This window comes from Urtica dioica, chromosome 3, assembly GCF_054948205.1.
Source record: "Urtica dioica subsp. dioica isolate 48M chromosome 3, U.dioica_male_clone48M_v1_H2, whole genome shotgun sequence".
Classification (NCBI taxonomy): domain Eukaryota; kingdom Viridiplantae; phylum Streptophyta; class Magnoliopsida; order Rosales; family Urticaceae; genus Urtica; species Urtica dioica.
This window is the reverse complement of record NC_142758.1, coordinates 2,873,769-2,944,512: the sequence shown is the minus strand read 5'-3', so window position 1 is coordinate 2,944,512 and position 70,744 is coordinate 2,873,769. Positions and strand designations below refer to the sequence as shown.

Sequence of the window (70,744 nt, the reverse complement as noted above, 5' to 3'; positions counted from 1 at the left end):
TGCCGTCCCTTGGCTTTGCTAGGAGTGGCGGCGTGGCAAAATAAGTGTTCAGGTCTTGAAACGTTGTCTCGCATTCGTTGCTCCAGATGAAGTTATTTTCTCCTTTGATGGCCTGGAAAAAGGGTTGGCAACGGTCTGTTGCCTTGGAAACAAAACGACTTAGTGCGGCTATACGTCCAGTGAGGCTTTGGACTTCTTTTGCCTTCGTGGGGGATCTCATATCCAATAGGGCCTGGATCTTATCAGGATTAGCCTCTATTCCTCGCTGGTTGACTATGAATCCCAAGAATTTTATTAGCAGGGTAATAACATAGAATAAAATAAATAACAACAAGCATAAAACGAATACGGTAAATAAAAGAAACTAGAAAGACAAAGTAACTAGTCACAAAATTTACCGAAATTTCTCAAACCTTTAAAACACGTTTTTCAATATAAAAAATTAAAAACTTTTAGAACTGATTCTAATGTGTTTTAAAAACATCCCAAACTCATAGAAAATCAACATGCTTTTTAATTTAAAGACAAGAGCATTAAATTAAAAAAAAACTAAGATTACAATTCTAACTTGTCACAAAATTAGTAAACTTTCGAAAACGATTTTCAAGCTCATAATTTTAAAAACATGTACATGCTAATCTTTGACCATAGCTCTGATACCATTTGTTGGAATCGATCTAGGGTTTGAGAAAATAATTAACGCTTCGGTAAGCGGCGGAATTTTAAAAATTTTCTTTTACAAGTAAAACAGTTTTTACTAACCTAGACAAGTGCAAGTACATGTAATTAAAAACCAATATGAGCTAGAAGTTTACTAACCTTTCTTGAAGCTTGAACTTTGAAGAAGCTTGTGGAAAGTTTGCAACGCTCGTCTCCCCTCGCAGCACGTCTCTCTTTCTTTCCTCGGCACCTCGAGCAACCACGAAAGTTTCTATCACTAAATCACTCGAAAAGAAGGAATCAGTGAGTGGGCACTTTTAAACGCTACGACTTAAGAACGAGTCTCGAAGTCGCAGAGCTAAACACTAGGTCGAGTGAGGACCTAGGTGCCAAGACAAGAAAAAATCGAAAATAAACTAGAGAGAGAGAGAGGATTTTCGGCCAAAGTTCTAGAGAGAGAGTCTCTCAAATCTCTTAAACTTGGATGAATGAAATGTGAGGAAATGAGGCTCCTATTTATAGGAGAGGTCTCACCTTCAATAAGGTAGTTTCCTCTTCTATAGAATATCACATATTCATGAGCAATTTCCTCTTTTTTCCCTTTGAGACACTCGGCCAACTCAAGGCTTCTAGAAGCCTTGATTTGTTTCCAATTTTGTTCAAGGCCTTGCCTTGTCTCTCACTTGGCCGATTCCCACTTTCCTCTTGGAGGAAATTTGTTTCCTCTTTTTCTTTTGGCAAGTATCTAAATACATTTATGCACAAAATAAACTCTCCTATTTCTCTATTAGGGTAGGCGCCCAAGTCTCTCTAGAAGGAGCTTCTAGAAGCTTCTTCATTTGTTCATGACAACATGAGAAAGGCCCATTAAGAATTTTCAATAAAATTCTCATGAAATGAAATTAATTCACAAGGCCCAGTTAATCATATTATGGCCGAGTGACATTAAGTCATCAAATGAACTTGTCAAAATTTATTGACATCCATTTCATCCTTATGTCTCAAAAGACAAAAATACCCTTTCGACAATTTTCGTTCTTGTTTTGACTTAGCTTCCAGTTTAACTATTCCTATCGATGTGATTCGTGACAGTGACCTCATGGACCCAAATGAACAAAGCTTGAGCTAAACACTTGGACTCAAAAGTTCACAAACCTTTTCCAAGTTTAGCTTAATGCCAACTGACTCCACTAAAGAGCTGACACTGAAAATCTCTCGGTTCAAATGAATTTATTTTCTACTCAAGAATTCGACCTAATTATGATGAGCGGATCCACTGAATATTATCTATGTTTACCCTTCATGAATGTCATCAGCTAGTCGGGATTTACTAAATTACCATTTTACCCTTCTAGCTGTTATTTCCTCAACTCCTTTGTCGCTTGTGAATAAGTTAGAAACAATGTATTGACGAGGAGCTAACAAGTCACATTGTTTCATCCAAAAGAGTCAAGACTCAATTTGGACACTGGCCAGTTCATTTATTCACACTCCAAGGAACAAAGCATGAGGTGACATACATTGCATTTCAGCAATCTTGTACATGAATTCCATATCTATGAGAACTTCACAAAGTTACTCATGACAGACTCACAACTTAGTACTTCACCAATAGGCCTTGTTCGGAATCACATAGTGAGTCCGAACTTTGACTTTCTCAAATGAGAATACTAAGGTGTGAAATGGCATGTCTCATTTCAGGATTAAGGTAAGCATGATGCAATTCATACATAGTGACTTCGAGACATAAGAGGTTAAATGGTTTGTTCTTATATTGTCTCTAGAAGTGCACTGGTCAATTCAGTACCTTCGGAAGATACCTAGAAGAACTATAGAGTCCCCAACTCTCAATGCCTCATAACCAGACATCATAGATTCTTCTAACAATCATACTGAGGTCAATAGTCCTTTGACCCTAAGATTGCGAATATATCGTTTTAAGCAAACTACGAAGAGTTTGTTCATGCAAATCTACATTTGTCTCTTCATAAGTTGTTAAGTTTGTTTATGGACTACAAGACTAATGTTTTATCATAAAGCTTCAAACAAAGAAAGAATGAATGAACGTTTCAACTTTATTAATGAATAGATAGGCAATTACAAGCAAGAGTCTTCATGAGACTTTATTACATCAAATGTACAAAATAAAGACTACAACTCTTCTTGTGGGCACCATTGACAACACATGTCGTCGACGTAGACTTCCATAGTCTTCCCGATTTGTTTTGTGAACATTTGGTTTACTAGGCGTTGATATGTGGCTCCAGCATTTTTTAACCCAAATGGCATCACCTTGTAGCAAAAAAGCCATCGGTCAGTGGTGAATGTGGTCTTGAGTTCATCAGGTTTATGCATTCTTATTTGGTTGTATCCGGAATATGCGTCCATGAAACTCATGAGTTCGTGCCCAGCAGTAGAATCGACCAACTGATCGATCTTTGGCAGGGGAAAACAGTCTTTTGGGCACGCCTTGTTGAGGTCGGTATAATCAATGCATATTCGCCACTTCCCATTGGGTTTCTTCACCATGACCACATTTGAGACCCATTTGGGGAACTTGGCTTTGTGGATGAATTTGGCATCGATTAGTTTTTCTACTTCCTCGTTGATCGCGAGGTATCTTTCGGGGTTGAAAGATCTTCGTTTTTGGATTTTTCCCGCTTCTCTAGGAAGCACATTGAGACGGTGTGCAATGATCTCTGGGTCGATTCCGGGCATATCTGTGTGTGTCCATGCAAATACATTTTTGTGCTCTTTAAGGAATGCCCCCAACTGATCTCTTAATTCGGTAGATAGGTGTGCTCCGATCTTGACAACTTGTTCGGGCTTGTCATCGTTGAGTATTATAAAGGAGAGGTCGCTTGATGCTTCCACCTTCTTAGTGTCAACTTCTTCCCTTAGGTCAAGGTCTTCAAACGTATGGGCCTTGTGGATCTCTTTTGGAAGATCTTTTTTGATCTGGTATATAGTCTCTATCATTTCATCACATTCCTCAGTGATACCGAATTTTCTGCTGCGTGATCCCTGGACGTAGCACATTCTTGAATCAGCCTGATTTCCTTTCATTACCCCTATTCCCGACGGTGTCGGAAACTTCATGAGAAGATGGTATGTTGAGGTGATCGCGCGAAGTTTGTTGAGTGTAGGTCGACCGATGATGATGTTGTGGGCGGAAGGACGATCCACAATCAGGAAGTCAACCAGTCGCGTGGTTTGAGCTTCTCCATCCGTTCCAAAAGTAACTGGGAGAGTGATGGATCCTTCCGTATAGACTCGCTCCCCGGCGAACCTGAAGAGTGGAGTTTTGACTGGGGTCGAGTGGATCTCACTGAGGTTCATCCGTTCAAGAGCTGTTTTGAGCAGGATGTCAGCCGAGCTTCCATTGTCAACGAGGATCCTCTTTACCATGCTGTTAGCCACTTGCGCTTTCACGACAATCGCATCATTGTGTGGGTGCATTACTATGAGAGCTTCTTCTTCAGTGAAGTGGATTGTCTCGTACGGAGTGGTCGGCCATTTACTTTCGGTAAGGTTGATGTGATGGGCGTGGGCTTCTCCGGTTGCTGCCCGTGCATAACTCTTCCGCTCATTTGCGGTGTCCCCTGTTTCGGGTCCCCCAAATATGGTCGTCACAATGTTAAGCGGGGCATTTTCCGTTATCCCTTGGGCATCGCGATTGTCGTTGTCGGTGGCGGGCCTTTTTCCGCGATCATGTTGTTTTGTTTGAGCGGCATGTCTTCCTTCAGTGGCGCTTGGATTAGCGACCATCATTAGGACGAAGTCTTTTAATTTCCCGTCTTGAATGAGGTCTTCAATTTGCCTCTTGAGTTGTATGCACTCGACGGTGAGATGACCATGATCTTTGTGGAATTCGCAATACTTCTTTTTGTCTCGCATGGATGGGTCCTTATACATGGGTTGCGGGTTTGTGAACATGTTTTTGTGTAACAAAAAGATTCTGTCTGGTGTGGTCGTAAGCGGAGTAAAGTCTGCGTTTCTTTGGAACTTTTTGACAAGCAGGGGTCGTGTGTTTGACGTAGGGCGAGCGTTTGAGACTCCGACTGTTGTAGCGTGGTTCTTTTTCCTACGCGAGTTGCTGTCGAATTCGTCGTCTTCTCTCCGGCGGCTCCCCCTCTCACCAATCTTTTGACTGTCGAGATATTCGTCAACAGAGATGTGTTGAGTGGCGCGAGTGATAAGTTCTGACATGGTCGTCGGTCGTTGCTTTACTAGCGATATAAGGAAGTTTCCAGTCCTTAGCCCGTCGATGAATGCGAAAATAGAATCATTGTCATCGTAATCATCTACCTTGTTCGATTCTTCGATAAACCTATTCAAGTAGTGTTGAGTGATATGTGCTGCAGGTGGCGTCGCCGTATTTGGTGGGGCGACCTCTTGTGCTCCGTGTGTTTCGGGGGCAGCTTGGCGCCTCGTGATCTCCCACCGAGCGTTGAGGTGGCGTCGTAGATCGACGTTAGGCTCTAGACGTCCTGGCGACCTTGTACGCCATGGTGGAGAAAACCTCCTGACGTCCCCACTATCTGCTACCTCTTCTCCATGTCCCAATCGATCGAAAGCAGACCTTTGTGATTCGGCTTCGATCTCTGCAACGGAGCGGGCGGCCTGTGGGATATTTATGTGTTGTCTGTCGATGCCTAAGTTCTGTGATGTACGTCGGGCTTGCTCCCGGGCGGTTCTCCGTTCCGCCTGGCGGTGGCTGCCGATGTCTCGGATACTTGGGTCAGGGTCGTCGTCTTGTCTGCCTTCGAGGTTTTCATTTTGCCTTTGTTCGCGTCTTTGACCCCCGGAGTTTGCGTTTTCCGAGCGTCCATCTCTTGCTTGGGCGCGTTAAGTCATGACCCTTTCATCGCAATCTCTTGTGAACTCGCTTGTCAGTAAATAAAGACTATCTTCGAGGTGTGCCATGCGGTCATCCCGTTCGATGAAGACGACACCAGGGGCGGGATCTCTCACATCGGTGGTACTCTGGTGTGGTAGAGGCGTGATTCTTGTTGCCGGGATGACGCTTGGCGGCGATATGTCTTGGGTTTGGCCATTTCTAGCTTGAGTTCGGGCCCGCGTATGAAGTGATACGCTTTCTTCCCGTTGTGCGGCATTATTTCCGGAAGCGGCGGCGAGGTTGGACATCTCGCGGGAGATTTCCTTGTGTCGCCTCTTGAGTTTAGGATTCCTAGACGGACATTAACTTTCCTGCTGAGAAGAAAAGAATTGCTGGCGGGAATGTCGTGGTTGTTCTCGAGATCCCCTCCTTCTAGCGCCAAAATGTTAATGCGATTTCTCGGATAACATTCACGGGACACGTGTCGAGGTGTCGAGCTTGTGACGTGTCTCGTTTTTAGGTTACGAGCGTCGAATCTCCTCGGCTCCGGGAGCATCGTAACGAGTTAAAATATCTTGAGCGTTACGACTGCGAGGATGCCTTCGGGAATTCGAGGAGGGCGGTGTGGTTTGCCTTGGAATTCGTCTCTTCGTCCCCGTTCTTAGTGTTATCACAATTCGATCCTTTTTGGTTTGCCTGTAAATATATATATATATATATATATATATATATATATATATATATATATATATATATATATAGAGGAAACGAGCTAGAGGGGGCGCAGAGAACTTATATCCGTCGCTCCAACCTCATATTTACCTCTGCTAATCGAGCTAGAGGGGGCGCGAAAAATTTATTTATGTCGCTCCGACCTCACTTTTACCTCTAATTTCTTATAAATGTGAATCCTGAATTTGCATTAGGCTTATAATTCTTTTTTTTTTTTTTTTGCTTTCAAATTTTTACCTCTCTTATTTTTTTCTTCCTTTTCTCTTCCTTTTCTCTTCCTTTTTTCTTTCTTTTTTCTTTCTTTTCTTTGTTTTTTCTTTTCTCTTCCGTCCTGCCCCCTTTCCTTTGTTCTGATGGTGTAGTATTTATAGGCTACAAGATTTCATTCCCATTTGCTTTGAGACATCTTTATTTATTTATTTATTTTTTCTAAACAATCATCATGAAGAAGCTTGTGATATTGGGTTTACTTTGGTGTAGTGTCGTTCAAAGTTCTGTAGGGCAGGTATGATGTGATATGTGAGGTATGAGTATATAAGAATTTTGTGTAAAAATGAATTGATTTTATGGGGCCCAAACCAATTAAGCACATGAGATGTAAGAGATTTGGTGGGGCTTACATATCCTATTTGAAACATTTTTTTATTATTACTTGGACCATATAACAACAACCATTTTTTCGGTGATTCGTTGGTTTTCAGACAAGTGCAATTTTTATTCTATAAAAAAAATCTTGAAGATTGAGAATATGTGTGTGCATAATACTGGACATGGTGGAGAGAGAGAGAAAATAGAGCGAGAGAGAGATTTTTTTCAATTTTTTATTTGTTAATCTAAATATTCTAAAATCAATCAAACAAAAAGATGTTAAGGAGATTTACGAAATTTTCTTTCTTCACTTACCACGTGATAAAAGCATGCCAGTTTAACGGACAATTTAGACTCAAAATACAAAAAATGTTACAAAAACTTATATTGAGGGGTAAATTAGTCAATTTTATAGTACGATGAGTGTATTCTTGTGACCGCACAATTCAGAGGGTAAGGATATCTTTTTTCCTAAATATTTTACGATCTCAATATTACCTTTCTCCTTTAATTAAAAAAATAGTTAAAATCTTTTTTTTCTCATATTCATTTTGAAAATTCCATAAAAACAATATGTTACAAGCTCTCCAAGTTGTCATAATCTTTTAGTGAAGTTTGTAGTCGTCATTTTGTAGTGCCCCCTCGTATACAATATTAGAGATTTGTGATTGAAATAGGGTTACTGATGTCGTACTGGTACTCAAATTTTGCAGGTATACTAGGAGATACCAATAATTTATCGAGGTATCACATGAGGAAAATGATAAACTGTATCGATGAAGTTATCGTTACTGACGGAGTAACTCGATATATACCGGATTTATCGAAAGGTATCCAATGAACAAATAATTATAAAAAAAAATTATTTATATATATATCTTAATAATAATATTAAAATAAAATTATTAAAATTAAGAATTTAAAATACTTAATCTTTATTCATGATTATAGTAAATAATTATATTTTATTATTATTATTTTGTTAGTACTGAATGGTGATGAAATATGATAATACTAAAGAAATAAATAAGAGTTATTGACGGAAAAAAAAATATTCAAAGTTTTCGATTCGATACATTTTAATACTCAATCTTTAAAAGTTGCGGGAAAAATCACTAATGTTAATAATTTGTGTCACCGTTATTACTTCTGCCATTAGGTTAATTTTGGACAGTCAAGATTGATTTAAATTGAAAAATAATAGATAAATTATATTGTTGCCCCCTTAATTATATCACTCGTAGCGTTTTACCCCTTCAAATTTCAAATCATGCATCACAAACCCTAAAATCTTACATTGTAACAAACACATCCTTCCGTTAAATTTTATAGACGGAAATCCTTACTTTGGTCACGTTTTAAGCATATGAATTGGTATTTGAGTTAAATTTTACAATACTCTTCATTAAACTTATAATCTACGTGGTACCTAGTGGAAAGGACGAAATTGAAAGCATTCGATATAAAATAAAAAAATAAAAATATTTTTTCTTCTCAGAACTAGAGCTTCAAATCAACAATGGAGAAATCAAAGAGAAACTAGGAAACCAACGACGAATTCAGGGCCCGAAAGGATCAAGAAAAACGCAAGCCCATTATTGAGAAGAGAGATTGAGAACTAAAAAAATTAGGATTTTCTCTATGGGCAAAATCGAAACCGAATAAAATTGCCATCATTAACGGCCTCCTCTTCACGTTTGAGCTTTGTCCGTCCCTTCCATTAAGCTCTTGCACGGTCCCACCTAAACCCAACATCCGATCTCCTTCTTCAAAGCCCATTTCCATCAAGTTTTTTTTTCTTTTTATGTTTTGGGTTATGGGTTATTAGATAAAGCTATGAGAAAACAATCAGAAGACTATATCGCGAAGATATGAGCATGATAAGAATCGATGGACATTTGCATCGAATTAATGACAGCTTGCAAGAAAAAAATTAAGGTAATCCTTATTGCTTTCATTTTTTTTGTTCTTCCTTAATTAATGTTCATTGACACAAAGTTATAAATTTTTCAAAAGTGGTGTTGATTGTGCACAGGTTATGAAGAGCAAACATATTCAACTTTCATGTGAAGCACATGATTGCACTGAGAGAGAGAGAGAGAGAGAGAGAGAGAGAGAGAGAGAACATATTCAACTTTCATGTGAAGCAATGGTTGCACTGACTGAGAGAGAGAGAGAGTTTTAAATTATAAATTTTATTTTAAAAAAAAATTAAAAAAATTAATGAAGAAAAGAAAAAAAAAAAATATTTTATCATTAATTGTTTGACACCACTGCATAAATTCTAACAGAAGGACTATGTTTAATCTTTGCACTCAAGAATTCCGACGAACGAAGACGGAATTGATGGGGCTTTGTAAAAAATTAATCTTGCACTTTTGTCCCATTCAAAAATTAATCTTGCACTTTTGTCCCATTCCAAGAGTCTAAGAGTATGATTGATCGGGAATTTCTCTTCAAGATCGTTGATTGAAGAGCGAAGCAAAATCTTCATGGTTTTGCAATCACCATGTTTTTCATTTTTACTTTAATTATATATTATGGAAAGTTATAATCTGTATGAGCATCAGTATAGTTCTGAAAGGTACTACAGACCAAACAAGAAGAAGAAGAAGGAGAAGAAAGGATAGAGAGAGGTTATTGTTTTTGTTTTTATTTGAATATAATTATAAATTAATTTTTTTATCAAAATTTGTGAGATTTTTACACGTGTCATTGTATTTAACTTTAAGGTCGAATAACTCAATAAATAAAAATAAAAATAAAATAAAAAAAGTTATAGGTGGGTCACGTACCATGTGCATGTGTATACTGCAATTGCTGAACTTGAACTTATGCTAGAAGCAAAAAAGAAAAAGTTGTTGGACTAGACTAAAACTCTAAAAGTAATGAGAGAGATACTTGCGTGTAGGATTAAAACTCTAAAAGTAATACGTGGACCACATCTTCTCTCATTTCTCTTCTTCTAAAGGTCTGGGAATCTCAACTCGCAATTTTTCATGGTAAACATGAGAAAATGAATGTGCGGAAATCTAGAAAATCCGGTTTCCAACCAATTTCCCCGATATTTTAACAAAAAATCAAGTAATTAGTCAACTAAAATGCTTGATATTGTTATATAGTCAAAATAAAGCTAAAAAATAAAACGTTTGATACGAACTTGTAGTAATCGTACAAAATAAATGAAAAAATTAATAAAAATAGAGCCCTAGCTAGGTTACTTCAACCCATATTCCAATATCTCCCTTCATCCGAATCCATACCAGCCACACACCAACAGCTGAATCCTGGCTAGCTACCTCTTATCGGCCACGCACAAATGGCTTCCAAGGGCCGATTCCCTACTAGCTGTAGATGAGTGGCCACATAATCCCCACTTCCAATCGGGCATAGATGAATGGCCACCAACAATTAACTCCCCACGGGCCAATTCATGTCTTCCACTAATGGTTGGCTACCAATACTAGTCTCGACCATGAGGTTGATGGGAAGGATTCCCCACCAAACATATTTTGGTAATTACCTGTTAATTGTAAATGAATAGAAAGAAATTGACATTCTTATTATATGATTAAACATAAGAGTTGTTTTCATTATCGCCTTTCGCGGTAACTAGCTTGGATGCTTATAATATATGCACGAGTAGCTAGATCAAAAACCACATATGAGGTCTGTGAGAATAGGTTCACTCACTGAGAGCATTTTGTATATGTTGTGTGTACACGATCTGGAAAAGACTTTGGCTAGCTGTGCCATTTAAGTAAATGATATGACACACGTGTCAAGGTCACAAACTTTGAGGTTGTACATTTAGGATGTTTGATTCATTTGTTCACACCTAGAAATATCTCTATGTACATATGTTTTGGAAGTTTGTGATATGATCACGAGGAAAGAGATTTATAGATATGAAATCAAGCTTTCATGAAAGAGAGTAAATTTTCGCTCACCTAATAACCGAATCTAGAATATTGATTGTGCACACTTTCATAATAAGATTAACGAAATAATATTTCACTAGGGAGTCAGTGGTACAAGGGATAATATGAAGCTCGAATGATATAATGGTTAATACACCCTTCTTGTTACTATGGGACCCCGGAGGATTGATATACTCGTGTACTTGATGGAAACTTCGTAAATATATCGAATAAATATACTTCTTGTAATACCGAGAGTGCAATTTCAGGATTTCAGTGAAATCTTCACGAGGTATAATAAAATGAAAGAAAAATGGAATTGGATGTTCGCATTTTATTCGTGTATGTTTCAACTCTAGTCGTTAGGCTCGTAGTTCCTGAGTCGGCTCTGATATCATGAATTGAGATACTCTAGTAGTAATACTATAGTAAAGTCACTCTGAAGTTTTGTCCTACACAATTTCAACTATTGTGTAATTTGATTTTTTCTGTTAAGATATATTTCTTCAAAATGTTCCCCTATTTCCCATAGAGTTAGCCCATTTTGGTCCCACTTCGTCCGAAGAACAACTTGGAAGACATGGGTCGATATCTGAAGATTAAATCATCCAGGTTTCAGAATCAACGAGGAGATTAAACATCCATGAATTCAGTGATTTAGAATCTAAGAGGAAATTTGCATCGAATTTAGAAGCGGCGGAGGAATGAAAAACTCCATGCAAGTTTTTTTTTTTTTTTAAGAAAAACACCGGGATAATTATCGTTGTTTTCCCATTAAATAGCATAATTATGAAATCTAGAGGCTGGTTAATTAAAATTATATTTATTCTACAATTTTAGCATGACGATTCCCAACAGATGCCATCCGAAGGCAACCAACCACCAATATCGGTTTGACCCCAAGCGGCGAACCACAAAATTAGACGTAAGTCTTGGCCCCCGGCTACGGTCAACAACACATCCCACAAGCATAAGCCAAGGGCCAAGACCAAGGACTACCATAGAGGCCTTGGCCCAACCCCAAAGGACCACTCGGATCGCTCAACCAATCCATCACGACTACCGTCGGTCGCTCCCAATGCTGCATCCCACTGACACACTTCATCAACGCCGTCCACCATCGTCGCCCCACCGACATCACTCGTACGAAGGTCCGACATACACGTATGGATTCATGCCCAAACTATCTTGAGCAAAATCGAAAACTTTCCAAAATATCGAACCATTAAAAATATCTCGAGATCAGATTGCAGGGGCCAAAATATCTCAATCAATTGCATATCATGTTAAGAGACATCAAGCCAAAAATACTTTGTCGTTAAAAATAAGAAAACAACAAATCAATATGAAAGATGAATATCGCTTTAAATAAATCATTTAATGGGCTGGACGCTTGTATTTAGAGTTTTATGTTTTACATGTTTGTAATTCTGTTTTACAAGTTTTCTATTATTGTTCTAATTTTCGCTAAATATTATTTGGTTTTTAATATTTAGAATTTGTCAATATATTCCCATGCATATTTCTAATAATATACCCAGATTGTGGGATCTGATCTGCCCACTGACTAGCTGAATTTGCTTTTATCAGTTTCTTTGTTATTTTAATAACTTATTTAGTTAGTTATTTATTTATTTATTAAATTCATTATCTGTTAGTCGTTACGTGTCATGATGGAGGTCGTTTCCCCGTGCCTATTTAATATAATTAATATAACATTATCGTTACTAAAAAACAAAAAAATTAATAATAAATAATAATGAAGTGGTTAGACGTGGCGCCAATAAATAATTGCCAAGTCACACAGGACCTTAAGAAGGTATTTGTCACACAGGCTGCTCTTAAAAATATATCGTGGCGTAATTGATTTATTTTGAGAACTGCGAGAAAACGTGATAGGTTTTTTTGTTGCTCACAAGAAAACGTGTAGTTTTATACTTCAATAATGCGTGTGCGATAAATATTTATATTTCCGTCTTTTCAGTGGAATATCAGAAAACATGGGAACCTTGGAGGATCCAAAATCGGTCCTAGTAGATAGGCTGCTTCAGGTTTTTTCATCTTCAATCCTTATACAATTGATATATTTTTTTTTATATATTTTTTTATTTGATGATATTAAATTGCATTTGAATGGTTTAGAACTATGAAGGCGAGAATGGGGTTTTGTACACGGGCGATGGCTCGGTCGACATTAATGGGAATCCCGTGCTGAAGCACAAGACTGGAAATTGGAAAGCATGTTACTTCATATTAGGTATTTCTCTAACCATTTTTTTTTTCTTTCTTCTAAATCTCAATTTTGGCTTAAGGTATCTGAGTTTCAAAATGAAAAAATAAAAAAAAGGGACGGAATGCTGTGAGCGTTTGGCGTTCTTCAGCATTTCAACGAACCTGGTGACTTTTCTGACGGCGAAACTACGGCAAGGAAATGTTTCTGCGGCGAAGAACGCGACGGTTTGGCAAGGCACTTGTTATCTCACTCCTCTCATCGGAGCTGCTCTCGCTGACGCTGGCCTGGGAAGATACTGGACCATCGTCGGCTTTTGCGCTCTCTACGTCCTCGTAAATTCCATCAACCCCATTTCTTTGATTTCCGCTCGAGAACCCGAGTCTTTTTTCGGCCATAGAAATACAAGACTTGTAATAATAAACAGTTGTATGCCAGTACAGAAATGGTGAAATGGGCTTCTTTTTTTTGTTTCCTGAGGAAAAGATGGTTGTTTTTCGTACAGGGAATGTGTGGTTTGACTCTCTCTGCAACAGTCCGGGCTTTGGGGCCGGAAGAGTGTATCGGTGGGTCTTTTTGTCCACCGACCACCTCAGCGCAGTACTGGTTCTTCATGTTCGCGCTTTACCTCGTTGCGCTCGGGACCGGTGGTATCAAGCCCTGCGTTTCACCCTTCGGCGCTGACCAGTTCGACGACACGGACTCGAAGGAGAGGGCAAAGAAAGGCTCTTTCTTCAACTATTTTTACTTTTCGATATACATCGGAATCATCTTCGCTAGCACGGTCATGGTTTGGGTTCAGGAAAATGTTGGTTGGGGCTTCGGATTCGGTGTTCCTGCGCTGGCTATGGCCGTTGCCGTTGCTGGTTTCGTATCCGGTACTTCCTTGTACAGATTTCAGAAACCCGAGGGAAGCCCATTCACGAGGATTAGCCAGGTTTTGGTCGCTTCGTGTCGGAAGTGGAGTATCGAGGTTCCAGAAGATTCTAGACTACTATACGAATCGAGGGACATGAGCTGTAAACTCGAACACACTCCTTCGCTCAAGTAATTTACTGATAATCTTTGAACAGTTCATATTTCTCTTTCTTTCTTCTGCTTAGAGCCTTCATTGTATATATATAGTATACACTTGGCATCTTCTCCTTGTAAAGCTAAATTTAAGATTGAAAAAACTCAGAAGTTTCTGAGAGGTGACATGTTTCTGCTAAGTTCATTCTAGTCTCTCTGATGCGAATTCCGTGTGGTGATAAAACCTGTAAATTAGACAGTCATTCACCAAAGTTTAGATCTTGAACTAGTGAAAAACAGACCTTGTTGAAATTCTTGGTGTTCATCTTTAGGTTTCGTTCTTTAAGAGATTTTTATAGATCAAAACTCTTTTGCCAAAAAAATGTTATCCGATGGGTAATACGTTGTTTTCTTGTAACCATTAAACTTTTTTTTATTGGTGAACATGCTATTCAAAACGGTCCATAGTTTTTTTTTTTTTTCATTGCTCATGTTTTTACGAAACTCTTTTTTCTTCCTGCTGAGAGTCTTCACGGCGTACTTTTAAGCTATTTCGAGGCAAGTTCTTTGGATCTTGAACTAGTAAAAAAAAACCCACCGATGTTGAAACTGTTCGAGTTTTTTTTCTTTTTCGAGTGAACGCTCTTCCTGTTGAGATTTCGGCATGTTATATCTGATGTGCGATATGATTTTGTTGTCGCAAGGTTTCTCGACAAAGCAGCGGTGATACCCGACTCGCGAACCAGCAATCCGTGGAATCTGTGCAGCGTAACCCAAGTGGAAGAGGTCAAGGCTCTTCTCCGGCTGTTTCCGATCTGGGCGACCGGGATCGTCTACGGCGCAGTCTACGCCCAAGTCTCGACCTTGTTCGTGGAGCAAGGCACGGTGATGGACACGCGAATCGGGTCCTTCTCGATCCCGCCCGCCTCCGTGTCGACCTGCGACGCGATCGGCGTTCTCGTGTTCCTCCCGATATACGACGCGCTATTGGTCCCCTTGGCTCGGCGCTTCACCGGGGAAGAGAACGGCTTCTCGGAGCTCCAGAGGATGGGGATCGGGCTGGCCGTTTCGACGCTCCCCGTGATTTGCGCTGCGCTTTTGGAGACCGCTCGGCTCGGCCGAGCCGCCACGGAGCTGAGCGTTCTCTGGCAAGTGCCTCAGTATTTTCTCATGGGCATCTCCGAGGTGTTCGCGTACGTTGGGCAGCTCGAGTTCTTCTACGAGCAGTCCCCGGATTCGACGCGCAGCCTCTGCACGGCCATGATGCTTTCGACGCTCGCTTTGGGGTATTATCTGAACTCGTTTATCCTCACCGTCGTGACTCGAATCTCGACTAGAGGCGGGCGAGCCGGTTGGATTCCGGATAATCTCGACGAGGGTCACCTCGACCGCTTCTTTTGGCTCTTGGCGGCTCTTAGCCTTGTCAACTTCTTTGTTTACGTTGTCTGTGCCAAGAGATTCAAGCCGAAAAAAGCTTCTTGTTGAAACCAAAAACAAAAAGACCTAGTCTGAGCAGCACTAGTTATATATATACTGAAATCGAGTAATAAAATGCTCAGAAAAGCCGTAGGCCTGTTGTTTTTAATATATATATTTTTAAACGATATCATTTAGCAAACTGAAGATTTTTCTTTTTGTTGGTAATTTTGACTCGTAAGGGTTGTACATCTATTTTCATTGTACAACTCTTTACTGTATGCAACAGGGGTATACTTGTGTTTCTCATAGTCTCGGATCATCATTGTGCTTGCTTGAGGATCTTATCATTGTGTTTCTCGTAGTTTACTTGTTATCATCCATAAACACTCGCTTTAATATATAAATAATGTATCTCAAAATATTTGTTATTTAGTATAAATATATATATATATATATATATATATATATATATCTATTTTTTTCATTTTTATTAATTGTTGAAGTGAGATTGCTATCGATCAATAGTCACAATGCTCAATACATGGTCAACTTGCTAAGCACAACTCCTTAACCACTTTCTCGAAGATCCGGACAACGCAGACCGTTGATAACACAACTCCTCTGCCGCTTCCTCGAGACCGGGTCAAAGGCAATACATGACCCCTAGGTAAGCAGCGAGATCCCATTCCGACGCATGACATGGCTCCGAAGAACCGGAGCTATAAATAGGAGACTTAGGAGCATATTTCCGCATGTTACAACCTGTTATCAATCTTTACAATCATCCTATGTTCTCGATCTCGTCGTTCATTACTTTCACTCGTTATTTTCGTTTGTTGATCATTATTTAGATTCAATAGAAACTCAAAAAAAACTTTAATTAAAAGCACATCGATGTAAAACTAGCCCATTATTTTCAAAAGTCTTTATGCTTATACCTCACTTCTCATTTTTATTATGAAAATAAGTCGTTTCATGTGTGGATTTATTATTATGTCCTTCTTTCACAAGTCGTTTAATGTGTGGAAAGATAATATTTGCGAAAATGGAATAAAATTAAGTATAATTTTAAAGTATGTTATTCAAATATCTAGTCAATGGTCTATTTTAAAAATAATTTTTTTAATTTTTAAAATTTTTTATGCAAACCTTTTGAGCAAAAACAAATGGGTCACTTTATAACATGCGTCATTTTTCATATTTTACAGCATTTAACTGGTAATCGTTTTTGTTTTTGTTTTTTTTTTTTTTAAATACCCTTGTGTTTCAGAAATTTAGTCAACAATTTTTGAAATATGATCAACAACTATTGAAACTGATTAACTGTTATTAAAATCTAGTTAAAATTTATTAAAATATAATAAATAACTATTTAAATTTGATTTAACTGTTATTAAAATCTGATCAACAACTATTGAAATCTAGTTAACTGTTATTAAAAATATTTATTTATGAAAATTAAAAAATTTAACGGCTAATATTAATTTCTTTTATAAAATAACTTTCGACTATTTTTTTATTATAAAATTACTGGTTTCTCCTCCCTTGCGAGAGTAAAGGCAAATATGCATTTCCCATTAAGCCCATAGGGACTGTAAATTCGGCCTTTAATTTTCCCACTTCCTATGTCTGTCTGTCTTTCGGTGTATCACGCCTTTCAAACAGATATATTATATTAAAAAAAAAAGCTGCCTAGGAAAGTACGCTAAGCGACGTCAAGTTCCTATCTTCTATAATAAGAAAAACAGATATAAGGAGTTACTTATATTATTAAAATATGGGAGATGAGACCCATTTATCAAATGTTTCTTATCTGTTGGGTTTCTTTTGATTCAATTTAATGTATCATTATTTATTTTAATTACATATATACGTTAGGGAGAGAGGGAATCTACAGAGAAATGGGTTCGCAAGGGGACGTTAGATCGCTTTTGGAACACGGCCTTCTTCAGGTTTATAATCCTTGTCTTGATTTTGCAGAAATTTGTCATGAGTTCATCTTTTGAAAATTTTCATTCATTACAGCTTGTTCATAGATTTTTCGGATAGGGTATTTTTCTTAGAATCTAGACCTTAATCCATACTAGTTTCAGACAATCGATTGGGTTTTATCTTTGATGTAGAGAATTTGGAATTATGAATTTGGGCAAGTCTTTGATTGTATTGATTTTCAGAAATATCTAATTTGGATTCTTTGCAGTGTAAAGAGAAATTTTATCTCGCTGTGGTTGACTTTAGTTTAGTATATGAAACGGGTTCGTTTTCAAGTTTTGATTTGTATACGCTTGGAGCAATGAGGCTTTAGAAGGAGCGAGACAATAAAATGATTTCAAAATAGCTCAAAAAATTAAAAATAATAAAACAAGCTGATATCAAATAACTAACACTGGTAACTTCTGCTTAATGATGCTCATAACTTGAAAAATATAATACCCTGATTTCAAATTGAAATTCTGTGTGATTATATCAGGATGATTGTCTTTATCCTTACGTAGTTGCTCTTTCTACTTGGTTATTGTATGATTTCCCTTGACAGAAAAAGAAAGAGTACCTAGAACTCATTTCTAGAATACCTAGTTCAGATTTATTTGTTGACTTTTAGGACGAAGAAGGCGATGGACTTTACACTGGCGATGGCTCGGTTGACATAAAAGGAAACCCTGTGCTGAAGCAGAATACCGGGAACTGGAAAGCGTGCCCTTTTATTCTAGGTTTTTGCATCTAGTGTCCCGTTTTTTTTTATTTTATCTCGCTTCGAGATTGAAATAACTCGGGTCTTCTTTTATGTACTGAACATTCAGGCACGGAGTGTTGCGAGCGGTTGGCGTACTATGGGATCGCCACCAATCTCGTAACGTATCTGACTAAGAAACTGCACGAAGGGAACGTGGTCGCGGCCAGAAATGTGACGACGTGGCAAGGGACTTGCTATCTCGCCCCACTCATCGGTGCCATTTTGGCCGATGCTTATTGGGGACGCTATTGGACCATCGCCGTCTTCTCTACCATCTACTTCATTGTAAGTTCGTCGTTTGTGTGCAGAATATATATGGTTTCTTTGATCAGTTTAGGAAATAAGAGTTTTGTTTAACGTTGATGCTCTCCGACCCTTTTTTCCATTGGTTTCCTTAAGAAAATGAGCAGCTTGTCTTTTGTTTAGCAAAATACCCAAGGTTTCCGAAGTAATAGTATAAGCATTAAAATTGATTGTACATAATAGAGATTCATTCAGTTTGAGAAAGAGTTTTGTTTCACGTTGTTGATGATTGCTCACCCTTTCACCAGTTGCCTAAAAAAAGAGTAACCTCATAGTGAATCTTGTCGGGGGGGAGGGGGGTAAATTAGTTATTTTTTCCTGATTACGAATAGTTTATTTCTGTAACTTGAGCATGGCAAAGAGAAAAAAGATATTCTAAGCATTAGATTAACTAATTTCCTTTGCGTGTATTTATTTATATTTTTGTATAGGGAACGTGATACTCTCCGACCCTTTTTTTTTTTTTTTTTTTTTTTTTTTTTTTTTTCCATTTGTTTCCTTAGAAAAAGAGTAACCTCATAGTGAATGTCGCCAGGGGAAGGGGGTAAATTAGTAATTAATTTCTGATAACGAATAGTTTATTTCTTTAACTTGAGCATGGAAAAGAGAAAAAAAAAAGGATATTCTATACATAAGATAAAGTAATTTTGTTTGTGTGTAATTTTTATTTATTTATTTTTTATACAGGGAATGTGTACATTGACACTTTCAGCGTCTCTTCCGGCGCTGATACCGCCAGAGTGCACGGGCCTCGATTGCCCGGCCGCCAGTCCAGCCCAATACGCAGTGTTCTTCTTCGGCCTGTATCTGATCGCCCTCGGGACCGGCGGAATCAAACCGTGCGTCTCATCCTTTGGCGCAGATCAGTTTGACGACACGGACTCGAAGGAGAGGGTGAAGAAAGGATCTTTCTTCAACTGGTTCTACTTCTCGATAAACATCGGGGCTCTGATATCGAGCAGTCTCTTGGTGTATATCCAAGACAATGCCGGTTGGGGTTTAGGGTTTGGGATTCCCGCTCTGTTCATGGGAGTCGCCATAGCCAGCTTCTTCGCCGGAACGGGTCTCTACAGATTCCAGAAACCCGGGGGAAGCCCTCTCACCAGGATGTGCCAGGTGTTGGTCGCCTCTTTCCGTAAATGGAGTTCTCAAGTCCCCGAAGACAGTACTCTCTTGTTTGAGACGCAAGACAAGTCCTCTGCCATCGAAGGAAGCCGTAAAATTGAGCACAGTGATGAACTACGGTCAGTTATCTTCTTTACCTATTTCTCACTAGTGTTTGTCCAGTAATTTTGTTGATTTCTTGTTCAGAGTTTTTAAATTAGACTTACTTAGCTATATACTTGACTACAAATTCATTCATTTAAATTGGCTATTTTTTTTATTAGGGTCCATTAGGAAAATAACCAACTTAAACGTTTGACATTGCTAAATAACCAACGTTTGGTTAATCTTAGGTAAATAGTCATTTTCAGACGTAATAGCCATTATGATAATGTCTTATAGGAGAGTATAGAGGGAATTGCCTTACCGGGTTATGATGTCATTTCGTATCGTATCAAATGTTGGTGTAAAAACAGTATTATCTTAACATCTAAAAATCATAATTAAAAAAAAAAAAAAACTCGAGTTGATGTGCAGGTGCTTGGATAAGGCGGCGGTGGTAACGGAGGCGGAGAGGGAGAGCGGGAACTTTTCGAACCCGTGGAGGCTGTGCACGGTGACGCAGGTGGAGGAGCTGAAGATCCTGATCCGAATGTTCCCGATCTGGGCGTCCGGGATCGTCTTCTCGGCGGTGTACGCTCAGATGTCGACCATGTTCGTGGAGCAAGGAACGATGATGGACACGCGGATCGGGTCCTTCACAATCCCACCCGCCTCCCTCTCGACCTTCGACGTCGTGAGCGTCATCTTCTGGGTCCCCGTCTACGACCGCATCATCGTCCCCATCGCCAGAAGCTTCACCGGAAAAGAGCGAGGCTTCTCCGAGCTCCAGCGCATGGGGATCGGCCTCTTCCTCTCCGTCCTCTGCATGTCCGCCGCCGCCGTCGTCGAGATCCAACGGCTGAGGATCGCCGGAGATCTCGGCCTCACCGACGACCCCGTCCCCGTCCCCATCACCATCCTGTGGCAGATTCCGCAGTACTTCTTGCTCGGAGCCGCGGAGATCTTCACCTTCATAGGGCAGCTCGAGTTCTTCTACGACCAGTCGCCGGACGCGATGAGGAGTCTCTGCAGCGCTCTGTCGCTCCTCACCACCGCGCTGGGGAACTATCTCAGCGCTTTTATTCTCACGGTCGTGACTTACTTCACGATGAAAGGTGGGTCGCCGGGGTGGATTCCCGACAATCTGAACCAGGGTCGGCTCGATAACTATTTCTGGCTCTTGGCCGGACTCAGCTTCTTGAACATGTTGATCTACACGGTGTGTGCCATGAGGTACAAGCAAAAGATCCGGTGAGATAAGGAAGTCTACTATATTTCACTGGCCTGTAAATGAAAGCAAAAATTTCCTGGAATTATATGGATTTCCTTTTTACGCTTTCAATATTTTTAAGTTGGAAGAAAGATGTTTGTTGTTTACGATCAAGTTCCTGTTCTCTCAAGACAAGAATCGGAATATATACTGGTCCATATTTCTCTTTTCTTGTGAATTTAATGGTAATCATTTTAGCTTATATAAATACCTGTATACTGAAATCCAACAAAATAATTAAACTCTGATTTTCATATCCTGCAATAAGTATTGGGAAACGGAAGAATCTATTAGTCTTTGATACTCATTCTCAACTAAAATGTTAATTTGGTCATTTCTATTAATAAATCGGAGATAGAATATTTTGCAACAATTTTTACACTCTTGTAAATCTTTTCTTACGAGGCTCCGTCAATCTTTGAAATCCTCTCTCAGTTGGGCATTTAATAGCATTGCCTTTTATATTTCAGCTGGGCATTTAATATCACGTCTCTCTCTCTCTCTCTCTCTAGATTCATCAATCTCTGAAACCCTTGCGTCTTTCTCGAGCTTCACTTTCTTGGTTTTCACAGCTTTCGATGGAGACTCTCTCGTCGCCATTGCTACGCCCAAAGCTCAAGCTCAAGGTCTGACGGCCATATCTGCGTTTTTTTGCTCAAGCTCAAGCTCTAGGTTCGACATTTTCTTTACTTTGAATTATTTGATATTTTATTTTTTTTTAATACTCCCTCTCTGAAAAAATTCTCTCCTAAAAAAATAATTTTTTATGTGCTTTAAAAGTTTATCTGGATTGTAAAATATTTTTGAAGTTGTGGCGTATACTAGACCCTCCACGTAGTTTGTCCGAGAGAACGTTGTAATTGGGTTGTTCGAGCTGTCAGAAAGACTAACACGTCCATATTTGAGATTATAAGGTAAACTGTCTTTGTTGAATTATGTATGGTATTAAATTCTTGGTAATCTTTCCGTCATCTATGTCAGCAAATGATGCCAGTTGTTGACAACAATGTAAACAAATGATTTTAGTTTGTTGACATAGAGTCCAACAAATGATGTCTGTCGTTGACATAGTTGTCAACAAACAATGTAAATTTTTCACATCTGTCTACAACTTCCATCATTTGTTGACATAGATGTCAACAACATACATCATTTATAGTATATCTTGGAAACTAAGTATGCCATTTTCATGTTTTAGGTTTTACAGTGACCTCAGCTGTGCCTTAAGCGTCAGGCAAGGACGTCATCCGCAAGCGACATGTGGTTTAATAAGAGAGGCAGTGGATCATAAGTATCCGGATCCCACCATAGGAATGTGCAGATCGAAAGAGAACATGAGTTACATGTAGTGGGATTACGGTGTCTTACAAAAAAGCTTGGCGGTCCAGAGAGAAAGCTCTACAATCCCTCTACAACACTGACAAAGAGTTGTACGCGAAGCTTCTTAAGTTAAGGTCAAGGATTAAAATTCCGGGGGAACCGGACGGGAACTGATCCGGTTCCCCCTTTTTTGAGCTACTCGGCACCGGAACCACCAAAACCGGAGTTTTCCGGTGGTTCCGGGGGAACCGGACCGGGATTCGGGTAGGAACCCGGTTCCCATTTCCCGGTCCGGTTCAGTTAAAAAAAAACCCGGGTATAAATACCCGGTTTCCTCTTCAAAAAACACAATTCACGTCGGTTTGAGGAGCTTCCATTTCCGCCGCGAGCTAGACGTTTTTATCCCAGATCCCGCCAAACCGCCACCTTCCCGACGCAGCCACAGCCATTTTCTCCCAGATCCCGCCGGTTCCCGGATTTCCCAGTGAGCTTCCCGGATTGAAGAAGATGAACGACGGGAAGGAGAAGAAGAAAAGGAACTTACCCACAACTCCGGCCTCTCTCACGGTCGTCGGTCTCTCACTCACTCTCTCGGACTCTCTCGCTCTTTCTCTCTCTCGTAAAATCGCTCAAAATGAGCTCTGTTTCTTTTTTTCTTTTTTTTTTCCTTCTTCCTGCGTGTTTTGGGTTGTCTCAATGTGTTCCCATTTTGTTCCCACGTTGATAAGGTTAAATGAACTTATCTCCTTTATTTCCCATGTTGATAAGTCAAAGGAATACTCTAGAAAACTTAAAATATGACTAATTCCTACTACATCCTTACTTTACTTTGCTTTTCTAGTATTCTACCACAACAACTTTTCTTTGTTGCAATTTGGTCCATTTTTCCTCAATGCTCACCACTTCGTCCATAATTAAATGGAAACGATTTAGAAAATAAACCGAGATAATTTCTCGTTGATTCTAATTTATTTTGAATATATTTAAGGTGTTTCAAAAATTATTCTCACTCTCGAGACTCTTCTTAGTACTCGAGGACTCACCGAAAATATTATTCGGGAAATTAAAATCATTCGAGTCTAACTCGAAATTCTCAACTCATTCCGAAATCTTTAATTGACCTTAAATATTTATTTTCTAAATCTAGGACCATTTCACGCTCTAGTGAAATTATAATTTGCAACAATACTAAATTCAAGGAAAAAAAACTCGTTCATTGATTCCAACGTTCACAAGACGAGTTACACAAAAAGCCTTACTTTACATGCGCATTGTTACCAATGCAAACAGGGTTAGCCCTATCAAAAGAGCAGTGTCCTAAGACACCTCAAGAAGTGGAGGATACGAGTCGAATTGAACAATAGTATTTGGTGGATTGTGTTGAACTTTATCATTTTGGTTATTAAACTTACTTTTTGTTGTGTTTGTAATTTCGTATTGTGTTGAAACATTATACACTATTTTTAATTTTATGAATTTTATCCTACGTACTTTGTATGTTTTTTTGTATATTTCTTTTCTGAATTCCCCTCGGTAAATACGGTATTTGACGGTATTCCTCTACGGTAACGGTGAGTTCAACGGTACCGGTTTCCTTTTTTTTCTCGCTTCCCCCGGCATTCCTTTATGGTACGGGGGGTTACCGGTAAATTCGAAGGCTCGGAACGGTAACGGTAACGGTATTTCGATCCTTGGTTAAGGTACATGATCGAGACTACGAATCTAGGCTTTTTATTTGACTTTGTCACTTGTGAGGGCGGCCTATTTGTTAGTTTTTTAATATCACTCATCCCATGGAGAAGGGGATGGAAGTACCTTAGACATGCGATTATCGTCGATGAAAGTCATTTGAAGAACTATTACGAATGAACGTTGTATACAGCGTGTGGGATGGACGAAAACAAGCAATTTTTTCCACTACCCCACTATGTTAGTCCTTCAGAATATAACGAGACTTGGATTTACTTCTTCGCCAAATAGAAGGACGCAATTGTAGAACGAGAGCATACAATATTTGTATATGATAGGCACGTTGGCATAATTAATGGCGTCAAGATGGTATTTCCAAATTGTTAACATGATTTTTGCATATACCATCTACATGGTAATTTGAAGACTACTTTCAAGGGTCTGACCAAGGAGGTAAAGTCAAAATTTTACAATGCCACAAAGGCTTACACTCGACAGGAATGAAAAAGCTTCATGGTCATGTTGGACTTTGAAAATCTCGAAATACGTCGATACTTGGCTAATGATGTCGGGTACCAAAGGTGAGCACGGTGTATGTTAAGGGAAAAAAGGTAATCAATCATGACGAAGAACACGGAGACATTAAATGCATTAAACGTAAAGGTGAGAGAGTTTTCAATATCGAAGTTGATGGATTGGCAGAGAGAGAGAGATATGAAATGGTTTTATGAATGCCATGAAGCCGCGGCAAAAACAACGATTCTTACACAAAAAAAAAAAACCAGGGCAAAGAAGACAAGTACCTAGGATGGAATGATTGTAAGTGTTTATTATAATTTATTAGTATTTCTGCATATAAGTTGTTGACATCTATGACAACAAGTACAGTCATTTGTTGACATCTGTGACAGGATTTGTACACTATATCAATGAATTTTTTTGTATACTAGGTGACACCATCTTCAGTCCATGAGTTTGAGGTAGTAGACAGAGAGGAGTTATATTTTCTGTTTTAAAATTAAATAATTCAAAAAATAATATTAAATTTTCTCATTTTTAATAATTTTTTGTTTAAAAATCGATCCATTTATTTTCATATTGTTACACGTTTTGATTCTGTTAAACTTAACAACGCAACGGTAACACTAAAACAAGAGAATAAGTAGTTTTTTTTTTCATAAAAGAAAGATTATATAGTAAACCCATCCAGACGAAAATAATGCCTGCGTTTGGTTCAGATTAAAAAGTCTTGTTTTTGTTTTTAGAAAAAACTAAACTGCTTATCTAGTGTTTGGCAAAACTGTTTTTACAAAAAACTTCAAAAGCGATTTTAGATTTTGTACATGAGATGGAAAAACTAGGATTCTTAACTTTTAGAAAAAGTGTTTTTAAGTTTGGTATATAAATTACAGTAATATCTTCGTACAAAATATTATTTATATATATATATATATATATGTATATAAATAAGCATATTAATAATTATTATTTAATTATTAAGAACATGTCTAATTTAGTCTTTTTATTATAATATATTTATTTTAACAAACGTTAAATCAGTTTTTGTTACCAGCGACAACTGTTTTATAAACAGTTTACCAAAACGCTTTTTTTTTTAAAAAAACAAAAGTATGCTAAATGGGACCAATAGCTAATTATACCGCAATTTCCTCTAATTAGAAAGCCTAAAACTTATTATACCCCGAAAAATAAAATTGAAAATAAAATCATAGAACAAATTAACAAGCTGATAGTTAAGTCGGCGTACAGTCTTAAAAGGCGCGCGAAGGTCTCTAACGCTCTGCTTTTTTTCGTCTTCTCTCATCGGCCTTTCCATTTATATTTTGTTTCTTTTCCGAGTCTTAAGCAGAAATGACTAGAGAATCGCAAGCCATGGATAAGGTAAATATAATCATTGAATTATTTTCTTGGTTTTTTTTTTCCTCCTTTGTTTCTTTCTTCTCTCGCCGATTACTTACCCGAGTGTATCTGCAGTACAAAAGATTGGGATGCGAAAACATCGGAACTCAATCGGGAACGACTAAGTTCATATACATTGACACGGAGACTGGCCAAAGAGTAGCCTTTCACAGCCTCGTTCTACGACCAGGTCCGTCCGATGGAGATCCTAATAACAAAGAATTTGGGGTCCCATTAATGACAGTAAGAGAAGTCTCTTTTCACAAGGTATTAGACCACGAGAATGTCGCAAGGTACGAACCCGAAAGTTCTTACCTTCGAATTATTTTAACAAATTTACTGTTTCGGTTGTCATTCCATTACTCTTACTTTCTCGAGTTAATTCGCTTTTTGGCGATCAGATTGGTCAATATAGACTACGATCCGGGTGATGGTTTTGTTCGTCTCATATTTGAGTACCCTGGAATGAATCTGATTAAATTCTTGAAAGAGCATCCGGTGAAGGCCGGCGATCCGAAGCTCATCAAAGTGAGATGACTGACGAAAGATTTGAATTTTATGTTTGTATTCTCTTTATGATGAGTTTATTGTTGCCTAACAATGACTTTTTTTTACATAGCTTTGCTTTTAAAAAAACGCTTTTAAATTATGCTTTTGAACAAAACTGTTTTTTTCCAAAAGCTACGAAAATCTAGCTTTTTCAATTTTCTTCATTATTTTGTAAAAACACTTTTCAACTTTTACTAAAACGGTCGGGCTATTAGAAAAAGCTAAAAGCATGCTTAATAAGCTATGCCAAACACAGCCAATATAATCATCACTAAATTCCTACCAAACCCAAAGATCATTGTGTCATTACTCAATAATACTAGACTTTTCTAATGCATAATTGAAAACGGTTCCAATTAAGTACCAAAGTAGATTAATTAACTCACAAATGTTGTTTTGAGTTTCACTGCAGAAGCTTTTACATCAGCTTCTCTCTGGCATTGCCTATTACCACTCCATCAAAGCAGCCCACGGAAATTTGAATGCTAGAAACGTGTTGATCGACCTTGAAAATGAGAAGTTGAAGATAACAAACTTCCCATTGGTATTGAATTTCGTATCATAAAAAACCTTCGTATTTTTAAAGCTAAAATAACTACTTTCAGTCACACATGTTTTGTTTTTTTTTTTTTTTTTTTTTTTTTTTTTTTTTTTTCAATCCAGGATATAAATGTTGAATGTCACAAAGCACCCGAGCTTCTCATGGGCTCCAATGTGTTATCACTGCCTGCTGATATGTTTTCCTGTGGTTGTCTCTTCGGCGAAATGATGAAAAAAGCGCCTTTGTTCCGTGGCTCAAGCGACGCTGCTCGGAGACTAAGCATTTTCAAGTACGACACATTTTATGCTTATTCTTTGTTTCGAACTAAAGTTTTTTTTCTGTCTTTTAACACCAATGATATTTTTTCTACGTTTGGTTTAGTCTCTTAGGTACACCATCAGAAGAAAACTGGCCTGATGCAATGCTGCAATATGGAGACCCTGAGCTGGAAAAGATTGAACCCAAGGTACTTTTTAATCTTTAACTAAACCCTCCTCGTTGTAACATTTTTTTTTATGTGACTTAGGAGCTGAAAGAAGTGTTCCCTGGGCTTGAAGAAGATGGTCTTGATCTTCTTTCGGTAAGTTTGTTGAGTGACGTACAACTCTTATTTGTTTCTTATGAACTGGAGTTTATTAAAGTGTGATTGTCTTTTCATTTTCTTTACTTTCAGAAATTGCTTTGTTTGGATCCAGTGAAAAGGATAACTGCTGCTGATTCTCTTAAGCATCCCTACTTCAAAGATGTTAAAGATTGAAACTTGACATGGGAATATTTTCCATATTTATACACATTTTTTTGTCTATTCCATTCCAAATACCTTTTTAGACTTTTGAAGAAGCTTTGGCTCTTATAGTCAAGATCAATCATAAACATTTTTAGGATTTAATTAATTGTTCTCGTACTTCGTACTTCAGGCGTTGTTGAGAATAAGTCGCGATTTTTTAGGGATATTGACACTAATATTATCATTCTGACACCATTTTACAAAAAAGAACCAAAACTCTAAATTAACTCATGCCCAATTAACACACCTATTACTAAATTACTTGTGCAAAGACCCTCATGCCCTTTACTAAAATCAACTCATGCCCAATTTTTTCCTCCATCTTTTTTCCCCCTTTTATTTCCGTTTCTCCACCCCTCTCTGCATTTGTTACCTCCGAAACCTAACTCCATCTCTGATTGGATCCGGCTGCGGCTCCCGATGCAGAATATACATGCTCTTTGTGATAAAAAAAAAATAGAGTTTTTGAACGCAAAACCCTTATTTTCTTCTCGGGTTTACCGAAGGATAACTCATAAGTCATGAGAGACCCAATCAGCTCATCAACTTTCATCTTAGAAAGATCATGCACTTCTTCAATGACAGTAATCTTCATGCCAACTCTTTCAAGAAGAAACCTTAATATCTTTCAAACGAGCTTTTCTTCAGACAACTCTACTCCAAGAGAGTAAGACTCACTGGCGATATCACGGAGACGGACATTGAATTCATATATAGTCTCCTATTCAAGCATATGCATAGCTTCAAAATTGGTGGTGATAAGATGGAGTCTCGAGCTATGCACTTTGGAAGTCCATTCACAAGCAACTTCAAGGATCTTCAATGCCTCCTGAGCGCTCTTACGGGTATTAATAAGCCATAAAATATTCTTGTCAACACCATTGTAAATAGCATTGAGAACACAAGAGTTACCAAGAGCAGCCTCATCTTTTGCATAGTACCAGTCTTTCTTAGGCTTAAATGAGACAACATGGCTAGTCTCATCCAAGATGGTGGGAGGAGACGACCCTTTAATAATAGATTCCAAGTCTTACTGTCAACAGACTTGAGAAATGCGCACATGCGAGCTTTCCAATATGCATAATTTGTCCCGTCAAGCAACGCTGGACGATTTATTGAGCTGCCTTCCCTGGTATTATCCAACACAAACTGAAACGGTCAACAACACAAGGAACACACCATAGATATTGGGTGCCCCGCTCTGATACCAATTGAAATTATGTTTAGTCAGAGACAAGATGTCAGACACAATGTAGAGTTAATGTATGTGAAAATATGTTCCGATGCAATATATGGAAAATATAGAGCAGTGCGTAAAAGTTAATGACAAAAGGAATGGTAACACATTTCGGTGAAGCCTCAATTACTTTGGTGGGAAGTTTGTCTAGAAAAAATGAAATTCACTATATGAAAAGTAGTCAATAGTACACAATGGTCTTATATTCACGATCCCTGCTTCAAGGACATGTTCCTATACTACTCGTGAATTTCAACACATCAGAATCTTAGTTCTTCCCGCTTCCACTCTGAAATACTCCGACGCTTTATGAGATAGGAATAACATCTAGAGGGTCACACCACACACACTACATAAATAGTTTCTCAGTTCGTCGATCTTGCACATCTAGGAACCCTAAATGCGTTTAGAGACCACTAAGGGCATAACCTTTTCTTTTATAGTGGTCAACACCCATGGAAGTCGAATTAAGGTTTCTTTACCCATTCGCGCGAATAAAATATACGTAGAAGGTCTTCCACGTAGCATTCTTACGAAGCAGGAAACTTGCCAGAGATACAAATTCTGCGTACATCGGCCAAGATGTCTCAACATATCCTGTACGCTCGATTGAATCAGTGAGATGTTTATTGAAACAATAAACAATAAAAAAAATATTATTTGAATCATGAAAATTATTATTTTATCGATAAAAAATTTAGACACACTAATTTTGCGATTAATTTAGAAAGCGATTTTTTTTTTTTTTTTTCAGACTTCTCTAAAAATACAAAAGAATAAAAGCCCAAGCAGAGGGAATGGAAATGACCCGACCCGAGATACAAGTAGAAGAGGAGGTCCGTAAAGAACAAACCCGAGTACATACAAACCGCAACCAGGGAAAATAAAACCCCAAAATCGTGACCGGAGAAGAGAGAGAGAGAGAGAGAGAGAGAAATCATGAGCGATCTGGCGCAGGGATCGTCGAAGAAGATGATAGCGACGCAGGAGGAGATGGTGGAGGCGCGAGTGCCGCTGGGTTACAGAGACCAGTGCGCTCACCTTCTGATCCCTCTCAACAAGTGCCGGCAATCGGAGCTCTATCTTCCATGGAAGTGCGAGGACCAGCGTCACTCTTACGAGAAGTGCGAGTACGAGCTTGTCATGGAGCGAATGCTTCAGATGCAACGCCTCCGCCAAGCGGATCAAACCTCCATTACTCTTGCCCACGCCTCTTAGTGAGTTCACCATCTCTCTCTCTCTCTCTCAATTCGAATGGTCTTGCCATTAGATTTAGGCTTTTGAACCATGGATTATCATCACTGAAATTCATAGCAGAATTTGAACACATAACTAGTTTTAGACGTCTATTTTTCTTTTGTGTCATGGATTAGGGCTTTTTATTACTATTTTTGTGTCAAATAATGTATTTAGGATTTTTTCTCTGCCGTCTGAAATCGTGATATCAATTGAATCTATTTTGATGAGAAGAATGTGCCTAAAATTTTCATCAGAGTTGGGATGATTTGCGCGCAATAGGTGTATTCATGCCTGTGTTTAGACCTTATCAGTAATTTATTTTCTGATAGTTGATGGTGATTTGAATTGGGTTCAGTACTTAGAGGCGTCTTCGATGACTGTCTTCCAATATCGGTCTTGTATGTAGAATAAAGGGGATTCCTATTGCACTCTAGCTTTCGTTGATGTTGCCACGTGGATTAGGGGTTTTTGAACCATTATTTAACATTTTTGAAACTCATAGAAGAATGTGGACAAATTAGTTTTAAATATCTAGTTTACTGTTGTATGGAGGATTATGTTTTTTATTTATTTATTATTTAATCACATATAATATCTAGGGTATACGATTTTTGCCCAGCCATTAGAATTTTTGTATCCATCGAATCAATGCCTTATAATGCTGATCAGAAGTATGGACTCAACAGGTGTATTCAGGTCTCCGTATTTAGCCCTGATTAGTAGTTTTTCTCTGGTAGTTGATCGTATTTCAAATTGGGTTTAACATTGTGTCTTTGGCAATTCTCTTTTAAAGTCTGTCTCTTGTTTTTTTTTTTTTTTTTTTTTTTTTTGTAAAAAAGAACTTTTTCTTTTTTGTTCGTCACATTAAAATTTAGCTGCTGTTTTAAGATTCTATATGGATGCTCCATTTTTTTGCCCTGATATTGAAACGGCTCATAGACGGTCGTTTATTAAGAAATTTCGTTAGTATACACAGATGTGCAATTCTGGTTGGTATTTGAAGTGTTAATCAATATTCAATAATATTCTTTGATGACTTGAACCTGAAAGAAATCGGGATGAGTTTCTGATCTGCCGTGTTTAACATTTGGGGAATTTTAGTGACTTTTATATCCCCTATTGTTTTGTCAATACCGCTTCTAGGGTGAGCCTAATGGATTAATAAGATAGAGATATTTTTTTTCCCTTTTTTTTGGTGATATGTCTAAATATCAGTCCTCCTTACAGAAGTAGTGTTTTGGTTTGAGTCATGGGTGGGATCCTGATTCGGAGGAAAAACTTGTAACTAGAAAGAGATCAATAATTAACTACAATGGAAAAAGGTTGTTTTTAACTTTTTTTTTTTTTTTTGAAGGCAGCTTTGCTGCGGTGGGGATTGAACCCACGACCTCCACACAGGAGGTGGTGTGGAATTACCACTATTGTTTTTAACTTATTATTAGAGAAAGTTGAGTGTTGGAAATTTTATTCATCAGCGGGTAGGCATCTGTTGTGTAGACTGCTAAAATGTCAAGGTATATGGTTTTTCAGAAGTAATAATGATTTCGTTTTCGTGATTCCTATTCCGTATCTTATATGAGTCTTGATGAAATTTGCTAATGGAATGCGATTGGAGTGTGTTGTATGTGAACTATGAGATTATCACAAGCTTACAAGAAGGTTGTTTTCTCCAAAGAAACAAGTATCCAGTTTCGAAACAACAATTGCTTTGCACTTCCCTCTCTCCTTCTCTACATCTATCTTTATTTTTTTTTATAAATATATTATTGTAATTGCAATGCCGCCAAATATTTTTCTTCTCTTCTCTTGATCTGATTTAACTCCAACACGCTTCTAGTCTCTATGACTAATTTTTTAAAAATATGTATTGTATTGCATTGTTTAAAAAGGCGTTTTCAAGGCGCGCCTTGAGGCGAGGCGGTCGGAAAAAGCCTCAAGGCTTAAGCCTGGAAAAAAAAAAGTCAACTTGCGCCTTTTGGTTTTTAGGCGTGCGCCTTATGCGTAAGCCCTGAAAATTTTCGCCCAGAAACGCATGAAATAGGGCAGTTTTTTTTTTATTTTTTTTTATTTTTTTTTAAGGCCCAATTTAAAAGTTTGGGCTTTTTCTGGGCCTTTTTTGGTTTTTTTTTTTCAGATAAAAGATTAATAAAACGTAAATTAGGTTTTTTTTTAACACCTAACCTGAATCGTAAGTCTAAAACTAGTATTTCAGGGTTTTCATTATCTGATATAGATTACTCTAAAATTGGTCTAAAACGATTAAGGTTTTTTTGGGCTTTCTTTGTTAAACTAGTATATGAAGGTTAAAACTTAGCATTATCGGTCTAAATTTATTTTGGGATGATTCCAGATTATACAAAAAAATTAATTTATGCCTATCTTTCGAGGCTTACGCCTCGATACGCCTCGAGGCTTACGCCTTGCCTCAAAAACAGAAATCGCCTCGAATACCGTTTACGCCTTTTAAAACATTGTTGTATTGTATATGCATATTATCGGAACTGTGTGCTGTTGATTTTTTCATATTTCCCTTAATTGAAGGCTTGTTTGTGAAAGTATCCTAGCTCATGGAAGTAAATACTTTTTATCATCTATCTTTTTAGGGCTTCCAATTCAGAAGTTCCATATTGGATCTGATGAATAGGTACACATTTTATTTGGATATTTCAATTCTATGGCTTTGGCCAACATGAGGTCATCTTTGGGCGTGAATGAGTTTTGTATGTTTTCTGTGTTATTTAGCTCATAGGAAGTACGGAACTCTCTACTATGTTTTCTATGTATTATCGGTCAGTTTTATCGTTACTCTATTATCTTCTCAACATCGCTAGCATCATTCTTTTTGGTGTACATTCATCGAAAAATCTTTGCTTTCATTACTATAAGTAATGTACATTTTCCATCGTTGCTAGGTTTAGTTCCATACAACTTAGTATTGCCCTCGAAATATGGCTCTTAAGTTGATTTTGTGTGACACCTGTTATTCTTACTCCTGCAGGATACTTCTTGTTGGGCCTCGCTAAGATGTGAATGTTTTGATGCTTTCTTTGAGTCAAAGTCTTGATGAGAACTGCTTTCTTGATGTTTTGGACATTGATTTTTAAATAAAGTTCCATAAGAGTGACATTGATATTTTAACAATGTTATATTTAAGTGCATTCCATGTTTAAAAGCCCATTACCTCCTCTTGTAGTTGTATCTCAAGATGAAAAAAAAAATTAAAAGAAAATAAAATATAATTATCGCTCAGCTCTTGGGAAAACGGAAAATGAGCGTGAGTAGGACTATTTCAACTCAATAGATAGAGAGTGTTTTTACAAATGACTGTTTTAGGAGTGGTTAGATGTTTGTAGGAGTGATCAAAGAAAATAATCTGAGACAAAAATGCCTCAAAAGAACCGGATCAAATAAAACTCAAAAGCCCTAATCTAACTTCTCATTACTCTCTTACGTATTATTCTCTCACTACTTTTCTCCTTTGGTTAAAATCTCGCGCGAGATGGGGTATCTCGCGCGAGATCTTGCAAAAATGAAAGCTGCAAGAAGGGTATGAGTTTATATCGCGAATTGTTGCATTTCTCGCGAAATCTCGCGCTATTTCTCGCATCTCTCTCAATCTCGCGAGATATCTTCATTTTTCGTCCGTCATATGTTCATTTTTGCTCAAATCTCGTCATTTTCTGCGGGATAAGTGTTCGGGTGTTATTTTAATGCTTTTTAGTTGATTTTTGAATGGATTTTCCGCCCGATTTAGACTTTATATGTTGATTTTTGAATGATTTTTAGTGAAAAGTTTTCTCTCCCTCTTGCACTGCCTCTTCATGCGGTTCAATTCGAGTCCCCATAGCCTTTTTCTTCTTCACCTAACTCATCATCTCTAGGCTCAAATCATCATATATGGTCGAGATCTTGCAATTTTTTTGCGCGAAAAAAGTTTTTTTTTTTTTTTTTTTTTTTTTTTTTTCAATTTTTACTATGGATGGGTAGTTGGAGTTGCTAACTTCAATTGATATATCTTGTAGGCAGTTAAAATATTAGTAAAATGAGATTCTTGGTATCGGTATTTTAATCATTAATGTTTGTGTTGTTATGTGATACATATGTAATATGTATAGTTATATTAAGTGCGGTATTTTGTAAAGGAGTCCTAGTTTAAACTTATAAAAGTTAAGAAGAGTGACAACGTTATAAAATCTTGGTAAAATAACACATGTATTTGTGTTTTAGTGAAATGTCAAATTTAATCTTTGGTTTTAAAAAATGTCGAGTTCATAATTAAAATGACGAAATTATACTCTGAAATGAATAATAGTGTCACAAATATTCCTTTCATGGATATTAACTCTTATATAAGAAAAATCGAATCAAATCCAAATCAGTACCATAACTTCTAAATTCTCAATTTTGAAATAAAAAGTCTTAAATTGAAATTAAATAATAAAACTCATATCTTCCAAGAGATTACTTTCATTCTGTGTTCGAATTGCAACTTGAATTATGGATTCAATGTTCGAATCTGTAGTCAACGTAAATGGAAAATCAATAAAAATTCAAAAAAAAAAAAATCGTGACACTGTCGTCTATTTCAAGGTATAATTCCATCATTTGAATTAAACAGAAACTATGAACTCGATATTTTTTAAAATTAAAAGTTAAACTTGACATTTTACTAAAAATATATAGTATATATGTGTGTCATTTTCCCTATTCTTCGGAGGTAATTTGATTGACCTAGCAAATGAGGTGACATGGTCTCAGCCAATTCATTTTAAATGAGATTTTTTTTTTTTTTCGGTTAAGAGCTTACTTTTTACTTACATTTTCTTAAAATCCTAAAAATATAGTCGAAATCAAACGTAATGTGGAAAGTTAGGGGGGGTAATAAAAGCTGTATGCTACGTTACATCTCTGGTTAAGCCTAAGTTTCTTCGTTAGACCCTAGCACATCAGATCAAAGCACCTAGTATTCAAATATATAATTTTTTTTTTTTTAAACATTAACATCAGATCCCCGTGAACCCAAACGCGAGCTGTGGCGCGTGGGTCGAGGAGTGATGTGGCAAGCCTAATAATTAGAATTCGGCCAGTCAAAATCAAGAGCATATTCTCTCAGGCGACAGAGGATTTAGGGGACATCGTCTGTTGCCGCAGTGCTAAATGCGCTTTGTCGTGTGTGCAGAGTCAAATAGGGAAAATGGGCACTTCTTAAATATTTTAAAAATCTAACCGTATAGCTGCAATAGATAACTTGTTTAACTATTTCATTATAATAACTCAAATAAATAACACGAGATAGTAGTGGAATTCGTAAGAATTAAAATCTATTCTTTCTGTACAAGAAAATATTTGGAAAATGAGAAAATTTGAAAAAGAAAGAAAAAAAAACTAATAGAAGTGGACCAATTAATTTATGTTTCCTGATTTGGACATTGTATGTGATTTATTTATTTATTTATTTTTTATTTTTTTAATGGGTGGTGGGACTGTTAAAACTTTCTTGAATAATTTTTTTTGGGGAAAATCATTAACATGCATAGGAATCCAATCGGAACTTCTTCAAGATTACAAACTCACCACTTTTAGTCTGATTGACCCATTTACAAAGATTATGGGCCAATCATAATTCTAGTCTAAATTAGAGAAACTAAATTCCAGTCGCCGCATAAAATCCATTTCTCTTAATGAAAGCCTTATAGTCATCATATTTTCTCCTATGATCTATTAAAATCGATAAGCTACAATAAAATTAGGGCACCAATAGAGGAAAAGTTGAGTATTTTTTTTACTCAAAATTTTAAATGCGATTTTCGTATACTTTAAAATATAATTTATGTCATATCAAACGATATATATCTTTATCTCAAAACTCCATTTTTAACAAAAAAAAAAAAAATCATATAGTTATATTCTCTATTAGTTTAATCATTTAACAACTTTCTGTTTATTACACTCTATCATAAATTTTTAACTCCTACATTTGATATATATTTATTTTTATAAAACAAACACATAACAAATCACATTTATATAGTTGGTATAATTTTTTTAAGTAAAGTACATCATATTTAATGCTAACGCGATTTCTGAGATAACATTTACAGAACACATGGCGGGATTGAGGTTTGACACATGTTTTGTTTTTAAGGATCCCGAGATTGCTTTTCTTTGATTTCCACAAGTACATGTTAGATTGGGGGTGCAAATCCAAAAAACCACTAGCTCTAGAAGAATCCTTGAATTACAATTGAGGAACATGGATTTATTTTGTCGACGTATATGTGAAATTTCGGTTAAATAAATAATTTTGATTTATTTTTTAACCGAAAATATTCGGTTAAAATTAACCGGACGGTTAAAATTAACCGAATTTTCGGTTAATTTTAACCGGTTAAGTTATAAGTTAACCGAAAAAAAAAAGAAAAAAAACTTTAAAATATTAAACTCTTACTCTGCCATTTTATGCCACAATTTGACCATGTGATGTGACTTGTGAGTGTGTACAAGAGTAAAATATTTACAGCATGCCGAATTTGACCAAAATCCACAAGACCACAACTTTTACTCTGCAATGTTCAGACTCAATTCCCTTTTCAATTTTTTTAAAATGTAAAAATCTTTGTTCTTTACCAAATCAAACGGTAATATTACCGTTCAAAATATAAAACGGTCAATTTTTTTTTTACAACTCCACACAAACACACGTCTATAAATAAACACATACACATATCCATTTTTCACAAACTCACAAAGCCAAATATCATCAATTATTTTCTTCCTCTTTTACACAATACTAAATATGTCTTACCATTCCGATTCCGAAACTCAACCACCCGATGGCTATGATGTTGATGATTTTGACGTCAATGCTCCTATTTTCCAAGACCCTTTACAATTTATGAACACCGTTGATGATATCAATACCACTATACGAAATTTTCCTCACCTTGCCAATACCCAAGAGCAAGAAGCATTGGCACAAGGCATATTTCAACGTAGTCGTTCTCGAAGGGCAAGGGCACAATTGTTTCCACCAATCTCCACTCCGGTATCACAACCAACCTTGGCGCCGGAATCACAACATTCTCTTCGACAACAACCGCCTCAACAACAACCTCGAGAACAACCCACACCACCCTCTTCAACGGGATCTCATCAAATCGACACCACCGCTCCAACAAGCTATCGCCGTAAAAAGAGTAAAATTAGCGGAAGTCAACGGTCCGATGTTTGGGAAGTCTTTGAGAAGGTCGTCACAACGTACCCCGATGGTTCTTCGTATGTCCATGAAGTGAAGTGCAAAATTTGTACACATACTCTTGCTTACTCCGGTGGAGGCACATCATCACTACGCTACCATATCAATTCACATGAGAAACGAGGAGAGTCAATCGATCAAGTAAGTACAATTTCATATGATGAAGCAAAGGGTAGACGAGCTATAGCTAAATTTATTGCATCTACCGATCAACCACTAGGGATAGGCTCTAACCCCCACTTTGTACAAATGGTTAGAGACGGTTTCAATGCTAATTACAAACCCGTGTCTCGTCCTACGGCTACTTTATATTTAATGAATTTATATGAACATGATAGGAAAATATATATGGCAACATTAGCTAGTATGCCCGAAAACAACATTGCATGCACTAGTGATATATGGAACTCATCTAACAAAAATGATTATTTGAGTGTTGTCATTCATTATGTCGATAGAGATTGGTATTTGCATAAAAAAATTATAGGATTTGAGCATATGAACGTGTGCCATACCGGAAAAAATATTAGCGATCGCATCAACGAGGTATTGGAAGAGTGGGGTCTCGTGAACCGTATTGTTGCTATTACGATGGATAATGCATCGGCCAACACCACGGCAATAACGGAGTTGAAGAATCATCTTGGGAACCATGCCGGAGGAGTAATTCTCCACCAAAGATGTGTGACTCATATTATCAACTTGATGGTTCAAGCCGGTCTTGCCCTTCTCAAGCCGCACATTTCACGTATCCGAGAATCCGTGGCGGAAATGAACAACCCAAACACACGATGTGACCGATGGAAGGCATATTGCAGAGGTTGTGGTGTCGAGCCACGCATCATTGCGCAAGACATGCCCGTCCGATGGAACTCGACGTATGTGATGTTGGAAAGAGTCATTCCATACAAAGATTTTTTCACTTCGTTTTATCATGCTGAGATCGGACGTCAAGTGATCACAAACGATGATTGGGATGTGGCTAAGGCCGTTTGTGAATTTTTAAAAGGATTTTTTGATGTCACAAACTACCTCTCCGCTTACGAACATCCTACGTCTCCTCTCGCCATACACAAACTGTACGAGATGAGTGTCATTTTCAAAAAATACGAAGTAGATGAACTGTTAGGCCCCGTCGTCGCAAAAATGAAGGAGGTATGGAAAAAATATTTTGTTCCCATGCCAAACTTATATTGTTATGCATTCATTTTAGATCCACGCATTAGATTTAGAGGTCTTAAATTATGGTTTCAAATGCTTAGCAATAATATAGGATTTGATTATAATTCTAGTTATGATGGTGTCAGGGAGAGTATTGTTCAATGTTACAGTTATTACGAAAACAAGTATGGAGGACCGGTACAAGAGATACCAAACTTCTCAAATTCACCGGCGGGGAAGAGTTGGACCGATTTCAACCGTTACCGAGCTGAGGCATCTTCGTCCACAACCTCTACTTCACCAACTACTCCCACCGATACTAACGAATTGAACCTGTACATCAACGCACAATTCATTGACATTTAACGAGCCAACCTCGACTTGCTCAATTGGTGGAAGACGCATCAAACACAATTTCCGATCTTATCCATCTTTGCTCGAGATCTACTAACTGTACCGGTGTCTAGCGTCTCGTCCGAAGCCGCTTTTAGCACCGCCGGAAGAATTATGGATGACCGACGTGCGCGACTTAGGCCAAAATTAGTGAAGATTCTTACGTGCGTCAAGGATTGGGAACGTGCCAAGCTAAAGATGCCGTCTGAGCTATCGCAAGATCACGAAGATTTTGTTGAAGCATTCAACGATTGGGGTCTCAACGAATAATTTTGAAGAAGATTGTGATTGTGTTTAATTGTATTTTGATTTATAGAACTATGATAAATGTTGATGTTTTCATGTCCATGTTTTAATTGTGTAATTTTTTTTTCAAATAATTGGCTGCTTAAGCCACGGAAAGTGTAGCAATTTAAAATTGGCCAACATTTCGTTAATATGCTGTAAATAGCCATATTGCTTACGTGGCAGCTTATTAATTAAATTAGGTTTACACTTTTGCCCTTATTTAATTCGTAGAAACCGAATAGGGAAGTTTTCAAATTTGAACTTTGAAATTTCCTGCAGATTTTGAAAATTAATAGCTCATTTATTGTTATGTTTTTGGAAGTTTTTAGCGTTGACTTTAGGTAATTAGTATCTATTTTCGTGGTTAAACTCTGTAAATATATTCTTCATTTATTGATATTATTTTGTCTTCCATATATTCATAATTTCCAGAATTTTCGTGCTCAAAATATTTCCAGAATTTTTTTTCTGTTCAAATATACTGTAAATATGCTTCTTATTTACAATGAATATACTGTTAATATGTTGTGTATTTACAATGAATATACTGTAAATATGCTTCTTATTTACACGGATATACTGTAAATATGTTTTCTATGAACAACAACCAGGAAAAAAAAAACTGTTCTTCGCGGTGTCGCAGATCGGGACCTTGGACGCAGATCGCGGAGAGGAGGACGATTTATGGCTGTGTCATCAACTCTCCGGTGCTCTACGCGTCATTTCCCGGTGTCTCCTCTCGGTCCGGCATCCTCGGCGGCTCGTGGCTGTCCTCTTTTTCTCGGCTGGAACACGCGCGAGTGGTGCTCGGTCTCGGCCATTGATGGCGCGCAAGGAATGAAAAAGAAGATAGGAGAAGGAGATGAAGGAGACGATGACGATGAGAGAGAGGAGGGGGGTGCTCGGGCTCGGCATTGATGGCGGCCAAATCTCTCTCTCTTTTTTTTTCCTGAAGAGCAGTAAAACAAGACCGATACAAATCGTATTTTTGATTTATTTACTAACCCGTGTTCGTTCTTCTTCGTCGTCGCTGTATTTCTTCTCTGGGTTTCGATTTCGATTGTAAATAAAGGTGTTGAATCTTTTTTCCGGTTAAAATTTGAGCAGTTTCTTCTCTGCGATTTTTGGGCATCTCTTTTTTTTTTAAACAATTTTTTTGAGCGGTTGCGTGTTAATGTGAATGCAGCTGATGGTTTTAATTACTCCTCGATTTTCGCGTGCATTAATATCCAAATATTACAGCTGATCACGTATTAATGACCCGGAAAATAGTGGGCGGGAAAATGGAAGGGTAGTCTCGGCCAATTTTTGTTGTAAATAAATCCTCCTGGCTATTTACCACTTATTTACAGAACGTTGGCTAAAAATAAATTGGCTATTTTCAGGAGGCTACTTAGCTTAATTACCCCTTTTTTTAAGTGTTAGTGTGCAACTTTTTTTTAAGAGAAATTTCAATATAAATTTAAGAAGTAATTTGAATTTTTAATGTCTACACCATTTGAAAGTCACTTGCAACATTTATTGTAAGTTGTAACATTGTTTGTAACATTGTTATGTGCGACTATTAAATTTAGCCACTACAACACTTTTTTTTTTTGTTTTTTTTGTTTTCTAGTCTGGATTTTGGTCAAATTCGGCGGCTGTAAATATTTATCTTTTACTTGTACACACTCACATGGTCATATTGTGGCAGTTTATGGCAGAGTAAGACAGTAAGTGTTTATTACCGTTTTGGGCACTTAATGCACAACGGTTAATTCGGTTAATTGCAATTAATTGAGTTGATTTTTTTTTTAGGTTAAAGGTTAACCTATGACCGAGAATTTTGATTCACAGTTAACTTCGCTTAACCAAATTTCCAGCTTTATGTCGACGTTCGTGAATGATGTGACAATTTGGGGGGTAAACTCGAAATGTTACTCTATCCACGAGTCTCGGTAAACAATTTGGGTACGTGTTTTATGTTCTGAAATGGGCTAAATCCTTGTCATGTGATTTCGAATTTCGGATCAAAGGATGATGAACACGACTATATGAGAAAAATATTGGAAACAATATATGAGATTGTAGAAAATCGTAAATTAGCTGTTAGTTAGATTATTTTCAAGTATTATTAGATTAGATACTCTGTTAATTATTTTGGAGATATCTGCTGTAATTAGATAGAACTATAATAGGAATTAGGTTTTATTATGTTTTATTCTGTTCCTAGAATAGATGGATTTGATTGTATCTCTTTTGTGTATAAAGAGGCTGCTTAGCCGTATGAAATAATATACGAAAATTCTTCTTCCCAAACTTACATGGTATCAGAGCCACGCTCTAAACCAACCCACCCGATGGAAAACACACCGACCAGCCAAAATTCTTCATCTTCGATCACTCAAACAAACACCATGGAAACATCCCAGTCGTCCGTTCATTCTTCTATGCTCATCACAGGGCATAGATTGAATGGAAGGAATTTTCTGGAATGGTCTCAATCAGTGAAACTTGCGATTGATGGGAGGGGAAAATTAGGATACCTAACTGGCGAAGTGAAGACGTTGAAGGAAGGAGAAAATGGCTATAACACCTGGAGATCCGAAAACTCGCTGGTAATGGCGTGGCTGCTCAATGCGATGGATGCTGCCATTGCAAAGCCTCACCTATTCATGAAGACGGCGAATGAAATCTGGGTGTCAATCCGGGAGACATACTCGGATCTGCGCAATTCATCGCATATCTTCGAATTGAAGACAAAGCTGTGGAACTCCAGACAAGGAGAAAGAGAAGTGACAACCTACTACAACGAGATGGTTTCTTTGTGGTAGGAGTTAGATCAGTGCCACGATGATAGGTGCGAAAGCGCGGCTGACTATGCTCGACAACAAAAGCGCGAAGAGAATGATCGCGTATACATATTTCTGGCTAGTGTAAACAAGGATCTTGACGAAGTGAAGGGAAGGATTCTCGGAAGACGTCCGCTCCCGTCAATGAGAGAAGTCTTCTCCGAGATTCGACTCGAAGAAAACAAGAGGAAGGTCATGAGTAACACCAGCGAAGATTCTGCGAGCCAGATTGAGTCATCAGCCCTATTCTCACACGGGAATGGAAACGAAGGAGAGAAGAAGAAGTCGTGGTGCGATTACTGCAAGAAGCTGTGGCACACGAGAGAGACTTGCTGGAAACTTCACGGGAAACCAGCCGGAGATAAGAAGAAGAAGGAGAAGGCTTTCCAAACCAGTGCCGAGACTTCTCATGAATAACAAGTCAACTCTAAACAGCCTAATTTCACGAAGGATCAGATCGAGCAGCTCCTGAAACTACTAAACCTACCTAAAAAAATCAGCCTCGATAGTCCCTCATGTTCTTTCGCACAAAATGGTAAACCAGTATCTTCTATTCCTTCTTCCTACTCATGTTCAAAAAACACAGACATTTGGATCGTCGATTCAAGTGCAAGCGATCATATGACATGAAATCCAAATAGCTTTTCAACCTATAAACCGTGTGCTGGCAATAGGAAAGTTAGAATTGCTAATGGAACCCTCTCAGCCATAGCAAGTCTAGGAAATAGCAATGTTTCAACCTCTCTACCATTATCTTAAGTGCTACATGTCCCAAATTTATCTTGTAACCTGTTTTCTATTAGCAAGATAACAAAAACCCTAACCTGTCATGCTATCTTTTACCCATCTTATTGCATATTTCAGGAACTGGAATCGGGGAAGACGATTGGCAATGCTAGAGAATGTGACGGACTCTATATCCTAGACCCAGAACCGGATTCAAATAAGGGAAGTCAAGAGAGTTCTTGCCTGAATATTGTCTCAAGTCCGAGTAACAATGAGATTTATTTAATGCATTTTCGCTTCGGACATCCTAGCTTTCATTATCTTAAAAAATTGTTTCCTGAGTTGTTTATTAATAAAGATCTTTCCAGTTTTCATTGTGAAATATGTGCATTAGCAAAGCATCATAAAAACACCTATCCACCTAGGGAATATAAACCAACTAAACCATTCTCACTAATTCATAGTGATATATGGGGAACATCTAGAGTACCAACATGCAATGGAAAAAGATGGTTTATTACCTTAATAGATGATCATACACGAGTAACTTGGGTTTTCCTACTAAAAGAAAAATCAGAGGTAGAAAATGTTTTCAAAAAATTCTTTAGTATGGTTCAAACTCAATTTAATACTCGGATACAAATGGTTAGGAGTGATATAATGGACGAGAATACTTTGCGAAAAATTTAAATAATTTTTTTGAAGAAAAATGGATCATTCACCAAAGTTCATGCATCGACACACCACCACAAAATGGCATAGCGGAAAGGAAAAATAGACATATCTTAGAGGTCACTCGTGCATTAATGTTTTCAACAAAAATCCTTAATTATCTTTGGGGAGACAGTGTTCTTCATGCTACATATTTAATTATCGCATGCCCTCGAAAGTTTTGTCTTTTCAAACACCTATAAGTCTTTTTCAAAAAGAATTTCCAAATTCAAGAGTGTTTAATTCTATGCCATTAAAGATTTTTGGGATCACGGTGTTTATTAAAAATCTTGACCAAAATGCAAGTAAACTCGATCCTAAAGGGAAAAAAATTTGTGTTTTTTGGGGATAGCCCCGACTCAAAGAGGATACAAGTGTTTCGATCCTTCTACAAGAAATACCATAGTCACAATGGATACAACCTTTTTGAAAATACACCTTTTTTTACAACTCATCTTCAGGGGGAGTTTGAAGGTGAAGATTCCGAAGGTTGTGGTATCAGAGCTTCTGGAATAAATATTCTTATGAGTTCAAACAATCAGGAAATAGGAAATATAGAAAATTCTGAAAGTATTGATGTTCAAAACCACTGTGATATTGAGTCAACGAGTTTTTTAAAAGAAAATGAACCAAGTATCACATTATCAGAAAATAAATCTCAAGAGGACAGGTACAATAATCGGGCAAGCAGTCTATTTGAAAAAACATATGTGAGAAAGGCTCTAGCTCAAGATATAGAAGCTGTCACATCTCCGGCAAGTCAAGAATCTGAACCGGAGAAAGAACCTGAGGTAAGTGAGTCTATCCTTGAACCTGATTTACCTATTGCCTTAAGAAAACAAAGACGTGTCTGCACTAAAACCCCTTTATATGCTACCTCTTCATATGTCTCGTATTCTAACCTATCTTCGGCCTTTTCTACCTTCACCACAAACATATCCGATATTGTCATTCCTAGTAGTATTCAAGAGGCAGTGGCTCAACCGGAATGAAAGAAGGCTGTTTTTGAGGAGATAGAAGCTCTTGAGAAGAATCGGACCTAGTTTGTGGAGAAACTACCGAGAGGGAAGCCTATAGTCGGCTGTAAATGGGTGTTCACGCCCAATTTTAAAGCTGACGGAACTCTTGAACGTCTAAAAGCGCGATTGGTGGCAAAAGGGTTTACTCAGACATACGAAATAGATTATACAGAAACGTTCTCACCAAGCTAAATACGGTGAGAATTCTGTTATCTATCTCAGCAAACCGTGACTGCCATTGAGACAATTTGACGTGAAGAACGCATTCCTCAACGGAAAGATTGAAGAAGAAGTATACATGAGTCCACCGCCCGGATTTGAAGATAGCTTCAACTCCAACGTTTGAAGACAGCTTCAACTCCAACGTTTGAAGACTGGAAAAGGCACTATACGGACTCAAACAATCACCACGCATTTGGTTCGATCGATTCACTCAGTTTGTGAAAGGGCAGGGGTACAGTCAAGCGCAGGCAGATCATACCATGTTCACCAAGTACTCGGAGGAAAAGAAGATTTCAGTGCTGATTGTATACGTAGACGACATAGTTCTCACGGGAGATGACTATGGAGAATTGGAACGCTTGAAGGAAAAGCTTGCGAAGGAGTTTGAAGTGAAAGATTTGGGAGAAATGAAATACTTCCTAGGTATGGAAGTGGCAAGATCGAAGAAGGGCATCGTTGTCTCTCAAAGAAAATACATCCTAGACCTCTTGAAGGATACAGGAAAGAGTGGTTGTCGGCCCGCTGAAACTCCCATAGATCCGAACCAAAAGCTCAGGAGTATAGAAGATGGAGTTCCGATGAATGTTCAGCGATATCAAAGACTAGTGGGAAGGTTGATTTACTTGGCTCACACAAGGCCCGGTATAGCCTTTGATGTGAGTTTAGTAAGTCAATTCATGCATAGTCCTTATGAAGAGCATCTCGAAGCCACAAACCGGATTCTAAGGTACCTATAGAGCTGTCCAGGAAAGGGGCTGCTGTTTAAGAAGAACGAGACAAGGCTGTGGAGGCATTTACAGACGTAGATTGGGCTGGCTCGGGCAACCGAAGGTCTACTTCAGGTTACTGTACCTATGTGTGGGGAAATTTAGTCACTTGGAGAAGTAAAAAACATAATGTTGTGTCGAGAAGTAGCGCAGAGGCAGAATTTCGATCAATGACGAATGGTATTTGCGAACTGATATGGATAAAGCGGGTACTTGAAGATCTTCGAGGAACAGCCGAACTACCTCTACGACTATTCTGCGACAACAAGGCAGCCATAAGCATCGCGCAAAATCCAGTGCAGCACGATCGCACGAAGCACATAGAGATCGACCGACACTTCATATAGGAGAAGATGGATGCCGGGATAATATGTACTCCATACGTCAGCACAAAGGAGCAAACAACAGACATCTTGACGAAAGGGTTATTTAGGCCAACTTTTGAATTTCTTGTAAACAAGTTGGACATGTTTGATATTTATGCACCAACTTGAGATGGAGTGTAGAAAATCGTAAATTAGTTGTTAGTTAGATTATTTCCGAGTATTATTAGGTTAGATACTCTGTTAATTATTCTGGAGATATCTGTTGTAATTAGGTAGAACTAAAATAGGAATTAGGTTTTATTCTGTTCCTAGAATAGAGGGATTTGATTGTATCTCTTTTGTGTATAAATGGGCTGCTTAGCCATATGAAATAATATACGAAAATTCTTCTTCCCAAACTTACAGAGATCAAAGTGTTTTTTTATTGAATCGAGATAATTATTCAAGAATTGAGTAGAAAAGTCCAACCCCTGTGTTGGGCATTGATGCATGTATTTATAGTAAAATTTACCAACATTCCCCTCATTAATCTGGATACTTACGTTTAAATTTGTAATTATCACATAATAAACATAATTCTCATCTATTACATCGGTAACTCTATTTAAAATTATTATGAGCAGATCTTCTTCGAAATGTACCATTCTTCGAGTTGACATCGAGATGTTGCCACACTTTTATTCTTCATTAAGCTTCAAAGGTGAGTCTTACTTTCTTTGGAATGGGTTGGGCTTGTTTTGTTTGTAATTTTTTATCCCAACTCAATTCGAAACTTTTTATTTTTATTTTTTTATTTTCAACTCAATTCGAAAGTCGAAACTAGTGGTACATTTCCCTCGTTTGATTTTTGTTTCCTATTTTTACTTTGTAATTCTTTTTTATTTTATTTAATCAAATTCACGTTAATTCTTTCTACGGACACAACCACTTGTCCCACCTGGTACGCTTTTTTTTTTTTTCTTAATACCTGATATGTCATATCCCGCGATCCTAATCGTCATATTTCATGAAAGTTAGGACGGTTGAGATTTAACTTAGATAACGTATGAACAAATATATTCCATTTCTCTTCGATCAAAAAAAATATATATATTCCATTTCTTATTTCATTACCTTAAGTTTTGCTTTTTGTTTTTTTATTGGCTTTTACAGTGGTTTTTCCTTTTTACCTTTGTATGAGTCGGTTGACTTTTATTATTTGGTTCAAGAACACTCAATCAGCACAATGGTCCAAGAAGGGACAGAAGCGTAAGAGGATTTTTAATTTGACTACAGTTCCAATTCCGAGAGAGAGATCACAAGAAAAAATAGGGAAAATATTACCTATATTTTATGTGTTTAAGCGAAATGTGGATGTTATTCGCACAATTTTTAAAAATATTTGAACTACCTCTTAATATCACTGTTAGTATCAATTATAACACGATTATTATCTTGATTTTTTATGATTAATTAGAACATTAATGATAAATAAAATATAAAAAAAAACAAAATTTGGCATACACATTTCTTCTTCATCTCTTCAGACCTCAACCCACTAATCATATGATGCTAATAAAGTAAACCATTATTCTATTTAGTAATCATTTATTTATTATCTCTCGTGGGCAAGAAATCCTAACAAGAAGCATCTCCAAACCCTTATATGAGGAGTCTCGGACGAGCTGAGACAAATCGGATCTTAAGTGATATCTACGATGGAGAATTTGGGAATAACACGGGAGGCCGAGCTCTCACTCTTAAAGCCAAAAGGCAAGGATACTTTTGGCCGACCATGATCACGGATAGCTCAGTGAGGGAAGCTAGATGCGATAAATGCCAAAAGTATGCACCAATAATGAGACAACCCACTAAAGAGTTGTCCTCCGTATCTGCACCAAATTCGTTTATGAAATGGTCAATGGACATCGTAGTACCAATGTCTTTCGCCTTATGGGAGATAAAGTTTCTCCTTGTCTTAACTGACTATTTCTCCAAGTGGATCGAAGTCGAAGCCTTCCCGAACATGTAAGATGTCCACATGTTAGGATTCATATGGAAAAACATCATCTGTTGTCATAGCTCCCTTGGGAGATAGTGATAGATATGACTCACAGTTCATATCCACTCGTTTCGAGGGATTCTGTGATCGGTGGGGGTATTAGATTAAGCAAGTCCACCCCTCGTTACCCTTAAAGGAGCACGCAAGCTGAGGTAACCAATAAAACTATCGTCACTAATCTCAAAAAAATACTTGAGGACATGAAGTGTGAGGTGGGCCGACGAGCTACCTGGAACCCTTTGGGCATACAGAACAAGCCATCGTTGAGCCACCGAAGAATCCCTCTTCTCGTTGGTATGCAGAATCAAAGTTGTAGTACTTGCTGAGATAGAGGTATCGAGCTTGAAGAGAGAAATCGCATGGCAAAAAGCAGCAACAAATGACGAAATGCTCGAAAACGAGCTGGATTTAATCGAAGAAAAATGAGAACAAGCCTTTATTCGAATCCAGAATTACCAGCGAGCACTACTACAAATATGGGCATCAGGTGCGACAAAAGTCGCACCTGATGCCCAAGAAGTCGCACCCGATAGTACTATCGGGTGCGACTTTAGGTGCGACTACGTCGCACCTAATAGTCCGCAGCTAAGACTATTGGGTGCGACATGTCGCACCCAATAGTATATACTATTAGGTGCGACACTATTGGGTGCGACTTATCGCACCTGAAGTCGCGCCTATTTTCCGTGGGAATTTAAGAATAAGGCGGGAATTTGACTTTTGGGTGCGACATGTCGCACCCAATACCCTACCCGCCAACTTATTGGGTGCGACTAGTCGCACCCAATAGCCTACCCGCCAACTTATTGGGTGCGACTAGTCGCACCCAATACCGTTCCCGCCATAGTATTGGGTGCGACTAGTCGCACCCGATTCCCAATTTATTTAAAAAAAAATTATAAATATTAGAATTAAAATATAATATTATTAGAATTAGAAATTAATATTATTAGAATTATAATTAGAATTAGAAATTAATATTTCATATTAAAATATTTTTAATATACAAGCAACTAATACGAGTTTGTTCGCTAATATAAAAATATACAAGTGCAACTATTTTCGTTGTTGCCTATAAAACTTATCTATAGAGGAATTTCCTCTTCCTCCAAATAAGTTGCCTCCGCGGCCACTATTGCTGCTTCCTCCTCGGCCATTGCCGCTACCGCTAGGACGATCACGCTGAAACTCCGCAGAACCTGGCGTTTCATTATCAGCCATTGCCGCTGATGTCGGCGTAGGGGAAGCCTGAGTATGCATCTGTGTAAACGAAAGCAGCTGTCGCTGCATCTCTTCCATCTGCATTTGTTGTGCCATCATTTGAGCTTGTTGTGCTGCCAACTGAGCTTGCAACTCGGTATACAGTACTGGATCGGCGCGTGACTGATGTGACGAACCAGGCGAGCTTCCATCTTGAGCTCGAGCCACACTCAAAGCCCCAACTGGTGTCGTGGGTCCTATCCCGACATCCGAATCACGGCGTGGCCCGAGAACGTCATGCATCGCATACCCCTCTGCGCGTTCGAGGCTCACCTCTTCGCCTCTCTCCTCCGCTTGTCGCAAAATATCTGCCACTTGGGCGTTGATTCGCGCCTTTACAAAAAAACCAAATAAAATTATTATATAATTATTATTAAGTAATTAAATAAAGTAACTTACAAATTGTTGACTCGCGAAGGGCGTTGTCCAGTTGCCGTTAATATCTTGATGCTGTTTCTCCCACGTCGCTAATGCGGAGGACAATGTCCCATCCTCCTTCTTCTGCAAGTTTTAATCATCAAAATAAGACTAATGTGTCTAATGTTAATAAAAATTAAGCAACTTACGCTCTTATGTCGATGAGCAAAAAAGGGTATCGACCCTTGTCTGGCCTTTGTCAGCTTCTTCTTCGCATTTTGTCGGTTGCGGTCAGCCTTTGCCTGCGAGACATAAATTCATTTAATTCGATTCGATGAGAAAAAAAATCATGTTCAACTCATACCTTATGTTCCGGTGTGTTGAACACCTCTATTGCCTTCAACCAAGCCTCGTGCGTATAGCCCTTTGGTGTTTCTTCTCTGGCGAGCTCTATTTTCCCGCAAAACTTGTTGAAGAATCTAGATGATAACTTTGACTTTTGGTTACGTCGCAACCGCTTCATTTCGCGAATGATAGTAGACTCTATCTCGTTGCGAATGCAATCAGCTGGCACTCTCTCGCCAGTTGCAGGATCCTCGTACACAAAACGGTACTCGTTATGGATTGCGGTCATAACGGCCGTCACATGCTGAGGCTCGACTTCATTCCAGTCATTTGCGTGTGCTTGAAACGTCGCCTTGATTAAGTTTCCAAGACGGTTCGAGAAGGTGCCGATCAAGGGATTTTGCTCCCTGATGTCCTGGTAGAACATCATGTGTCGCCGATCGTAGCGAACTACATTCGCACCAGGAGTCCCTACCCATGCTCTCGCTGACACGAGACCCTTCGTAGGTCCACGTGTGTTCTTCGATCCGGAGGATCCCGGCGTCTGTGGTGGATCCTCGCCTCCACCTGCTCCAGTCGACATCCTATAAGAAGAAAACAAAATTAGAAAACAAAGAAACGTGGACGACACCACGAAATTTTATTACAATGCCCTCACATATGGCGGAGGAAAACCGTGGTTACATATTAGATAAATATTACTCATTCATCATCATCACTGCCTATAATGTTAGTATCTTCTATATCTACATCAACATCTTCTCCCTCAAAAACGATGTGTGCCTCATTATCCTCATCAAATTCTTCATCATCGTCAACGATACTGACTAGCTCAATTTCAGCGGTTTCGTGTCGATGATTTAGACTTTCGATGTTTGACAATTCTATTGTCAATGGGACCAAGGCTGATGTGGTAGGGTCAACTTCGGGAATGTCACAAATCCCTCGATGATTGCATTCCTGAACAATTTCCCAATCGCCACCTTTAACAAGATCTTGGATGTAGAAGACTTGTTTCGCCTGAGTCGCGACTACGAACGGCTCATCTGTAAACCACTCTTTAGCGGTATAAGAACTCGTCGCTCCAGTAATCTTATCAATATGCACTATTCGCCCTGTATTGTACTTGTCACCATACCAAATGCATTTGAATAGTACGACACGACAGTTATGCCTATTGTTAAGCACGATGACATCTTCCATTCGTCCGTAGAAATTGTACTCATCCACGGGCACACATACACCACTGTTTTGAGTTATTCGTTGATTATCACGACGACGAGTGATGAACTTCACGCCGTTAACAAAACAGCTCGGATATTGATGGGCAATTTCCAATGAACCGACAGACAATGCGTAGAGCTCTTCAGATTCGTCAGAGCCACTAACTTTTATGTCATGCCGTTACCTTCAATCTTTGAATTCTAACTTCACGCCGTTACCTTTTTTGCAAACCAATCTTTGAATTCTTTTCTATGCGTTGCTTCAAGTTCAGCATCTTCAATGCCCACTTGAGAATTCCTTCGTATGAGTTTCAAATGCTCACTGTTGTTCGAAACTTTACTCAAATAACAGATTAACAATGGAATAACTTAGAGAAACACATGGATCGATAAACTTACAGCAAATATGGATCTACTTCAGGACTATTGGTATAGATATACCACTCCGCCTTCTCTCTCTGCTCATCGTCTAATATTATCGGCTTCATCATCCCATAAGGCACACACATCTCGGATCGAAAAACAGAAAGCTCTCGAACTGGAACTTCATTAACACTTTTCTTATCCTCCAGATACCTTCCAACGAACGTTAGAGCTTCTTCTACAACGTAAGCTTCCGCAATAGAGCCTTCAGGCCTAGCTCTGTTTTTAACAAAATGTTTTAACGTCCCAAGGTATCTCTCAAAAGGGTACATCCACCGCATATGAACCAGGCCGCCATACAACGCTTCCTCTGGTAGATGAATCGCCACGTGAACCATGATCGTGAAAAAAGCAGGTGGAAATATCATCTCAAGCTTACATAGTATCTCGACAATGGAATTTTGCGCTTTTTCGAGATCTTCCACTCTCAACGTTCTAGAACTAATCAACTTGAAAAAGTTGCAAAGTTCGGAGATCGTATCCTGTATTGCCTTTGGCACAAAAGGGCGAATACCAACAGCCAACAACCTCTGCAAGATCACGTGGCAATCGTGTGACTTCAAACCTGTGAGCTTCCCGTCAGCAGTCACGTTTTTCTTCAAATTACCAGCGAGGCCTTCTGGAAATTTGACAGATTGGAGGAACTTTGTAAACCGCTGCCTCTGCCCAAGGGTCAAAGTGTACGCTGCTTGCGGTTTGTACCACCCATTCCCTTGTTCTTGTAAGTGCAAACTGGTTTTGATTTTCAAGTCCATTAAATCAAACCTCGCATTCTCGGTGTCATAGTTTTTCTTTTCTAAGCTAAGCATGGTCCCAAGAAGATTCTCGCACACGTTCTTCTCTACGTGCATGACATCCAAGTTGTGCTTCAACTCCAACTCTGACCAGTAAGGCAACTCGTAGAAGATGCTTTTCTTCGCCCAATTAAGCTCACTCTCGGCTCGTTTTCGTTTTCTGCCAACGGAACCAGCGTGTTTGCCAGTTTTCGTGCAAGAAACACTAGCCAACTGAGCTAGTATGTCTTGCGGAGTCAACTTGTCGGGTTTACTACGTCTCTCGTGGCGATTTGTGTAGTGATCGCTACTTTTCCTCAATCGGTGACGCGTGGGCAAAAATCGACGATGGTCGTAGTACACAATTCTGTTTCTGACTTTCAGTGACGGTGTGTCAAGGTTGCACGTGGGGCAAGCGAGATACCCTTGGCCACTCCATCCCGATAAATACGATCGAGCCGGAAAGTCGTTTATCGTCCAGAGTAGCGCAGCACGCAACCGAAACACTTCATCGTTGGCTCCATCTCGAACGTTGAATCCCGTCTCCCACAATTCTTTCAGCTCTTCAACTAGTGGCTGCAAGAACACGTCCATGTTTTTTCCTGGTGAGCTCGGCCCGGGAATCAGAAGCGTCAGCATAAGGTATTCTTTCTTCATGCACAACCAAGGCGGCAAGTTGTACGCAGTCAGCACCACAGGCCACATGTTGTACGCTAGACTCATTTCTCCAAACGGGTTGAACCCATCAGAAGCTAATCCAAGCCACACGTTCCGAGGCTCTTCGGCAAATTCTGGGTATCTCTCGTCCAGGTTCTTCCACGTCGTACCGTCCGCAGGATGTCGCAAAATGCCTTCTTCTCTGACGCGATCTCTTTCGTGCCACTACATCTGAATCGACGTGTGTCGAGAGGCGTACAACCGCTTCAATCGATCTTTCAGGGGAAAATATCGCAATATCTTTTGCGGTATCTGTTTCCCAGTCGGCTTCCATCTGCTCTCGTTGCAAACTGGGCACACTTCAGCTTTCTCGAGATCTTTTCGAAACAAGACACAGTCGTTTGTGCACACGTCGATCATCTCGTACCCCATGCCGAAGCGCTTCAGTTTCGCCTTTGCCTCGTAGTGCTTTTCCGGAATTCGGTTATCGGTTGGATGAGATTTCCTCAAGAGCTGCAAGAGTTCTGTGAACGACTTGTTCGTCCAATGGTTCGTGACTTTGATGTGCATCAACGAAACCAAGAACGACAAAGACGAAAACTCTTTGCATCCAGGGTATAATTCCGCTTCCAACTCGGCAAATAAGTCTTCCACTTGCTCCTCCGCACGCACCTCGCTCGGGGTCGGATCCGCAAAGTCGTCGAAATCCTCGTGGTCCATGATATCATGCAGGGTGTCGTGCAATCCTCCTACTCCTCTCTGATCAGTTCCAATGGGGTCTTCACCATGAGTAAGGACAAGGCGCTCGCCGTGATGATACCATTCTGTGTAGCCTGGGGTAAACCCATTGTCCAGGAGGTGATGCCTTACGACCCCGATGGCGTGCCATCTCACGTTGTTGCAAGACTTGCAAGGACAACGATATTGGCCATTTTTGTTCGGTTGTCTGCTTGCAATGCGGATAAACTCGTTAACCCCTGTTTTATACTGCAAGCTAAACCTCTCGTTCTCGGTAACCCAATCTCTACTTGGATTAGACATTGATTTCGCTGAACGAGAAAGACAACGAGAATTATTAATTAGCATTGAAAGTCCGATCTTACTAAAGGACCGAGAGCGAATTTAGAAGGAATGAGAGAGAGACTGTGAAAGGTATCTTATTTTTTAAAAATGGATTGTAGAAATTATGGTAAAGATACTAAAGCACCTCAAAATCCTGGAAACAATCCTGGAAAATGGATTGTTTTTTAAAATTGACTGTTTCTAGTGGATTTCGATTCTAATTGGTTCAAAACTCTACCGAAATTTTGGCAGAGTTTCCCCTATAATATTGTTAAACAAAAAACCTGCAAACTACTTTAAAAATATTTAAAATCCATCCAGAAACTATCATATTAATTAACTAAGTCCTAAACCGAGCCTCCGTGGCTCGGTCACAACATTTTATCAATATCTATAAATTAATCACTCAGTAATTAATTAATTACAATATCATAAACAACTAATTAATCTAATAAAATAGTTTAAACAATTAACCAATTTCAATATTAATTAAACTAACATTTAAAATTTAAAATTAGTTACATAAGCAATTTCATTATTAAGTACAAATTGTTAACAATTAAACTACAAATTAATTAATTAACTAAACTAACAACTTATTAACCAATTTGATTTCCACTACAAATTAAGTAGTTAACTAAACTAATTATAAACACTATATATATTTACAATTATAATTACATTAATTAATACATGTACTTATTAAACACAAATATACTTCATTCATTAAATTAACAAATTAATCACTATGAGCAATTAATCACCTTTCAACCCATTTATAACTATGAGCAATTAATCACCTTTCAAGAGGACGAGCGAGTGTCGCAAACCGCAGGCGATCTGCTGGACTTGTTCGCCGGAAAAGTAAGAGAGTTTGACCGGAGATAAATGCGATACGTGATCTCCGTGCCCTAGTTGACCAAACGAACCGTCCCCGCAGGTAAACAAAGACCAATCAGCTACCAAAAAAAAAAAGAAAAAACTCGTCTCTCATTAGTCTTCAAAGAAATTAAAGTAAAAAAATAAAAAATTACCAGAGACAAAGCCAGAGTGGTTCCAGCCAGCAGAGAGCTGAGATATGGAGAAGGATTCAAGATGGGTTACGAGCTTCGGAGTTGGGGTGTTACTCACTGGCTCGCCGTGGCCGAGCTGACCCGACCCGCCTCGTCCCCAACTTAGTACCTTCCCTCCTTCAAAGCCAAAAAAGCTTTAAAATTGACATTCTTCTATAATAAAAAAGAAATGAAAGAGGTTTGTGTTGAGAGAGAGAGAGAGAGAGAGAGAGAGAGAGAGAGAGAGAGAGAGAGATAGGTGGTACCGGAAGTGAGGGCGAGAACGTGAGCGCCGCCGCAGGCGAGGGAGGAGATGGGTCTCAAATTAATTAGTTATAAATGGTGATTTCGTTCCTTCCCCGGTCGGCGTCCTCGGCGGCTGGCGGCGAACGTGCGCGACGGCGCTCGGTCTCGGGAATAGGTGGCGCGCGAGGAAGAGAGGTTGCGGAGGACCGGCACGGAGGAGAGGACCGGCGCGGACTTGGACGTCGGAGAAGACCGGTACGCGTGGTGGATCGGAGAAGAGAGAGTGAGAGAGGGAGGGAGGTCGCAGAGGGAGGGAGAGAGGGAGGGAGAGTCGCAGAGAGAGAGAGAGAGAGGGAGGGAGAGTCGCAGAGGGAGAGAGAGAGGGGGAGGGAGAGTCGCAGAGAGAGAGAGAGAGGGGCTGTTGGGGCTGTTGTGAAGAAGATGAAGAAGACGCAGCTTTAAAAACTAACCCTAGTAATCAGGTGCGACAAGTCGCACCTGATACTCATATAGGTGCGACTAGTCGCACCTAAAAAAGATAATAGGTGCGACTAGTCGCACCTGAAAGTAAAAAAAAAAAAAATAAATACCACGTCAGACAAATGAAAAAAATGAGGGGGAGAAGTTGAGCGCTTATTTTTTTACAGACTTTCAGGTGCGACTAATCGCACCTGAAAGTTTTCAAAACTATAGGGTGCGACTAGTCGCACCCAATACCACTTAAAATCAGCGAAATTTTTTTCATTTTTGGAGACCTTTGGGTGCGACAAGTCGCACCTGTTGCCCAGTTAGGTGTGACTTTTAGGTGCGACTTGTCGCACCTAATGCCCCTCCGCACCAGAAAGGCTTATTAGTAGTAGTGGAGCCGTAGCTCGGTACTATGATTCTCGAGTCAAAGAAAGATGATTCTCCATTGGAGAATTAATCCTACGACGTGTTTTCCAAAACACAATCGAATCTAACGCTGGTAAGATAAGAACGAACTGGGATTGACCATATAGGGTAATCATTGCGATCAAACCCATTGTTTACGAGCTAAAAACTATGAATAATGTGCCCGTACTGCTTTCTTGGAACGCTCAACACTTGAGAAAATACTTTTGCTGACCTTTAAGTTGCACGAACTGAACTACGTCAAGACTTGATCCTTATACGAATATGTAGGAAGCTCGCAAGAGCACATTCGCCCCCTTCCATCAAAACTCCCTTTAATCCGTCTATATTTTCTTTTGTTTATTTCCCCCAAAGTAACCCTTTGGTAACCTTAGCACATTTGTAAACTGAGCTCGCACGCTTGCATTCCTCAAAGTCGAGTTCATACACTCGTACCTCTCTAAGCCGAACTCTTAAGCTCACATTCATAAGACGATTGGACTTGGATTGTATCGACTAAAATAAGTCGAGCTCGACGCTCCTATCCTACTAAGCCGGGACCAAAGCCCGCACTAAGTTTTGACAATAGGGAGCCTATATTTATACATACAACTATCAAGCTATGAACTAAATCAATAACGAAAAAGATATAACAAACGCAAAGTTATATTCGAAATCTATAAAAAAGAATGTCTTAAAATCAATATGCTGACCCACCCGGGCAAAATAGAATTATATGAGTTTGCTCGCGCATGGGACTAATCCAAAATAATAATATAAAATCGCATAAAATATAAAAGCAAGAAAAATTCGGAAATCATATTAGCCCACCGGGAAAAACAGTATGCCGACATTGTTTGTGGTAACCAAAAAATATTTAGCCAAACAAAAAATAAAATGAAAAGTATATATTCTCTTTCTCAGTTCGCAGCTAGCGCATGAGGAGTCTCAGGCTTCAGGGAAGAGGCCTTGGCTTGCTCGGAAATCACTGGAGAGCTCGAACGAACGACATTAGCAACCTCGATAGCGCGGTTGGCCATCGTTCCAAACTAGTCCACGCCTTCAGGCAAAGACTCAAAACCTACAACAATTCCATCGCTTTCGGAGTAAGCCGTGAAAGTCAGTTCGGATAGATCGGCATGAGGGATGGCACTGTTGTCAATGGTGCCCACAAGAAGAGTTGTAGTCTTTACTTTTGTACATTTGATGTAATAAAGTCTTACGAAGACTCTTGCTTATAATTGCTTATTTATTAATAAAAGTTGAAACGTTCATTCATTCTTCATTGTCTGTTTGAAGCTTTATGATAATATATAGTCTTTTAGTCCTTAAAAAAACCTAACAACATATGAAGAGACAAATGTAGATTTGTATGAACAAACTCTTCATGCTTTGCTTAAAACTGCATATTCACAATCTAAGGATCAAAGGACTATTGATCTCAGTACGATTGTTAGGAGAATCTATGATGTCTGGTTATGGAACATTGAGAGTTGGAGACTCTATAGTTCTTCTAGGTATCTTCTTAAGGTACTGAATTGACCAGTGCACTTCTAGAGACAGAATAAGAACAAACCATTTAACCTATTATGTCTCGAAGTCACTACGTATGAATTGCATCATGTTTACCTCAATCCTAAGATGAGACATGTCATTTCATAGCTTACGTATTCTCATTTGAGAAAGTCAGAGTTCGGATTCACTATGTGATATAAACAGGACCTATTGGTGAAGTACTAAGTTATGAAGATGTCATGAGTAACTTTGTGAAGATCTCATAGATATGGAATTCATGTACAAGATTGCTGAAATGCAATGTATATCACCTCATGCATTGTTCTTTGGAATGTGAATAAATGAACTGGCCAGTGTCCAAATTGAGTCATGACTTTTTTTGGATGAAACAATGTGAATGCATTGTTTCTAACTTATTCACAAGCGACAAATGAGTTGAAGAAATAACAGCTAGAAGGGTAAAATGGTAATTTTGTAAATCCCGATTAGCTTATGATATTCATGAAGGGTAAACATAGATAATATTCAGTGGATCCACTCATCACAATTTAGTTGAATTCTTGAGTAGAAAATAAATTCATTTGAACCGAGAGATTCTCAATGTCAACTCTTTAGTGGAGTCAGTTGACATTAAGCTAAACTTGGAAAAGGTTTGTGAACTTTTGAGTCCAAGTATTTTAGCTCAAGTTTTGTTCATTTGGATCTATGAGGTCACTGTCACAAATCACATCAAGTAGGAATAGTTAAACTAGAAGCTAAGTCAAAACAAGAACGAGACAAGTTTTACGAAAATTGTCTAAAGGGTATTTTTTTTCTTTTTGGACATACGACGAAATGAATGTCAATAAATTTATTGACATTGTCATATGATGACAAATGAAACTTAAACCACTCGGCCATGAAGAGATTATTGGGCCTTGAGGATTAATTTCATTTCATAGAATTTTACTTGAAAATTCTTAATTGGCATTTCTTATGTTGTCATGAACAAATGAAGAAACATCTAGAAGCCCCTTCTAGATGCACTATGGCCGTCCAACCCAATAGAAAAAGGAGAGATTATTTTGTGCATTAATGTATGAAGATACTTGCCAAAAGAAAAAGAGGAAACAAATTTCCTCTATGAGGAGAAGGGAAATTCGGCCAAGCAAGAGGGAAGCAAAAGAGGAAACAAATCCAAGCCTTCTAGAAGCTCTCTTGGCCTCCCAAATGAGAAAGAGAAATAGGAAATATTTGCTCATGAATATGTGATATTCTATAGAAGAGGAAAATACATTATTGAAGGTAAAACCTGTCCTATAAATAGAGCCCTCATTCTTCTCATTTCATTCATTTCAAAGTTTCAGAGATTAAAAGTGCCCAAACACTAATTCCTTTCTTTCTCGAGTGATTCTTGTGATAGAAAATTTCGTGGTTGCTCGAGTTCCCGAAGAAAGAAGAGAGACGTGCTGCGAGGGGAGACGAACGTTCCAACCTTCCTAAGGCTTCTCAACGTTCAAGCTTCTCAAAGGTTAGTAAACATATAATGCTCATTAATAGTTTTAATTTATATGTACTTGCTCTTTGTCTAGGTTAGTAAAAATGTTTTACTTGTTTTAAAGAAAATTTTTAAATTCCGCCGCTTGCTCGAAGCGTTAAATCTTTTCTTAACCCTAGATCAATTCCAACAGGCACCGAGCCTCAGCTGTCTAAACTGTGAGGTCTTGATCATCTTTCTCCGTGTCAGCCAACTCCTTGGCAAGATCTTTCACTGTCCCCGCGGCGATAGACCTCAAGAGTTGCGTGTTGGAGCCATACTCCACTCGATACCTTTGGCCTTTTCTTTCACCTCGAGGTGAGCCTAGAGGTTCTTGACGATCTTCTTATATTTCAAAGAAGTGGCTTTCTTCTCCGCTCGGACCTTCTTCGCGACCTCGCAACCCAAAGCCTGCTTAAGCCCGTCATGATCAGCGGACGGCTTCTTGTGCTCCTCCTCCAGGAGTTCGAGCTTTTCGTTGGCGATGTCCCTCGTTCTCCAAGCCTCATGCGTGTTCTTTTTCATGATAAACTAGCAACCTCTCCTTCTCCTAAGACACTTGTTAGAATTTCAAGAGAACAATGAGTCTGCCATATATTGCGGGAAGAGAGGCCACATCAAGCCGTGATGCTATAAGCTCCAAAAAGACCTGAGTAAGCAATAGAAGAAGAAGAAGTCTCATGTCATCTAAAAGAAAATTTGGAGGGTCAAAAAGCCTAATATATGATGTAATGTTTCCACGGAATGAGTCACGAAAGCCTTAGATATTTCAAAGTCTAAATCATGTAGACTTGCTTTAGGTCTTTATTCCTAGATTATTTGTAGCTGATTTAAAAATAATGAAAAAAAATTTAAAAACAAAGAATCGCAGCTCTGTTATTCCCCACACAGACAGACTTCAAAAGCTCAAAATTTAATCTCCACTGGTCATAATTTGACTCTTTATATCATGTACTCGTTGTTCAAATTTCGTGAAGATGCAAAGATTGATGAAATCATAAGCTCATTTTTGGCGGAGCTGTATGGAGTTGCTGCGAATTATTTCACAGTTTTTATTTTCTCTCCGACGGACCATCGTTCTTCTCCACCATTACCTTCGCTCGCCTCCGCTTGTTGTCCTTGAAGTCTAAAGCTTGGGCCTGGATTGTGGCCTACCCAAAGCTTGTTTTCCCGATGCCGAAATTCATTCCCAAGAAACGAGTTCTTTTGTTGCCAACCGCTGCCTCTAAATTGTCTTTTCACCGTCGATGTCGTGTCAAGTCTTTTGATATGGTTTATACAGTCTTGTATGTTATTGGGTCTTCACCGCCAAGTTCTTATTGAAGTTTTTCTCTTCGACAATTTATCTTCATCAACTTGCTTTGTTGCGGTGGTTTATTTTAATTGAACACGTCATGGGTTGAAACAAAAAGGGGGAGGCTCATCTTGACTTATGGGTCAGTTTCGGTAAAAAAAAATGGTTAGAAGTTTTACGAGGTACTATTCAATACTTTTCTTCTCGGACTTCCAGGGTTTCAAAACCTCGCTTATTTGTTTTGCCTTACAACATCAAATGAGAAGATTATTGTTGCATTTATTGGCGACGTTAGTTCCGAAAAATAAATAAATTTGGAGATGATATATTATTGGATTCGATTGGGATACGTTTGTGGAAGTTTCCTGAAGTGTTGGAGATTCTGTTGCAACAAGTCATGTGACAGATTTGGTCAACATATTTGTTTGAATTTTTAATCCGATTTTTAGATTTTTAGCGAGTTTTAAGGGCCTACAAGCTGGAAGTCAACTTTGGAAGACCTAATTCCTTGCTATATATATTGGTTTTCACTTTACGAAATCCTTTACGAATTCAGAATTTTAATTCGAGAGAGTTATTATTTGAGTGTTGTATTGTTATTTGAGAGCTTTGAACGTGTTATCCAAGCTTTCTTGTTGTGTACATTATTTAGCTTGGGTGCTTCTATACGTGCATTGTGCTTATAAGAAGCAGATAATTTGTTTGTTTTTTTTTTTTTTTTTTTTACTTTGGAAGAACGGGAAACACATTGATCTTATTCTCGGAAGAGATAAGAGTGGAAGCGAGTGGATCTCGGACTTAGGAGGAGCCTAAGTTGCATTTGAAGAAGATAGACGTAGATTGTGTAGCGAGCGAGGGATAAGTTGAGTGTAAAACCTTATTGTACCACGTTATCGCAATAAAATTACTTTCCGGTGACAAAGGCCCTTATATGTTGGTATAACTTGCCGAACTGGGTAGCCAACTCGTGTGTTCATATATTGTTCCGCACTTATTTCATTCTTGTTTATCTCGTACAACTATCATATTAACTGTATATTAACTGTTGCAACAGTTTCTGAAACAGTTTCATAGATTGAGTAATTTCATCTATTTTTTGTTAATCTTTTTCCGATGTCTTTTTTTTTTTTTAATTATTTCTATTGGTCTCCATCGGACTCCATAAAAATGATTTTTTCCTTAGTTCTTCAGACAATCAAGTGATATACTGCAATTCTTGCACATTCTTAAATCTCATCACCAAGTCTTGTTTAACATATGCAAAACAAATCCAGATCAACGAAATTACTTCAAACTCTCAGGGTCAACGATTACAACATCCATTATTTCATATAATTGTAACATCTACTAACAAGAAATAGTCACGTTACCACTATTTTGGAATATGTAGTCTTGCAAGCTTTATACTTGACTAGCCTATCGTATAACACAATTATGGACATATAAACGACATATTTGACATATTTAAAGAAAATAATTATATAATTAATAATCGCAGATTTCATAAGGTATAGGTAGATTAGTTTATAACCTTAATAATTTCTTTTTAATTTTGTATACAAAAATTGCTTATTATAAGGGATTAGTTATTTGGTCAATTAATCAACAAAAATAACGTATATGTTCTCTAAAAATCTTCAGCCACGTATTTTCCTCTTATATCACATTTACAAATAAAAATATTTAAATTATTGTTTGTTTGAAATAAACCGTTCAAAATCAAATTTTATGTTTGTTTACAAACAAATCAATCTCTGTTTGTTCACAAATAAAAAAACGATTACAGTTTCAATAACCAAATTCATCAAGCTTTTGTTCATAAACAAATAGAAAAACAATGTATGAACTTACAAAAAAAATAATAATAACTTTATGTTCTTAAACACGTGATCACAACTATCGGCATTAACAACAAATTTCTTATGGTTTTTTATAAACATGGTTGTAGGTTTGTATGTTAATAAACGGACATTATTTTATATAATAAAAAAAGTAATTTCTTAGCTTATAAACAGAGAAATATATTAACTTTAGTTTTATAAACACGTTACGGCAACTCAAACTAACAATAAGTTTGATAATATATAATAGATTATTAACAAACAATGCCGTTTGTAGCTCTATATTACTAATTTATTTGTTTATGAATGAACTTAGTATTTCTTTTTAGAAAATAGCAATTTGTGATTTTAGTTTGTTAGCGAAATAGCTAAAATGAAACTATAAAATTTGTTTTTAGCCTATGTTTCACAACTTTTAGGGAAATAGCCAACAGACTTATGTGGCAATAATTAATGTCTGATTTACCTTTATTTATTAACAACTTCGTCACTTTCTCTCTCCTACTTTTTTCCTACACTTTTTTTACATAAAAACTTCAAAAAACCATATCTATCTCATATGAACTCGAAATTGAGTGATTCCAAATCCTACGGATTTGTGACGCCGAGATCTTCAAAAATAGATCCATTGTGTTTGATGAAAAATCATGTTTAATACTATAGATGTAGAAAAATCACGTTACTACCTTAAATATGGAAATAACTGGAAATTTTTGAAATTATCAAAAAAATAAATGAAAACGTAACTATGATGCATTAAACATAATTTTTCATCGAACACAATGGGTCTATTTTTGAAGATCTCGACGCCACGAATTTGTAGGATCTGAAATCACTCAATTTCGAGTTCGTATGAGAAATATACGAATTTTTTAAGTTTTGATGCAAAAAAAATTATTTGAAAAAAAATAGGGGAGAGAAAGTGACGAATTTGTTAATAAATAAGGGCAAATCAGACCTTAATTATTGCCACACCATTTGGCTATATCCCTAAAAATTGTCAAACATAAGCTAAATAAAAAATCACATGTTTAAAGTGGTCTCTTAGAAAATAGCAATTTGTGATTTTAGTTTGTTTGTTAAAGAACATAACATTCTTTTTATAAAACCTATACCCAGCCGATTTTAAATGCTTATTGAAAAAGGAAAAGTTCCGTTTTACTTTTCTTTCCAAGTATATTGAATTAAATATTTGTTTTAAGCCACAAAACCGTGTAAACAAAATATCTCTATATATTATTTTTGTTTTTTTAAACGATCTGAAATAAAGAAAAAGAGAGAGAAATTTATCTATATTGTATTAGATATTTCCCCCTCCTTAAATGGTCAACAAATAAATCACAGTTAATGCTGAATTTATCTCAATAAATTTGTAAATATTTATATAAGCCAAATAATATTGAGATTGCATTATTAAACCAGCGTAAATTATTTCATGTGCTTTTAATTCGAAATAGGAAGGGCATTTTAGACAAATTAAATTCATTAAGTGGACCTCTAGCTACTAATTTAAAATTGTATAAACTTTGACTATTTTTTAATAGCCAAAAGTTAAAAAGATATTTCTCTCACTTATGATCAATCTGTGAAGCTTAATAAAACTAATCGAATGGTATATTAAAAAACTAAGTGAATTAAAAGTTTCAAACTCTCTAGTCTCTACCACGGATTTCACCCATTCTTCTTGTACTTCATTGATTTTAGGAACTACATACACATTTTTTTCTATAAAAGTGCAAAATGTTCAACAATAACTATATTATTATGATATTGAATCTCATATGCATCAGACCATAAAACAATAATAAGACACTTACACCAGCATTGATGACATCAAAGTAGGGTGTGCACATTAGAATAGTCAGCTCATTACATAACCACCAATACTACGAACATGTCCCAAGAAGCCACTTTTAATATATATCATTGCTGCCATTCAGCATCAGAGTCCTGTTCTTATACTTCATGTATAGTCCGCCTAGAAAAAAATGGTCATTTGAATTAAAAAGTTTAACTTCATGAATATTTTATAAATTAGAATGAACTTACAATTTCTTTGGTGACATCAATTGTTTGCGCACCTATCAATTGTGCTCTCTTATCTTTTCAAGATCATATCCACACAACTGATCTATCCGGTATCGACCATTTGGGTTGTTGTTGTTGAGGTGTGGAGCCTAATAAGTCACCGAGCTGCCAAATAGAAGATCGATAACCGAGCTGACAAGCTGGAGAACGGTGATGAATTGGTATTCTGAAGACTGAGGTCAGCTTGCCAAGCTAGAGATTTACCGCCGAGCTAACCAGGTCGGGTTGAAGACCAGACGACCAGGTGTATGTCGTTTTGGTTAAGGTATTATGTTAAGGGTATTCGGGGTATTTCAGACATGCCAGTTACCCTAATTGTTCTCTATGAATATCTTATGTAGCTGTCATTATTGTGTGTTCGAAAAATGTACAGAGAAAGAGGAAGAACGAATAAACAACATTCTCATATTTATAGTGAAATTTGTAGCGACAAAGTTGACGCAGATCTTGCATTAAGATTGAACCACTATAAATTTTACGTCTCCTTTTTCGTATTTGCTTAGCTCGTTTTCGGATTTTAGAAAGGGATTTGAGCGTAAAAATCCCAAAAGTTGCTACATCTACAACAAGCGACGCGCGAGAGAATGACAAGTGGCACTCTCTAGGCTCCATAGCATTTAATAATGGTTAAGATTTGAAACATATACAAGGAACTTAATTCCTTAGTGTTTGTTCTATTTGGGACTAGTATTTCGTCTTTTAGTGAACAATCAATAAAAAAAACATAATTTATTAAAAGAAAAATCTTTTAATGGCGGGCTTTTGTAACATAGATGTATTAGAAAAAAGATATCAATGAAGGATATTAGAAAACGTATTTTGTTGTAAAAAAAAAAAAAGCACAATGCATATCAAATAGTTGAAAGATAACGTTTTTTTTAAAGAACCAGGGACTTCGTTAATTAATGGATTATTTCTCTTTTAGAATTATCTATCAAAATGTCCATATTACTAATATTACTGCAACAAAGTATCGACTTGGATTAACTAGCTCGAGCTCTATTCAAAGAAGGCATAAATTATGCCGCATAATGAAAAACAAAAACGTGAATGAGATGAAACGCAATGTCGGACAACAAAGGTATTGATCGTTTTTATTCATTGTTCAGATTGTACACAATAGTTAGTTTGGCGTTGCTATGCTTTTTAGATTTTTAGTTAAAATATTAAAAACACTTTTCAATTTTTTTTTTAAAAAGCAATTATATCAAACACTTAAATACAGTTTAGCTTTTTGAAAAAGATAAAAGCAAACTTAATAGACAATGTCAAACAGAGACAATACTAGTGTCACGACCCGCCAGCTCCCGTTGGCTCACGAGCCGCGACGTCAGTCAAGTCGCAAATCATATAATCACAACATCATGAATAATACCAAACAGATAATTTAAATAAACACAATAACTATAATACTTATATTAAACATAATACGATAATACATAAGTACCAAAAGTGGTTAGATGAAAAACTCGGGGATATTTTTCGTTTTTCTGAATTCGAACTTCGAGTCTAACAACAACTCTTTTATATAGATACAAGCTCCTGGTTTTACATATATCATCAATGTGACCTGTTAGCTCATCGTCAATACATTTTTTCTAATTTATTCACAAGTGACAAAGGAGTTGAGGAAATAACAACTAGAAGGGTAAAATGGTAATTTTATAAATCTCATCTAGTTGATGATATTCATGAAGGGTAAACATAGATAATATTCAATGGATCCACTCATCACAATTAAGTAGAATTTTGAGTAGAAAATATATTCATTTGAACCGAGAGATTTTCAGTGTCAACTCTTTAGTGGAGTCAGTTGACATTAAGCTAGAACTTGAAAAATGTTTGTAAACTTTGGTGTCCAAGTATGCTAGTTCAAGCTTTGTTCATTTGGTTCCATGAGGTCACTACCACAAGTCATTAGAGTAGGATTTGTTAAACTAGTAGCTAAGTCAAAACAAGTTCAAGTGTTGAACTAAACGAATTTTACGAAGATTGTCTAAAAGGTAATTTTGTCCATTAGGACATAAGATGGTGTAAATGTCAAAATAAGATTTTGGACATTGTCACATGATGAAAATGTGAATTAATCCACATGACCATGAGTAGGATTTGGGCCTTGAGGATTGAATTTCATTTTATGGAATTTTATGTGAAAATTCTACATCAGCTTTTCTTGTATTGTCTTGAACAAATAAAGAAACATCTAGAAGCATGTTCTAGATGATATTTTCGTGGCCTCCATCAAGAGAAAGAGGGAAATATTTTTGTGCATTGATGTATGAAGATACTTTCCAAAAAGGAAAAGAGGAAACAAATTTATAGCACATGCTATATGATGTTGGACGTCCAAAGAGAGGAAAAAAGGGAAACAAATTTCCAGCCTTGGTAGTTTTATGATAGGAATTGGAAACAAATATTGTGCTCATGAATATATGATATTCAACCATAATAGAAAAGAGGAAATTGCCTCTTCAAAGCAATCCCTTCTCTTGTAAATACCACACCACATTCACAATGTTGGAACAAGTTTTTGGTGAGACCTTCTCTCTCTCTCTCTCTCTCTCTCTCTCTCTCCCTCTCTTCTTCTTGCTCTTTTGTTTTGGCACCTAGATCCTCATTAGACCTAGCGTTTTGTATTATCTCTTTGGCTCTAAGACTAGTTCTTGAGTCATTGTGTTTAATAGGGCGCACACACTAAATCCTTCCCGAACTCGAAGACTCTAGTGGTAGAAACTATCGTTGTTTCTCGGATTCAAGAAGACACGAAGGAGACAAGCTAAGTGGGAAGACGAGCGATTCAACTAATCCAAAAGCTTCTCAACATTCAAGCTTCAAGCAAGGTTGGTACCGAGTGAAAACTCATTATAGTTTTATTTTAGATTATATGTTCATGCACGTAATTATTTATGGTAGTATTAATTATTTATTGTTTGATCAAGTAAATAATTAATCAATTACTTATTTGTTTATTGTTGGATAAAGTAAATAAATAATTAATTGAGTTTTAAGCAATTGGGCATTGCACTAAATGAGGTGGAGGAATTTTAGGGTTACATGCATTGAGATTTGCGTCAAAACCCCTTGGCCGTGTGCTAAAAAAATCGTTTCCCGAAAGAAATATCATTTCCCTTTTATGCTCGTTAATGTTTTAAGTTGAAAGCTCAGGACATGACTCCCGGTACTTCTACCCTCGACTCGAGTCCGAGAGTTGATCACTGGTCTCCTGTCTCCCCCGTTCTAACGGGTCAAGCACAAAACTTAAGGGATGATTATATCACGTAGCAGAGGCTGGGTTTCATAAATCTATGTTTGAACTTATTGGGAAAACCCGAACTAAGTTTTCAAGAAAAACGGCCGAAGCCTTAATCTATGAGATTATTCGTTTTTAAGGCTTTCACCTACTCTTGTTTACTAACACGTAAATTTCACGTAAACAAGGTTATTCCCTTGATAAGTAGTTGACTTAGGTCTTCGCACTTACCCGGAATAGCTTGTCGGAAAACTTGTTGATTTATGGAGTTGCCTCGCTTCACGCGCTTCTCGAGACTCTTGGCACGTCTTGAAGTATCGAGAGAAGAATTAGATCGGGATCTACTCTTTTATGAACTCTTTATTTTCCGGTTTCGATGCTTTCGATTGCGCCGGCTCTTGCTCGTCCCGACTCGATCTGTGAATAAGCTCGTTTTCGTGAAATCCAATTCCTCGGCGCTCTCTCTCTCTCTCGTTCACCGGCGCTCGTTCTCGGTCAGCGTCCTCGGTGGCTCGCGGCGGTCGTCTTTCTCATCCAGAGCGCGCACGTCAAATGATGAGGAACACCAAACAACGACGAGTGAAGAATCAACACTATAAATTAAGTCTATGTTTATAAGGATTTTAGTCCGGTCTAAAGTGAACATTGATGACGTGAATTCAAATGTTGTCTTTAAAGCACCATAATGCACTCGGTTAGTGAGGGGGGGGGGGGGGGGTTTCATTGTCTTAAAATACAAAAATTTGAGATAGTTTGAGTTTTCGCAAAGTGTAGATGTCATGTGACCTAAATCTTTAGGATCTCATCAACCACCTTAGTGAAACTAAAACTCTTCCTTGACTCATAATGCATTGCCATATATCAACAAAACAATTCACGTGATATTTTGTTACAAGTGATATTTTGTTATAAATCTAATAATTTTCTTCAAAAGCTCTAAATTAAACTAGTGAAATAATTACAAGTGATATTTTGTTATAAATCTAATAATTTTTTCCACTAATAAAAGTGGTTCAAGACAAATATGATAAAAAAAAAATATTCTTATTGTAAATTTTAAATTGAAACAAAATACATTTTTAATCTTTTTTATATTTAAAGCTATTTTAGGAGTATTTATAAAAATAAATAATAGGAAAAACGCTGATATAAAAATATAGATAATTTGTCATGAAACGTTAAGTTGACACATTATCAGTACTATCCAAAAACATACTCCGTGAGATGTAGATAACACGTCGCTATGCTGTAATCAATGAATTCATTCATTGAATACCAACATCGATTTAATTATTCGTATTCTTAAGAACAAAGCATATGGTGATATATATTAGATTTCAGAAATCTTATTCATGAATTTAATCCGTGAGTCATGGAAATTCAAGAGACAAAGTCATATCATCAACTGTCCAATTAATAGTCCACAAATTAGGACCTAACTTAGTAACAAGTAAAATGAATACAAAGTGTCACAAGAACTTGTGTCTCGGTTCGTGATCGAGGTAATTATGAATGTACTTTATATTATGATATTCATGGTTCGAGCATTTAATAAGTTTTTGCTTCGAACTTTGAAACTTCATTGATCTCAAGATATCTATGATAAAACTAAAGAGTCACAACTCTCTGTCTCTCAAGATCAAAAGTCAATAGTTTTCCTAAATCAATACTTGACTTCGATAGTCCTTTCGATCCTTAGATTACGAATGTTAGTTTTAAACTTACTTTATAAAGAGGCATCTTGCAAGTCTTTACTTGAATTTTCTTTCGTTTATGAGTAGTATTATACGTAAATACATACCATGGAAAGAATGAATACTTCTATTTATTAAATGATCATTTTTGCATTATACGTAATTGCTAAAGACATAATATAATATGTGTCTTCTACATCTCCCTCCATGCGGGCATAAATCCCAACAATTACACTTAGTATTAGTAGTTTGGATAGTATAATTTTGTCCAAAATTGGTCAATGAATCAGATCATGCTATTTTAAGTATTTAAAAAAATCGAAACAAAATCTTAACAAATAAGAAAATAAACAAAATCGAACCAAAACATTTTACACTGATTGGTCTAATTTAAAATCATTTTTAATATTTTTGTAATTATAAAATTGATTTTCTTAATACTAAAAATTAACAATGCTTATATCAAAGGGTTATATTTAGCTTAACAAAATTGAGTTTTTTTTAGTCAGCAGACTTATGATAAACGACACGGGTGAGTCTCACCTCCTATTCACGTTGAACCGTTGCTGATGTGTATCACATCTAAACCTGAGCTTATGGAAGGACGTGAAAATCCACTTCCATAGGACACGAAAAATTCGTGTTTGACTGGATGAAATTATTTCCTCAAGTGTAGACCGGAATTCCTCTCACTATGGAAGATAAATTTACATTCCATTGGTGGAAATTCCCATTTCCATACATAAAAAATAATAATTAAAATAAATAAAGGATTAAAATGTAGTGTTTTCTTAAATAAGGACTAGAATGTAAAGGGAGAAAATGAAGAGTAATTTAGTTTTTTAAACTCATAAAATCTTACAAACTATATACTAAATTTATATATGAAAATTGCATATTAAAACTATATTATAAGCTATATACGAAGAAGAACCAAAAAAAAGTGGAGAAGACCATAATTTTTACTAAATTCATATATTAAAACTACATACTAAAATTATATATGAAAATTGAATTAGAAAGTTTATAATAAAATAAATATATATTAATATTGTATGAGAGGTAGAGTAATTGAAGAAAGCAGGAAAATAGATTATATGAGAAAATTTTGAGGAAATAATGAGAATGTGAGTGATATTTATAAGAGGAAAAAAATGACGAGTTAAAAAATAAAAGAATAAAATAAAAGCTGAAATCATCGGAAGCCAATGGAAGGAACAGTTCCGTATAATTTCCACTGATTTTCGCTGGTCAACTGAAGAGATAATTCCTTCCATGCATTATCAGTGGAAGAAAATTTACATTCCTTTAAATTGATCAGAAGGAATGGAATTCCATCC

General features: G+C 37.5%; 5 protein-coding genes and 1 long non-coding RNA gene across 10 annotated transcripts; 5 read left to right on the top strand and 1 right to left on the bottom strand.

Moving 5' to 3' along the window:
• Positions 1-12,597: 12,597 nt before the first annotated feature.
• On the top strand, positions 12,598-15,766 carry LOC149402064 (protein NRT1/ PTR FAMILY 8.3-like). Of its 2 annotated transcripts, none has more exons than XM_089608980.1 (5): positions 12,598-12,791; positions 12,883-12,997; positions 13,088-13,305; positions 13,476-14,017; positions 14,686-15,766. In XM_089608980.1, exons 1-5 carry the CDS (start codon positions 12,741-12,743, stop codon positions 15,464-15,466), a joined length of 1,707 nt encoding a protein of 568 aa, XP_089465106.1. In that variant the 5' UTR covers positions 12,598-12,740; the 3' UTR covers positions 15,467-15,766. The 2 variants fall into 2 exon arrangements, with proteins under 2 accessions (XP_089465106.1, XP_089465105.1); XM_089608979.1 differs by having other exon boundaries at positions 13,088-13,383.
• Positions 15,767-17,030: 1,264 nt separating this feature from the next.
• Positions 17,031-21,129, top strand: LOC149402063 (protein NRT1/ PTR FAMILY 8.3-like). Its single transcript, XM_089608848.1, has 5 exons — positions 17,031-17,352; positions 18,003-18,111; positions 18,202-18,419; positions 19,125-19,681; positions 20,079-21,129. Exons 1-5 carry the CDS (start codon positions 17,302-17,304, stop codon positions 20,896-20,898), a joined length of 1,755 nt encoding a protein of 584 aa, XP_089464974.1. The 5' UTR covers positions 17,031-17,301; the 3' UTR covers positions 20,899-21,129.
• A 279-nt stretch (positions 21,130-21,408) lies between these two features.
• On the top strand, positions 21,409-24,674 carry LOC149402062 (uncharacterized). Of its 2 annotated transcripts, XR_016296043.1 has the most exons (4): positions 21,409-21,585; positions 21,723-21,827; positions 22,112-22,367; positions 23,934-24,674. It is a non-coding gene; the product is annotated as an uncharacterized LOC149402062 (long non-coding RNA). The 2 variants fall into 2 exon arrangements; XR_016296042.1 differs by having other exon boundaries at positions 21,409-21,827.
• A 35-nt stretch (positions 24,675-24,709) lies between these two features.
• Positions 24,710-27,900, top strand: LOC149402061 (cell division control protein 2 homolog). Of its 2 annotated transcripts, XM_089608851.1 has the most exons (9): positions 24,710-24,741; positions 25,793-25,824; positions 25,918-26,135; positions 26,244-26,370; positions 26,804-26,935; positions 27,055-27,221; positions 27,314-27,398; positions 27,459-27,512; positions 27,606-27,900. In XM_089608851.1, exons 2-9 carry the CDS (start codon positions 25,795-25,797, stop codon positions 27,687-27,689), a joined length of 897 nt encoding a protein of 298 aa, XP_089464977.1. In that variant the 5' UTR covers positions 24,710-24,741; positions 25,793-25,794; the 3' UTR covers positions 27,690-27,900. The 2 variants fall into 2 exon arrangements, with proteins under 2 accessions (XP_089464977.1, XP_089464976.1); XM_089608850.1 differs by lacking the exon at positions 24,710-24,741 and having other exon boundaries at positions 25,599-25,824.
• Positions 27,901-29,794: 1,894 nt separating this feature from the next.
• LOC149402060 (NADH-ubiquinone oxidoreductase B18 subunit) lies at positions 29,795-33,341 on the top strand. Of its 2 annotated transcripts, XM_089610220.1 has the most exons (3): positions 29,795-30,173; positions 32,799-32,839; positions 33,194-33,341. In XM_089610220.1, coding segments are annotated over exons 1-2 (279 nt in total). In that variant the 5' UTR covers positions 29,795-29,895; the 3' UTR covers positions 32,800-32,839; positions 33,194-33,341. The 2 variants fall into 2 exon arrangements, with proteins under 2 accessions (XP_089466346.1, XP_089466345.1); XM_089610219.1 differs by lacking the exon at positions 32,799-32,839 and having other exon boundaries at positions 29,799-30,173.
• A 17,258-nt stretch (positions 33,342-50,599) lies between these two features.
• LOC149402059 (uncharacterized) lies at positions 50,600-53,225 on the bottom strand. The gene is made up of 4 exons (XM_089608229.1): positions 51,628-53,225; positions 51,340-51,442; positions 50,836-51,022; positions 50,600-50,724 (listed from the first exon to the last, which is right to left on the bottom strand). Exons 1-4 carry the CDS (start codon positions 53,037-53,039, stop codon positions 50,600-50,602), a joined length of 1,827 nt encoding a protein of 608 aa, XP_089464355.1. The 5' UTR covers positions 53,040-53,225.
• Positions 53,226-70,744: the final 17,519 nt, after the last annotated feature.

Bases quoted from the DNA above. Each gene is read 5' to 3' on its own strand.
- LOC149402064 (XM_089608979.1), top strand. From the start codon at position 12,741: ATGGGAACCTTGGAGGATCCAAAATCGGTCCTAGTAGATAGGCTGCTT. The intron at 12,792-12,882 runs GTTTTTTCATCT...TGAATGGTTTAG, and splicing joins TAGTAGATAGGCTGCTTCAG to AACTATGAAGGCGAGAATGG. The intron at 14,018-14,685 runs GTAATTTACTGA...TGTTGTCGCAAG, and splicing joins GAACACACTCCTTCGCTCAA to GTTTCTCGACAAAGCAGCGG.
- LOC149402059 (XM_089608229.1), bottom strand. From the start codon at position 53,039: ATGAGTCTAGCGTACAACATGTGGCCTGTGGTGCTGACTGCGTACAAC. The intron at 51,443-51,627 runs GTGTGTGCCTTA...TTCGAACAACAG, and splicing joins TCTGTTTTTCGATCCGAGAT to TGAGCATTTGAAACTCATAC. The intron at 50,725-50,835 runs GTGACATTCCCG...AAATTGAGCTAG, and splicing joins ATGCAATCATCGAGGGATTT to TCAGTATCGTTGACGATGAT.
- LOC149402061 (XM_089608851.1), top strand. From the start codon at position 25,795: ATGACTAGAGAATCGCAAGCCATGGATAAG. The intron at 26,136-26,243 runs GTACGAACCCGA...TTTGGCGATCAG, and splicing joins GACCACGAGAATGTCGCAAG to ATTGGTCAATATAGACTACG. The intron at 26,371-26,803 runs GTGAGATGACTG...GTTTCACTGCAG, and splicing joins GCGATCCGAAGCTCATCAAA to AAGCTTTTACATCAGCTTCT.
- LOC149402063 (XM_089608848.1), top strand. From the start codon at position 17,302: ATGGGTTCGCAAGGGGACGTTAGATCGCTTTTGGAACACGGCCTTCTT. The intron at 17,353-18,002 runs GTTTATAATCCT...GTTGACTTTTAG, and splicing joins TGGAACACGGCCTTCTTCAG to GACGAAGAAGGCGATGGACT. The intron at 18,420-19,124 runs GTAAGTTCGTCG...TTTTTTATACAG, and splicing joins TCTCTACCATCTACTTCATT to GGAATGTGTACATTGACACT.
- LOC149402060 (XM_089610220.1), top strand. From the start codon at position 29,896: ATGAGCGATCTGGCGCAGGGATCGTCGAAGAAGATGATAGCGACGCAG.